Source organism: Chelon labrosus (assembly GCF_963514085.1).
Source record: "Chelon labrosus genome assembly, chromosome: 11".
Classification (NCBI taxonomy): domain Eukaryota; kingdom Metazoa; phylum Chordata; class Actinopteri; order Mugiliformes; family Mugilidae; genus Chelon; species Chelon labrosus.
The window spans coordinates 25,358,930-25,414,657 of record NC_140344.1 but is presented as its reverse complement, the minus strand read 5'-3'; the positions used below and the strand labels follow the sequence as shown (position 1 = coordinate 25,414,657).

Below are 55,728 nucleotides of genomic sequence, written 5' to 3'. Positions count from 1 at the left end.
CATATCTAGTACTTTACTTAAGTAATATTTTGACTTAGCTACTTTTACTTGTAATGGAGTAATGTTTGACAAGGAGTATCTGTACTTTTACTCAAGTAGTGAAGGTGTGTACTCTGTCCACCTCTGTCTACTAATGACCCACAACCTCTGTTGCAGGTCTGTGTCGTAGCTTGGGTGCGTTGAGGCCTGAAACAAACTGACCGCTTCACTTTTAACAAGCTGAAAATAAAATGCAAAATCATGTACTCACGGCTCCCGACAGTTAGTGGTGAAAAGGGGGAATGACAATGTCACCGACAGGGCGCGGCAGCATACACAAAATCCACACAGCTCACACTCACAGCAGGAATTGTCGCAGTTCCTATGTAGCTCACAGGAGCTTCGCTTCCCTCCTTAATGCCGTCAAAATGTCCGTCTTTTCTTTCCTAATTAGATACGCAAGCTAAGTTCCAAGTCCATATGTTGTTTCAGAGAGATTTAGCATGAACAAAATGCAAGTGAATCGCGTACAGCGCTAGGCGAAAGCTAACGGCTAGTTACGATTAGCATTAACAGTTCGGTTTACACTGTTCTGCTTAGTCACAGTTTCAAAACACTCACATGATCGTAATTACATCTTTGTTGTTGACAAAGATCTTTGCGTCAGGTAACTGGCCGTTCACCATAAAAACAAGAACCTTGGTACAGAAAATCACTCCAACATTGACTCGGTCACGGTAACTCGTGTTTCTCTTCTTCTCGCTCTCCTCGCCACAACCAACAACATTCCGTTATCTCCCGCCCTCTCACCTCAGGCTGCCCTGTGATTGGTCGGAGTACTATTAAAGAAATTATTGATTGACAACTCATCAAACAAGTAACAATGAAGCGACCTTAACTATCATGCAATGACTCTATCTCACAAGCACTACATAAATGAATTTATTTAACTCTTGTTTTTATATGAAATGACTTATTTTAACACCACTTTTTAACATTTTTAAACTGTTCTGTATTTTAACTCTATTTATGAATTTTTACACCCTTCAATAATAATAAACTTTTATGAACTATGAATTTCTTTATCAAAATAAATCATTTGATTTAGCAAGGGCTACATTTGCAATAATGAAGCATCTTTATTTTCTTTATTTAGTCATATTTTGCATCTTTTTGTGGTAATTTTGCATCTCCGTAGTCACATTGTATCTCATTACTGTTGTTTTGAGGCAGCTTGGAGTTATTTTGCATATCTCTGTGAACATTTTTGTAACCATTTCCAATCTCGTTATGGTCATTTTGATTGTCTGCAGTGATTTTGCATCTGTGTTTGCGAATTTAGCAACGCTCTGTGACTCTTTGTAGCATCTTTATGTTTCATGTATTATGATCATTTAGTCTCTCTGTGGTTGTTTTGCACGTCTTTATAGTGGTTTTCAGGCTATTTACTAGAGCCCGACCGATATTATCGGCCGGCCGATATATCGGCCGATATTCGGCATTTTCAAAGCTATCGGTATCGGCATTTATAATGGCCGATAAATGAATATTTCAAAAATAAAATAAAAACGAAACACCCTTCAACCATGTCATGAGTGTTGGCGTTGTATAGTTTAGTTTGTCCACCAGAGGGCACTCTACACCGTCCCTGTTGGCAACACTCCAGCCAGAGTCGGCAGAGAGAACCAGTTATCCGCGAGTAAAGGTTGAATTATGCTTCCGCGTAGTGATCACGCAATGGTCACGCAATGGCCACGCAGTTGCTTGGACGCAGTGTGAGACCGTGATGGTTCTGCGTGGGGTTTACGTGTCGAAATGCATGCTACACCGGTAGAGGGCGCTATGTTTTTTTGTGACCGACCGACCGACACTCTTGTGACTATCTCGCCTCGTTATTTACCTTCCGGCTTTTGCCGTAGTCACAGTGAACGATGGACACCGAGACAGAGAGACTGGTGTTGGAGCTCCAAATTATTCAAGCAGAGGAAGAAATACTTCTATTGCAAATTAGGGCACGACAAAGGAGACAATTATGTTTATGAGTGGAAACCGGAAAAGCGGTCTCCAGCGGATGTAGTTAGCGGACCAATCACAGCCAATGCCGCTGCGTTGCTGCTGCGTTGCTGTTGCGTCGCCTCGACGCGCGTCGAGGATTTTTGGGAGGTGCGCGTCTGGCCCTTGCGTAGGACGCACGGGGGTCCGCAAGGACGCAATAGGTCCGTAATAGGTCCGTACGCACGGACGCGCTGTGTCAACGCGGAAGCATAATTTCGGCTTAAGATCATCGGTGAAGTGTGTTCGTGGTGAGTTGGTCACGAGACATACATTGCTTGAATAACAATTAAAAGAACATCCCCATCAGTTCTCTTAACTCAAATAAGCATGACAAAATTCGTGACTATCATGTCCAGTTTTGCTGCCGTTAAATAAGCCGAGAGTGAAGCGGAATTAGCTAGCGGCTAGTAGCTAGCGGCTAATTACGTTACGTTGTTACAGTGTAGTTGACTGACTGTCCTTTAACTTCTGACAATGTGACTGAAGTATTTCTTTAATAGCGTGACAGTTATAGCAATGAGACGTATCATCTCTCCTTGGCCTGTTATATTGAAAATGTATGTTTTACAATTTGCAGTATGACGTTATCCATTGCTAAATTATGGCTCATCATAGACTAGCTAACCACAAAGCTAGCTAATGCCACTATCAGTGGAAGACCGCTAACGTTAACATTAATGAGCTTGGAAACCACAACGAACTTATTCTGCCTAAATAAAGTCCTGTAATGATTACTGTATTTATAACTAGCATATCTCTAGTTACAGTCCTTGCATTGTAAAATGTAAGTTAGACTTGCGAGGAGTGAACATTTAGACATAGAGAAAAAGTATCAAACGTAGCTTGTACATAAAAGTTAGCTTTTCTTTTACACGTGTGTGAAATCCAATGATGCCAAGTGTGCGTTGCAGACTGTCGTTCAGCCGCAGCATTAACGAGTCACATAATGGATTTAGATCGCTAAATAGTAGGTTTTAGAAGGCAGGCAGCAACTGATGATTGAAAATGGTTTGATGTAGCTTGATGGCAAGAATTTAAAAAGTGCAGGTAAAGGGATGCATTATCATATTATTTTAGTTAAAACTCATAAATAACTACAAATAACTAATGTTAGGGAAATCAGTTAATGTTTTGTTGCACATTTCTGAAAAAAAAAATATCGGCCGATATATCGGAATATCGGTTTTTAAAACCAACAAATATTTGTATCGGTATCGGCCTTCAAAATCCTTTATCGGTCGGGCTCTACTATTTACAATCATTTTTAATCTATTTCATTTTGCACCACATTCATTTTGCGTTGCTTGCATCCCTCCGTCTCTGCAATCTCAACGGTCCACAGAGACACAGAGGCCATGTGACTTTTCCTTCAGTTTATTAACCTGAGTGTGGACACAGACACAAGTTTATAAAATCAATAGCAACACATTTAGTACAAAGATGCACAGTAATACACTTCGCAGTTTAATTACACGATTCATCACTGCATAAAAAGATTACATTTAAAAACATGGCATAAACATTGGCTTATCATAACATAAACTGCATCATAGAAATATACATTCGATATATATATATATACGTCTCTGCTCTCCCTGCTTTTCTTTCTCCGTCCTGTAATTCTTCCCTCGCCTTCGTCCAGACTAAAATATGTACAAAATCTGAATAAATACAGTACGCCATTTGAAAATAAGAACCTCATGCGTTTGTGACCGTCAGTTCGTAAACAGTGAGTAGATATTGGCAACATGCAGGATGAACCGAAGTCATGGGAAATGCAAGGATTTTGCAAAAGCTCGCAAAATACGCTCCCCATGTTTAACAGCGTAATGACAGCATCCCACGTCTATGCTCCGTTGGTGCTACGCCTGCCACCAAGGCCTCATTCTCCTCCGGCTCCATACTCTTCACTTAAATAAGCATAGTGGAGCATTAAACCTGCCTCTCTTTTAAATAAAAACTTGTGATGGGAGCACGGCCGAAGACGCAGTGCTCCGTCAGGACCGTTGAGTCCACCACATGAAATCCTCCATGTGGTCTGCTACGCCAACGGAATCCGTACAACAACAGGAGAGGAACCAACCACTGACTTAATAGTTCGGCTTTAGAAAGGACTTCACACAAAGGAGTTGTATGTATCACATGATATCAATCACAAGACACACACACACATGCAAAAAAACAAAACAAAAAAAACAACCTACATCCTGATGAGATTATTTTCCATCCCGCTAAAAAGAAAAATGCCAGCATTTTACCTGCACTTTACACATGCAACGTGTCCTCGTCATCATAGATGAGCTAGAAAGCTTTAAGAAACAAAGAATGTCACCTCGGATGGATTCACACTGACCACACATCCTTTAACCAGTACAAACTGTGCAAAGGTAACGGCAGGGATGTCTCCAGTGTTGGATTTTAAAGTTTTCTTTTTCTCTTTTTTTTTGTCCACAACTTTTATTTATTTCTTTTTTTGTTCACAGCTGACACACACACGCACTTTCGTTCTGTACTGTTAATTGCCATTAACGAGAAGAGAGGTTTCATCGAGCTATGTTACAGCGCGTGGGTCATCGTCTTCGGGGCATCTCACTCCGGCGCCGGGTTGGCAGGCGGTAGATTCCGCTGCTTGAAGTACTGGGTGACCTGCTGGGGCAGCTCGGCCAGGACGGATTTGGCCAGGGTTTCCTTGGGTGCCTGAGAGCGAGCAAGTGAGCGAGAGCAAAACAGTGAAATTATTAACTTGTTCGAGAGCAAAATTGCTGAGCACAAATGTAAAAATTGAGGTTTATAAAGGTCAGAGCGGCGGGGATTGTGCTCTTTTGGTCCTGACTTAAATGCCTGTTCCAGTATATTTGTATGTTGGGCATTTTGAAAAGGCCGGCTGCTACTTCAGCAAGATAAAACACAGGCCATAAAAATGCTGCTGAAGAGCTTCACTGGCCCACACTGACCTCAACTCCATTACAACTCAAAATGCATCAGACATTAGTGGCTAAACACAGAGCTGAAGTGAAACTGGTTTTGTTACAAAAACAACCTCATTTAAAATCCCACTGGTCTAAAAATACAACATTGAATCAGAGCCTTTTTTTTTTAATACAACATAGCTCATGTAATTCACTTCCTTTATTAACAAGGACAATAGTTTTTGCTAAATTTATTGCTGAAAACAATTAAATTCAAGCTTTTTATTAGTCACATTCATAATGATGTTCACGGCAGCAGAGAAATTAGATTGCAGTAACTCCCTAGCCTGGTCATTAGCTTGCTAAGCCGTTAAGACACCAACAGTTTCCAGGCAGCGGTGTTCTCATGACTTACAGCTGATGCTACTTGAACGCCAAACATTTTGTGTCATAAGCATAGACTGTATGAGATGGAACAGCTCCCCCTGGTGACTGGCTGCAGTATAGGTCATAAGCTCCGCCCCCTCCATGTTAGTGGATGGGACTTGGGCCAAACTAAAACACTAAAATACACGTCAAATACATTTTTTTTTTCAAGGATGGAATCTGTCATTTTAGGTAGTTAATATAATGCTGATGGATGTTCACATGTCAGTTGTTTGTCATTAAGTTATTTGATGCTATAGAAACATAATGTGACATCATGATGACTGTAAGTTGCCGTGCCAACCGCTCTGTGAAGCAGTTCCTAGGACCACTTTACTGAGAGTTTGAAAAAAATACTGTATACAGTACAGTGTATAATCCAACATTTACTTGTAACTGGTGGAGGTAGAGCAGAGCACAGTATTAATTAAATGAAAATGTGAGTGATTCTAGAGGAAGTGTGGGCGGGTCATCGTTATCAAGACTCCGCGTGGCTCCACTCTCAGACCGTACTGCACAGACTCTGGCTCCAAACTCGCAAGATGGCGGCCGCCCGTATCCCGCGAGAGAATAGCGTCAGTTTGGCCAATGGAAAGAAGTGGATATGCATTGTCCATATTTATATACAGTCTATGCATAAATCTCATGGGGGTCAGGTAAATAAAACTCATCTTATACTATTTATTATTAAAGTATTTTATTTGTCTTTGATTTAAATATGTATTTTTAAGCTTTTTAGTGTGAAACATTACGTAAACATCAGCTAAAAATTCTGTAGGTGCATAAATTACATTGCTTAGTGTCATAAATCAGACTTTAAAGCTTTTGATGAGTAATAAGTGGCGAAAAGTAAATACTCTCACTTTACTTGAGTATTTCTGCTTTATTTAAACTTGTAATCCACTACAGTTCAGGTGGGAACATTATACTTTTTTAGTGCGCGACATTTGTTTCAATAAATCTTTGCTTCTAATTAAGTTAGTTAAGCAGATCCAGAATAAGAATTAAAAATGTGTGATTTATTATTATTTTTAAAGACTCCTTTATCCCTTGTTGTAATTTACAAGCTGATCAGCAGTATGTATAGTCAACCACTGAAAAAAGATGTAACATACGTAATGATGCATCAATATTAACAATCAGTGTATACGTTATATATCATTCTTAAATGAGCCATTCTAACCAACCTCCTGACAATAATTAACAGTAAAAGTTGCCGGCACAGCTCATTATTTCAGGTCACTCAATTTTTTACAATTCCTCTCCGTCTCAGTTTAATTTCTCTCCTTTGTTGTCTGTCGCCCTCCCACAAACAACCTGGAATAAAGCCAGCAAACACTGTCTGTTCCTCCCCCTCAGAGGAAGTCAGCTCGCCCACCATCAGCCCCCACACACAAAATAAACACATGAAAACATGACAAAAAAAATAAAATAACAACCAAAAATGCTCTAATGAGTCCTCCTGTGGACAGCCCGAAAATGTGCACACACTGATTAACCTGTGCTTTAACCTGCAGCACACATGTATAAACCCTCATTAGCATTAGCCCTTCTTACACGGACTGTCTTCTCATCAACTCAGAACACACTCACAGTGTCTCTGCTGAGTCTGAGATAAACAAGCGGCCACCTTCATAAAGCAGACCCTGTGTGTGTGTGTGTGTGTGTGTGTATGTGATGAGCTACAATCTCAACAGCGACAGGCTGCCATTTTAATAGCACATTCACAATAAGACAGCGTGACATCATGTCATTAGTTAAAGCTTCTGCAGAACTAAGATGGAGTCAAAGTGAAGCAGCAAAGTTGAAACAGTTTAAGTGCCATCTCTGCAAATGGTGGCTGAAATACATTAAACTACACTGAAAACTGTTTGGTTTGTGGATTATTGACCAGAATGTGGTTTTGTTTTTTACACAAATCTTATTATTAGCTGCTAACTTTTGAGAATAATAAGGCTGTACTGTATATGCATAAATGTGGATTTGTGGGATTAGCAGAAATTGAGTATAGTATTTGAATGAGCCCTTCATCTCTACATCATAGACTGTATATAAATATGGACAACATGTCCCCACTTCCTTGCACTGGACAAATTGACGCCATTTTCCCAGGGATATGGGCAAGCGCCATCTTGCAAGTTTGGAGCCAGAGTCTGCGGTCCGAGAGCATCGATGATAAACCCGCACTTCCTCTAGACTCACTCGCGTTTTTTAATTGAATTAATACTGTGAAAATGTTGGATTATACACTGTACTTGTTTAATTGTTTTTACAACTCTCATGGCTTTATGGAGCTGTTGGCATGGCTACTGGTGGTCGGCTTTATGTTACATCCTGTTTCTGTAGCGTCTAAAATGAAACTTATCCAAAAAACTAAAATGGCAGAAACTATCCTCGACAAAACTTGTATTTGGCGTGTATATTAGTTTTTTAGTTTGGCCCAAGTCCCGCCCACTAACATGGAGGGTGTGGAGCTTATGACCTATACTGCCGCCAGCCACCAGGGGCAGCTCTACTTGCTCTGGCTTCAGTTTTGAGAAGCCGTTCTGCCGTCCATCAGAGCCCACCATGATGTGTTGCCTTGTTTCTACACTAACCAAGAAAGGACAAACCAAACACTGGTTCTAGGGAAGCCGGTAAGCGTCTAATATTAACGGCCACTGTAAATTTGTCTATACACTTGGCAGAGGAGGTTGAAAGTCACGGGTACTCAGTTGGTTGCAATCTTCAACCTCAACACTAGATGTCGCTAAATCCCACACACAGGACCTTTAATGTAGCCTGAAGTAGCCATACTCAATTCTAGTCAGAATGTGAGTCTGATACCGCTCCATTGAGCTGTGATTATGGGGCGTGTTTCAACCGAACCAGGAAAAAAAATGCCTCTGCACTCAATTGGATAGACCTATAACCAATCAGAGCAACGGAGTGTGTGACGTATGTTAATTGTGTCCCATCTTCTTAGCGACCATCGGAGCCAGATAAATTAAACTTTTGCCGAATCCCGTAGGAAGGACGGCAAAAACATCTTTCCGATTAACAAATGCCTTGATCGCATTTATCTGTTCCTCTTTTAAAATTAATGTGCTGTCGATATCTTCTAGAACAGACTCGATGGCAGAATCTACACATCTCAGTTCTCCAGCGGCAGCCATCTTTGTTGTAAACAAATGCAACCCAGGCCCTCTTTGGTGACGTGATTACGTTACTGTTGATCATCTGTCCATCATCGTATAAAGCCCGCCCTGAGAATCTGATTGGTACGAACAGCTCCTGTTCGAGCATAATTGCGCCTCAACGGAGCAACGCCAGACCAAACTTCCAGACCTCAAATGTTGTGGGCGGGACTAAGTTCGGCTGGCACCCAGGCTACCTTTAATGTGCACTGAAAATAAATTTTTGAACCACTTGCATTAATAGATTAGTGTGGAAAGCAAGTTACAAATACAAAACACATTTATAAGTTAATATAGTGGATTTTACATGTCCAAAAGCAAAATGTGCAGTTATTTGAGTCAACGTTTGTGGTCGCCTGTTGAATGTTGGCCCAGTATTATCTCTCCTACTTGCATTTCCACCGACTCCTGAGATAAATATCAGCTGCTCTGTCTTCCTGAGGTTGTGGTCAACTTTGTCTGTTTGCTGTTTGATGTTGAGCAGCAGGGTTTTAGAGTTTGTTGAGTTTTTACACTACACTTTTACTTAAATGAATTTAAATCATTCCACTGCGCTGCTACTAAAAATAAAATATGATTGGCTCATAGTGGTGGGATTGTACATAAGCACAAAGTTGTCTACACCAGTAATTCAGATGAAAAATTTATGTTGGTGCTGTTTTTTTCTGAGCCCGTCTCATTAGTTCGAAATGTAATGACGCACACATTTATATCAGATTAAGCTGAGTGGCCAGAGACTCAAAACTGATAAAACCATAACCACAAACTCTTGATAGAGCAGATTAGCAGACATTTCTTCATATGTCAATCTTTCTGTTACGTCTCTCTTGTCATCATCACATTTCTACAGCTATATATGAATGCGTCAGGCTTCAAATTCAAGTTTTGCAATGCCAAAATAATCCATTAATGATGAACAGCTATTGTTATGCCCATTAAAAGATTTGAGGACAGCAACAGACAAATCAGAGAAAACGGATGAACACTCACATTACGGAAGTCCCTGAAAGGTACAAACTGCACAATGTCCCGGACGGCCTCCTCTCCGGTGTTGGACCTCAGAACGCTGGCGTCTCCATCTAGGAACTCCATGGCAGCGAAGTCGGCGTTGCCCACGCCAATGATTATGATGGACATGGGCAGCTTTGACGCCTGCACGATGGCGTGGCGGGTCTCGTCCATATCGCTTATGACGCCGTCCGTTATGATGAGGAGCGTGAAGTACTGCTGCAGAGGGGGGAAGAAGAGGTGTGGGGGAAGGAAGGAATGAGTGAAAAAATGAGGGAAAGACAAGAGGTGTTGACTTTGATAAATTCAAAATACGCTCACAGGCAGTTGAAGAGGAATCTAGATCTTAAAAAAGACTGGAATGATGATGCTTATAGTTTTCATGGTTGTACATTTAGGTGCAGAAAGAGGGCTAGAGCAAAAAACAAGATAAGGTAAAACATCTTGAAAAAGCAGTGGCACTGCAGACAGTGAAGAGGAAACAGGAGAAGATAGGAGAGGGAGAGAAAATTGAAATGAGGACGAAAGATATCCACCATCTGTTCTGGAGGGGAAAAAATAGAATCCAGAGATGTACAAAATGAAGGGATATGAATGATGAACGGATAAATGAACGTAGTATAACTTCAGGGACAAAGACAACACCTACAGCCTACATATACCACATTCTCTCAGTTCACAGATCTGAATTAACTGTACGAAGGGTGACTGTGTCTCAACAGGAAGAGCAGGTTGCTCAGAGGGTTAGCGGTTCGATAGCTGGTACACGGACCACATGCCTAAGCGTCCTCGAGTAAGACGCTGAAGACACTGAGTTGCTTAAAGTGCTCGGCACCAGTGTGTGAAAGTGTGCGCTTGTGTGAATGAGTGGGTGGATGATTATTGTGACTGCAAAGTGCTTTGAGTACCAATAGGAAGATAAATGCTGTTTAAGTACAAGACTATTTATAAAGAAAAAGAAAAGATGACTTGTGCAGACAGACGGCACTCACCCTGCCTCAATCACAAATAAACAAACGCTAAAAACGTAGCTTCCTGTCGATAAAATACACTCACTTAAATACCGAGTGGTACAAACAGAAAACTATTTTATTGAATCCTGAATGAATGAGGATGATATATTCTTGTCACGGAAAGGCAGCAACAAACGAATGGAAAATAGGAGGGAAATCAGCAATGTAAAGGAAAACCAAATCCAAATCCTGTGTTAAACAGACTAGACTGAGTGTTTCTTAGCCACTTGGTAAAGCTGAAATAAGTTGTGAACAGAACTTTGTGAATTTTATATTTAATTAGCGGCCAAATTATTAGCAAACAGTTGCTTACTTGTACATCCCATGTTTCTGGCTTCCTTTTTTTTAGCACTCTCCTGTCATGAGAACAACACTGCTAGGCAATGGGTGGAAGCCTAGACGCCAGCAAGGCTAACGATTCAGCAAGCTAACAACCGGATGATTTAATGAAGAAAAGGTAATGAAAAGATGAAAGCCTTGGTAACCTCATCAAAGATGTCCACATACAAAGTTGTGAATACCACAAGAGGGGGATGTTCATATGGTCTTCTCTTGTAAACACGGCAAAAACGACTTAAATTGAAGGATGCATACAGTGTATTATCTCCTGAAGGAAACATCTGGCTCCTTATCAGCTTAGTTTTCCCCTTATGTTCACAAGCTAGTCCCTAACTTGTCGCCGCCCACTGTGGTTGGTAACGAAGGAATGAGAGATGAATTTGAAACTCACTTTAAAGCTTTATAAAGCTGAGAGGAGCTGCCAAAATCGGCAGTTGGGTAAATGACAAACAGGCTTATAGACAGAGGAGTGCACATGTTGTGGATGAACCGAGAATTCTTGGCACGTTGCAGAAACATTGATTGCAAACCTGCTGCAAATTACTCAAAACAAGCCGAGGGTGGGGCAGGGGCCAGCTTACAGTTCATCAGTTCGTCCTAAAAAAAACAAATCCACTTTTATCAAATGAATGTATAGAGAGAGAGAAAAAAAGAACAGCTCACGACAGCATGGTGCTTCTGTTGTGGCTCGGGCACGTATAGCTGCCAATGGCTCTGACTCAGTGCCAGTTATTGATGATTTCATTGCTGACTGAAGCAACACGGTGAAGGCAGAGGCACACAGGGTCCGCACCGTGTGCCCAGATTCAGCCAAATGCATCAAAACCCACTGGATGATATTTTATAATTCAGCAAAACGACAGTCCCCAAACTGTCTCAAAGTCTGAAGCATTTAAGGCTCATTTAAAGCACTTCGTGACAAAGACGCCATAACCTACGCACATAGCCTATGCCGGTGTGACCCATTTGTACTTGTGCCAAATGCTAGTTGGCGCTGTGTCTTTTTTGCCAGTCGGGTTCATTTTTGTTTCTACTTCCCGCTCCACTGAAACTTTTGCCGAAATTTCGCAAAAAGACGAGTCCTACAAGTGTTTGTATCTCCAAACCTCCTCAGTTAATCTTTCCTCGATGTGTTCCATCTTTATTGATCCAAAACAATCGATTTGAAAATTGTGAAGAGATGAAGAAGCAGCTGGAGATGCTAAAGCGGAAACTCGCCACTACCAAGCGGACCAATCACAGCTCTTGCGGTCTGCGTTGGCGAGGTGCGTAGTTACATTTCTGGGGAGGTGCACATCAGCAGGATACAGCATCAAATTGACACAGACGCCTAAACCGCCTAGTAGGAAGTCACTGATTGAGATGAATCTGCTTAATTTCACGTGAATCCATCCAATTACTTCAGGAACTATGTATTAAATGGGCCTCATCTCCCACATAGTAATCTCCATATTAATGTAAAACCCACTCAAATTATAGTTGAGGCTTACCAAGGCTTTTAATCGTGGTGTCTATTCATTTATTTTTTTTATTGAATGCAATGAAGTGCAGAAAAACTAGAAAAAGTCCAAATACTTATGATAATGGACGTTTCTCTTGAAACACAAACCTGCAGCAGTTCTGTGTATTAAAACGGAAACGGGTTGCCTGTGATAAGAACAGACAAGGTAAAGACACACACTGACTTTACTTGGAACAAAATCACATTTCCCCCCGTTATACTCACACACACTCACACACACACATGCAGGGAGGGCTCTGAAGCCTGTCTCTTTAATGTGCTAACAGCAGCGCTCATTAGAGAATCATTATCACACAGACAGACAGGGTCGCTCACACACTGGGACATGCACAGACTGCGCTGGCCTGCAGCCTGGCTCTGTGTGTGTGTTTGCGTGTGTGTGTGTGCATGCTCACACAGTCCACACTCGCTGGCTCTCTCATTATCTGAGGAAAAGAAACACCTAGGTAGAGCAGGAGCCGATTTGTGTTCAGCCTACAACCTAGCCACCCACTTTCTCCTAACACACACCAATCTATCCACTACATCAGCATGGGGTCGACACACACACACACACACTTGTGCTGCAGCTGTCACATCTCATTGTCTGTTACTGCTTCCTATGTTCCACCCGTGTTTGAACTCGCTGTAATATGAAACAAGAAAAAGGGGTCTGCAATCATTTCCTTACAGAAACAAAAGGATTCTGGCACAGAACACACAGACGAGTACGAGCCTTTGTGTATTTTGCTCATGTATTTGTTCTCCGAAGGGTGACAGGGTACAATTAGGGACAAAAAGCACCGTGGGAGCATAATGATACCCAGCTTACTGCGCTCTCCTCAGATATGGGCAGGAGACATGCCGCTGGATGTGTACCAGAGGGGGACATGTACCAGTTGTTTTTGGAAAGTTTGGACACCGGGCTTCTGTGACTGCCACACATCTGTGCGACCCAGTGGGAACGTCACAAGATTGCGGTTTGTACTCACTCTTGTGTTGTTGTGTTGTTTTAATTTGACAAGGAGGGTTGCACTGACCTGCGTTTTGCACATTTCAAGTTATACACAGGTGCACCCTCCAGGGGTGAAGAATGAAGCCAAAGAGGAAGTGCCAAAAAACATGCAGCTCCTTGAAATGGCTACTTGAAACTGCCTCCAAATGTGAAATGTCAGTCCCCATAGACCTCCATCTAAAAATGTCCAACTTAACAGAAGACATAAACATGTTTACAGCCTGGTACAAAAAACAGTTTTGGTTAAGATAGATAGTAGTCTGTTTGAGAAGGGTCAAATCATTGGCATGCATCAAGCAGAGAAAACATCTAAGGAGATTGTAGAAACTACTAAAACTGGGTTAAGAACTGTCCAACACATAATTAAAAACTGGAAGGATAGTGGAGAACCATCAGGGTAAGAAGAGAGGCAGATGAAGCGATGCACCCATCATGCCTAGTGTCTACTGTACAAGCCTGTGGGGGCAGTGCTATGATCTGGGGTTGCTGCAGTTGCTCAGGTCTAGGTTCAGCAACATTATGCTCCCAAAGAATGAGGTCAGCTGACTACCTGAATATACTAAATGACCAGGTTATTTCATCAATGGATTTTTTCTTCCCTGATGTTCACGGGCATATTCCAAGATGACAATGCCAGGATTCATGGGGCTCAGATTGTGAAAGAGTGGTTCAGGGAGCCACACATGGATTGTCCACCACAGAGTCCAGACCTTAACCCCATTGAGAATCTTTGGGATGTGCTGGAGAAGGCTTTGTGCAGTGGTCAGACTCTCCCATCATCAATACAAGATCTTGGTGAAAAATGAATGCAACACTGGATGGAAATAAATCTAGTGACATTGCAGAAGCTTATTGAAACAATGCCACAGAGAATGTGTGCTGTAATCAAAGCTAAAGGTGGTCCAATGAAATATTATTTTTTTTGGTGGCGACTTTTGTTTTGGCCAGGCTTAAAGAAGCATAATTCTGTTTTGACCTCAACTCCACTCATGCTCCACCTCTTTGCCCCAGTTTGTTAACTCAGGCACAACCAAGGTGGTGATGACCTGAGCCTTAACTGAGCTTCAAAACCACTCTTCAGAAAATCTATGGGTGGCGTCACTGACTGGATTTGTCCATTTATTTATATAGTCTGTGGTTAACCACATAGGAACACGTGGCACTGCATGAGTTAGAAAGAGGCAGCCCCATCACACGAAGATGCTGCCAACTTTGTCATTTCAGAAACCAGAGGTAGAGTCTCAGGCTAATTTTCTACTTCATGTGTTAGTGCCTCTGACATACAATCCAGAGGTTAAGAACTTGGCAGTGCTGAAATGCAATAACCAAAAGCTCAGCTGGGCTTGGCGAAAAAGATTCTACTGGTTTGCCACTAATGGTATTTGTTTATAATGTACTAGGACCAGTGTACGGAGAATAGAAAAAGAGTGAATCTATATATGAAAAGGAGCTGCAGTTTGTGGTTCGGGGGAGTAACAAGAATCACAATGGTGACACAGTTTACAGGTCAGAAGGGCCTTAATTAGCTGTCACTATATGAGCATGTCGAACAAGAGGCTAGCTCTACTTCTAAAATTCTCTGCATGTGAGGTAATTTTAGTGAGTCTGAAACCTAAGTACTCCAGCTTCCTCCCACCGTCCAAAGACATGCTCATTAGGTTAACTGGTGATTCTAAATTGGCCGTAGGTGTGAGTGTGAATGGTTGTCTGTCTCTCTGTGTTAGCCCTGTGATAGACTGGCGACCTGTCCAGGGTGTACCCTGCCTCTCGCCCGATGACTGTTGGGATAGGCTCCAGCAGCAAAGCAGAGGATGGGAAACAATAGTTTCCCAGCATTTGGCATTAATTTGGGTATTTGATCACGACCAGAGAATGCAACTTCCACCTGAGTCCACTCAATAGAAATGGGACATCATTAAATGTATAAGAATAAATCTTAAGGAGGTCATAAATGCATGGTCAAAGTTATGTGGCGATCCATCCTGTAGTCGTTGAGCTATTTCGATCTGGACCGAGGCTTTGCACCGACAGCCTGACAGACTTAGCCATCCCTAGAGGCAGGCCACGAGCATGAGACGGAGATAAATGAGATGGATGCTTCCTTATCATGCTGTTAAGCCCAAAAACGTGTGAAAGGCCTGGTCAGTGTCTCAGCTGCAGAGACGTGTAAGACACAAGGAGAGAGGACAGAAGTTGTCACTCCAGTCTGTCACCCTCCTCCCTGGCTCTGTGGCCAACAGATGCACACACTCGTTCGTCCCGTCAGCGTTCACGGTAGATAAATTATGAGTACAAACTCCCCCGACAGGCGTTCACTACTGACTGCTGGTCTACTACTGGCGAGTAAACAAAAATAAGCGCTCGCGTGGTGTGACTTGCCCTGAGGTAGGATACAAAGAAGAATACACAGAAGAATGTGATCACTGAACTGAATGAAATGAAAAGAAGTGAACAAAATAAACGAGGTACAACGGAGAGTTTTGCAGTGAGAAAGTAAAGGCAGGAGTCTTTACTGAGAGTGTTATGTGCAAACAGAGCAGGAAATTGGGAAACTGACACATCGGTTGAAAGGATCAAGTGCAGCCTAAAAGGTAAAAGGCACAGAGACAGGTGGAGACTCTTGTTTGAGGAGACGAAAATGAAAGAAAGCAGCAGAGCATTAGACGACCTGTGAACTGTCAAATCGCTTTTCGCCGAGGAGAAGAGCAGCGGTCTTTGAGCAACGCGAGCAGGATCTACGGTACGATTTTGTAAAGGAACGGCAGCCACAAGTTTGAGGAGCTGTCATGAAACTGGAAAATAGTGAGGAGGAACTGAATTAACTACCTTACCTACAGTTAGACAAACTTGTGGTTGTCTATATCTACAGATTCTGGTATTTTACCGCCTTTAATTCTGTTTATGCTGTGCCTCTTTTGAATTTGAATCAATAAAGGTATGTCTTATCATATCGTATCGTATTGTATCGTATCGTATCGTATCCACAGGGGTTTTAAAATCCTGATTTTGCAGTCGGGTTGCGTCACATTTAAGGAGAAACTTCACAGATATTCTTCTCTCTCACACACAAGAACATATATGATTTTGTTCATTGTAGGAGCACTGAATGCTGAAGAACAAGAACTTGCCCATAAGACAAAAACACTAAAGCAGAGGTCTGAACAAGTGTGGCTAAGAAACTAGTCAACACAGCGTGTCAATTCTTCAGTCAATACTGGAGGTGGAATCTGAACCGTCAGTTTTAATATCTGTCAACAGCAGGCTAGTACGCTAGCTGACGTTAGCCCAGAGGACTAGGATGTTTACTCTCAACTTCTCTGTGTAGTTTTACTTTCTCCCATTGGTTGCGGTGAAAGTACTGATGCAATCATCCAGATTTTAAGTTGTAAATATCCAACATGTTTTATGTGAAACGGACGCAGCCTCAATGAATCTATGAGGAGTTTGGGAGGTTTCAAGCGAGGATCTGTAACCAGCTCACACTAGCAGATAATCTGGGCCGAACCTTGGATTAGAGCGAAGTCAGTATTGGCAAATATAGCTAAATGGTGGCACAGTTGTGTGGTGGTTAGCTCTGATGCCTCACAGCAAGAAGGTTCTGGGTTCTAATCCATGGGCCGACTGGGCCTTTGTGTGTGGAGTTTGCATGTTCTCCCTGTGTCTGTGTGGGTTCTCTCCAGGTTCTCCAGCTTCCTCCCATCGTCCAAAGACATGCTGGTTAGGTTCATTGGTGATTCTAAATTGGCCATAGGTGTGAGTGTGAATGGTTGTCTGTCTCTCTGTGTTGGCTCTATGATGGATTGGAGACCTGTCCAGGGTGTACAAGCCAGAATAGGCTCCAGCACCCCCACAACCCCCGTGAACTTCCAGAGGAGGGTATGTTGAGTTGAAAAGCTACTTGCTAAGTTCATATTTTAACATATGTTGAATCTTTAGAGTCAAACATGCTTTGGCTAAATGCTAACCTTGGGATGCAGTTAAAGGTGTAATGGTATCATTCATCAAAAAGAAAGGGAATCTTTAAAGTTATTTGTTTTCATTGTGACGGAGATCTTAATATCTGCATCTAATGAAGGCGTCAAGATATTAAACTAAACACAAATAGGTCAAAAATATGCCATGAGGAAAAGTGAGCAATCACCAAAGTCAGCTGGCTCATCCCCCTGAAGACTAAGGATGTCTGCAAAACTTTCCATGGAAATTCATTCAGTAGATGTCAACATATTTCACCACAGACCCAAGTGGTTGACAAAGGACTGACATCGCCATCACTACAGGCTACGACACACACAAATGTACCAACTGGCTGTCAGAGTAAAAGAAAGTAACTCCTGATATTGAAAGTAAACATTACACATGTGATGGACTGATGTTTCCATAGAAGAGCGTACTGTGACTGTCTCCTCCAGCAACGCATTTTGATAGAAGAAAGAAAAAGTTGTTGTGACTCACCGCTGCTTTCTCCTGCTGAAGGGCCTGGGCAGCAAAGCGTGCTACATGGCTGATGATTGGAGCGAAGTTCGTGGGGCCGTAGAAACGGATGTGAGGGAGGCAGGTGGAGTAGGCCTGGGCGATTCCCTCCACACCTAGACACGCGGAAATAAAGAATTTAAGTTCCAACGCGCTTCAGGTTTACATTAGCAATGGAGCTTATTTTCAAAATGCTATAAACCAGAAACATTACGGCAATAACAGGGTAATACGAGGTAATATCAGCCAGCTGCACATATTTGGACGAAGCACACAGAACTTAATGTTGTGACACTAGTCATCGTCAGCAGAAGGCTGAGAGTAAATGTACTTATCTGGCATTACCGCCCCAACACACACCCTGTCATACTAAAACATGTGTTAGATTCTGGTTCTCACAGTTGTGCTCTCAGCGGTTGGCACTCAAGTGGTTTGCATTAGTCAATAAACACGTTAGCATCCCACACAGTATCAGATGCTAATGGTGCATTAACAGATGCAAAGGCTCAATATGAAAAGAATTGCTTACCCTGTGGATTACTAAAGCAAGGTACAAGTTGCTATTTACACTTCTATCCAGATTTATATATAAAGTGTGACTTTATGCGGAGGAACATTTTGGTAGGACTTCCAAGGAAGGCTAATAGGCAGTTTAGACTTCTGCGTTAAGTTGACGCAGAGGCTACGGCGATAACGCAGACACCTACGCACAGCCTAGCGCCGCAGCTTGACGTGCACCTCCCCAGAAATGTAACTACACGCCGTGGTGACGCAGACCGCAAGAGCTGTGATTGGTCCACTTGGATTGTTTAGGATCTATAAAGATGGAAGACATCGAGGAAAGGTTAACTGAGGAGGTTCAGAGATACAAACATTTGTACGAATCGTCTTTGGCGAAAATTCGGCGAATGTTTCAGTCGCCATTGTTGAAAGTGAAGCAGAAGGTAGAAACGAAAATTAACCAGACTGGCAAAAGAGATATAGCACCGACTAGTGTTTGGGTGGCGTTTTTATAAAGCGAGCCAGACTGACGAGAGCACAAGTATAAATGGCTCGCACGGGCGTAGGCTAGGTACGTAGGTTACGCCGTCTGTGTCCCACAGTAATCTAAAAGAGCCTTAACTCCCAGCTAATTAAAAAATGGTCAAGGAGGTGGAGCTTGAGCGGGTGATGTGTCAATCAAAGCAGCTACACCCTTAATTATGCATACCTTTAAGCTTTTATATAATTTAAACAACACACCAGTAGTCATCTCTTCCCAGCTGATCTTTTCTTTTGACTCTGATCTCCTTTAGTTAAAGCTGCCTTTATGTTCTAATAGTGGTAATATCCTCGTGCAGTGGGAATGTCTTATTCCTTTGAAGTTTGTTGTTAGATTGACAACATCACAATGGTCTGTCATGATATTATTGTGCTGATTCACACGCTCATGTGGACCAGAACAAAAATTAACTGGTTCAGTGCCACATGTTGCAAGTTACTTTGTGTTTGAGTGTATATAAAGATGAACTCCTCTCCATCTTGTGACTATTCAGTGTTCTGCTGGGAAACTTTTGGACCTGGCATTCATTCGTGCGGATGTTACTTAGACATGTAGCACCCACCTAGACCAGACCAGTCACCCCCACCCCATAGCAATGACACTCCTTGCCGCCCTTTAGGAACAACTCAAAAAACATGGACAGCACAAGGTGTTGACCTGGCCTTCAGATTCACTAGATCCCAAACTAATGGTATGCTAATATGCTGACGATAACATTGCAACACGCTGACGTTAAATTTAAATGTTTAACCTGTTCACCAATCAGGACAAATCACAAAGTGCAGCTCAAAAGTGTGTTGTAAAATCTAATCTGTAAAGCTTTTTGCTCAGACTTAGATGCAATCAATAATTGAACATGAAGGGTGAAGAAGTAATGGATCTTGCACGGGTCTGAATTGTCACGAGGAACTGTTTGGTGTCATGGTGTGTGATCATGCCGCTAATTTAGAACAAATGTCCAAAGTAGCAAGTGTTGGAGATGTGTTAAGGAGTTATTTACTCAGACTCAGCGGGGCGCTCGGAGAGGAGCGCAGAGCACCTGCTGCTGTCACATGATCTGGAGATGACATGTTTATTTTTTTCTTGCGTTCCTGTTAAACTTAAGAAGAATGCCGTCTCTGTTTGTTTCGCGGTGCGCCGTTTATTTCCGCGAAAGTCACAATGACACCGACGCCTTCTTCTCTCATTTCAATGCAGCCTTAGTATCTGTCTCTAAATCTGTGGTGAACACTGGACCACATATTGTTTTACATCTTCTTAATGCAAAGCTGAATAACACAGGTCCAGGCCACAAAGAAGACAACAACCTTTAAGCAGAGTTTAGCAACAGTGTTTTTGGTCCAAGGAATACATTCGTTCATTCATTTTCTGTAACCGCTTGTCCTCTGGAGGGTCGTGGGGGGGCTGGAGCCTATTCCAGCTGTCACTGGGCGAGAGGCGTGGTACAGGTCACCAGTCTATCTCAGGGCTAACACAGAGACACAGACCACCATTCACACTCACACCTACGGCCAATTTAGAATCACCAATGAACCTAACGAGCATGTCTTTGGACGGTGGGAGGAAGCCGCAGTACCCGGACAAGGAGAGTGATGGATTCGAACCCAGAAGACAAAAGGTTCAAGTTGTTGTTGGTGCAGATAATGTAAAATGTTGCAATGGGCTTACATTCTCATATTGTTGGGCAATGTTATTTCGTTATGTTGGCCAATAGCTGAAATTAGCTTGCAGTTCAGTACGTAAGTAGGCGTCACATTTATATAGACTAGTGTTCCGCTAATAATCAGAATGAAAGCTCAATGAGAATGGGATTTTCAATGGAAAAAAATGTTAGCGCCTAATAACCATGTTGATTTATCTTGTTTTATTCAGTGCATGTTTGTCCCATGTGACTTAAACATCAGGTAAACATGGAGGTAGCAAAGATGATCAAAGCTGGAATCAATGTGAGGGGGCAACGTTGAAATTGTGGCTTTATTTGTGTCATCTTCTTCTATTGCATAAATTCAGCGTTGTCAATAAGACTTAATTAAACACACTCTGCAGCACCAATTTGCTCATGCCAAAAAAGTTGATTGCATGTAAGTGCATATAACGTTTATCATTTTATTTAGTGTCCATGTGAATAAGTTCAGTTGGGTCTAAGAAACAATTGTCCACTAGCCTATGACTTGTTTATTCTTGCCGTAAGGTTTAAGTGCAAAAAGACCCTAAATATCCATTATTGGTCAGTCTGATATAATGAGTAAAACAATTGTAAAAAATAAAAAATAAATAGAAGCATTTTTTTGTGTATAATGTTCAAAGGTGCAACTGGTGACATCCGTACAGCAACAGCTCACCTGAACAGAAGGGATTGGTGGGGTCAAAGTTGATGGCGAATTCGTGTGACACCTGTGGAGACAAAAAAAAATTTAAATTCAATGCTCATCCTTCAACTACTCTGTAAAATATTGTTGAGGCATAGCGTCCATTTCTCCCACACCTTCTCCCTCCCACCCGCTCTCCATCTCTCCGTGCACTGCTCTCTATCTTCTTTGTCCTTTTCATCAGCTCAGTGCCATGGCAACACAGATGGGTTGACAGTTGCGTAATCATCTGAATATGCATGTATGAGGCGTACAGTTTTATCTGTGTATGTTTGTGTGTGAGACGCATGTGTAAAGCGGCCTCGCTTTGACTGCAAGTTTGCGGATGACAACCCAATCTTCTCTCCTGCGCGCCACATGCATGCAACACACATGCACGAGCGGAGACACACAACACAACATAATTAACACACTCATACCTTCCAGTCCGGTGGGAGCTGGGCTCCAAATCCCAGAGCAGGAAACATTTTGTCGCTGAGAAGGAAACCATGACAACAGATTGGAACGTTAGTTTAAACCTTTTTTTTTTTTGCATACAAATTCAACAAGCTGGATTTAGACAGCAGAGGAAATCCTGTTACCTTGTTCACATAGAAACACATTCAGAAACAGAAAATAGAGCCAAGAGCTGAAAAAATGAAGCAATGTTGTAAAACTGCTCCTAACTAAGAAGAATTTTCTTACTTAAAGACCTAAAGTCAGGATTTTAAATGATTTTTTTTTTTTTAAAAAACAGTCTGCTGGTGTCAGTCTGTTCTCAGTGTCTATTTTCAGTTTACAAACTTAAACAGTACAAAATAGCTGTGTCAGTTGTGTGTTAGTGCTAAAGCTCTGTGCAGTGGTGCTTTGCTAGGTGATGGGATTAAGACGGATATTAGGGAACTGATAAACCAGTTCAGGTCTTTCTACAAAGCCCATAGTGACTGCCATCCTGCAAAACTCCAGTATGAAATATCTGAGAAATATTTGTCTGTTGTGTTTATGGAGAATCTCAGAAACCATAAAAATCCACATCATTGCATTGTTGTAACAGACTAAAAGCAATGCAACGACCAAGTTAAATACTCACGTATCGTAGTCCTGTATAATTTGCCCCACAGCTAAAATGGCAGCCAGATACTCATTGCTGCCCAGAGGGTTGATGTAGTGGAGGGAGGACGGCTCTCTGGGATTCCCATTAGACGCAGTGAAATCTATCCCGACCTATTGAAATACAGAGAAGTGAGAGATTTGAAGTGATCGTAGAATGAGTGTTGCTGAGCAAGCATCAACCTCCAAGTCTGAAAAGTGAAGTTAAGGGGAATTACCGTTTTTTACAACCTGGACCTTATTTCTGGCATAAAATACCATCATTTACTCACCCATATAACTTTGGTGCCGTTTGGAGTCGTTCGGAAGATAATTAGATCCGCGTATATCCATATAGTGGGAGTGACTGGGGCACCGAAACACAGCTTCTAAACGCATTATCTGCCGCGAAACTGGTTCATTTCACCAATATTTTGTTATGATACGCTAGTGCTATTCCCCGTTGAGTTACCTGTTGTCTATTCGCCGACGTGCAGCGGTTTGTTGTTCTTTAGAGGCTGCGTTTTGGGTGCCCCAGTCCCTCCCACTATATGGATATACGCGGCGCTCCGCTGGATCTAAATATCTTCTGAACGACTCCAAATAACACCAAAGTCATATGGGTGAGTAAACGACCGTATTTTATGCCAGAAATAAGGTCCAGGTTGTAAAAAACGGTAATTCCCCTTTGGTGCTAAGTGGAAATAACTGCAGTTCTTCAAATGACCACTTGAGGCTGGCTATGAAAATGAGCCAAGGTTAAAATGTCCAGCTGTACAATAGAAATAAACATATTTACAGATACAGGTACAAGACAGTTATGGTCTAAACTTCTCAGTTCAAATTGTGCAAATAGCCAAAGTCCAGGGTGTACCCCGTCTCTCACCCAATGACAGCTGGGATAGGCTCCAGACCCACCTTTGAGGTGTCATGCTTTAACAGTAGTGGTGTTTTAATGGGCTGCCTTCACCACTGAAGGGAAGGGAGGTATATGTAGCATAACAGCAAAAAACCAAACATCAGAAATGCTTGAATCTTCTTTGACATAAACTAAAAACAGGCAACTAGGAACAGGAGGAACCACGGTAGGAGTGCAGTGTTATTGTTCCCCTCTTCTGACACTGTAGAAACCCAGAAGACAGGCGCATTCATCTGGCAACCACACAGGCTGTGCGTTTTAATATGTTATTAGTTATTCCGTTCAATTCTGCTGTATGTCATGTAGATGTGGGATGAGGAATTTAATGTTATCTCCCAGTGTGACACATGCTGCTCTCATTAACGCCTTGGCTGGAGTCACTAAGAGCTTGACAGGTTTAGGTTTGTTAAAATCCCAGATTCATAAAGTCAGGCTGCAACCTATCTGCCTTTTACTTATTTATTTATTTATTGCCCAAATTAATTTCTAGTTTTAGAAAGTTAACTTCTGAGTAAGCAGGAAATTCCCTGTTGTGTAAAACAGTGTCTTCACAGGGGGGGTGTAGCGTGAGCAGCACATTAGCGGAGCAGCAGAGGCAAACTCTGGCGCTCCGTCTGTGTCTAGATACTGTTAGAGGCATTCAAGCACGGTATCTATTAGTACGTAACCTGCATTCGAAAGCAATAAAAGATTAAAACACATGGTAGTTACATACGCATTCGCTGGATTGATCAATATCTTTTCTAAAGCTAAAAATTGACACAGACTACGCACTTTTATGCATGGTAGCTTCTTCACACTGGTTGCTTTCACATTAAAAGAGTCACTGAAAACTTACTCTAAATTGCCTGTTAGGGTTGTAATGATGTGTTTCAGTATGAAACTAACACAGAAGCTTTTCAACAACCTAGACGAAAACTGTTTTAGTGTTATTCCTGCCTTTTAGTGTCTTTTTACATGAAGTGCAGAGGTAAAAAAAGTTGCTGCCGGAGTTTTGAAAACAGTGTCTGAGCTGGAACATCTCATTATCTAAGACTGACAGCCTGATTTTTAAAAAGATCTGCTGTAGTCCTGCAGTGTACCCTGCACACGTAGCCAACTGATATGATTAAGTAGATAAATTTTTCAGCCTGTTGCACGTTGTGGTTTTGCGTGTATCCCAAAATATTTAAAATAAGTGGTTGTAGCTCTCATGTTTTATACCGTTTAATGTTATATACAAGAGGAAAGTAAGAAGTGCATTCATCACATTTGTTAAAGGACCACTGTATATGACTCAGTGCCATCTAGTGGTGACATTGCTGATTGCATCTAACTAAATACTTTGGAAATTGTGTAAGAGAATCCCCCCACTTCGGAATCAAAACACAAATACCCCTGCGCAGACTCTGGCAGGTAACTTGCAAGATGCCACCGCCCGGAAACTAGTATCAGTGTGGCTAATGCGAGGGAGGGGGAACGCACTGTCCATATTTATATACAGTCTATGGTTCAGCACTTTTGAATGTAAATAAAACGCATTGTGTTTCACAGAAATGTCTCGACTGAAAGCTAACTAGTTGTTCCAACGATCAAAACACCTTACATACGATGATGTTATCATTCAGTGGAAGCCAACTCAAAAGTCATTCTGACCTCATTGCAGGTACAGCAGTTAAACAATTTGGGCAATTTGCAGTTTGCTGAAATCGGCCCAATAGGATCGGACCATGGATTATGACTGATTGGATTACCCAAGCACAGTGTTTGAATGGTTAAAAGAAAAATCTTTCTTTCCCCCTCCGTTGGTGCCTCGACTGATTGCAAATCCATTTTTTTTTTTTTTTACTAAAAGATAACCTTAAATCTTACATATTGAAATTGTAGGCCTCAAGGATACACACAAAGTGAATGCAAATATAATTTTTGTTAACAAGAAAATGTAGTTCTTTGAGTAAAACTAAAAAAAATACTGTAGCGCAGCCGTTTCCATTAAAGACACAATGACCCTGAAAACATAAAAAAGGTGTATTTTTAACCCAGATGACCACAGGGTGACACTGTGATGACGTACAGTGTTACAGATAGGAGCACACACACAGATGCTCCCAACACATGCAGCCAACACGCATGAGGTAGACAAACACGCACGCAAAGAGACACAGCCCAACATGATATAAGATTAAGAGTGACAAGCTTTTCCTCAGGCGGAGAATAACGGTCTCTGTGCCGACAAGAACCTGACCCACAGTTTCCGGCCCTCCTCCTATCAGCTTAAAGATGCTCTAAACCTTCTCATTCTTTCTCAATAGGAGTGTTATAAAACAACAATGTCGCGGTTCAGTAAGGACAGAGAAGAGGAAAAACAGGGCAGGAAGAAATTTTGGTAAATGTGAGAGAAAACTGGGAAACTGAGGTAAAGAGGACACAGTATGCAGAGCAGCAGGAGTGACAGACAGAGATGCATGGTGACAGAATTAGGGTACTGTTGAGTATTTTGAAAGGGTGTGTGCATGTGTGTTAGTCCTGCAACAACATATGGTGCTGTGCAAAAGTTTTAGCCACAGATGTGAAGCTGTCCAAATGAATTCTGCTACAGAAGCATCAAAGGAAACAAATAATTTGGCCCTGACAAAATCCAAACTCAACATCGCAGAGTCACAGCATACTCGTAGGATGCTAGAATTCAACTTATAATCAGATTAACAGACCAATCCGAGTAAAAATGTCTCACGTATTGACCACAGTCAGAACGGACATGCCCAATTTTCAACCAGATTTGAGATGGAGCGGTGTGTAAACCTTTGATAATGTGTTCAATATGAAAGTATTGGCTCCTATTTACCATGTAAACACTTTCTTTCTGGTTGGAATAAAAACATTCTTTCTGTGCATGTTTTCCCGCCATGGACGAATTTCCAGGAGGGACAGAAAAAACAGAGGAAGCGAAACAAAAAGTTGTTGAAACAAGTGTTTGAAAAAGACGAACCAATCTGAAATCGTTGTGGGCAGCGACGTTAAAAACATTTTTAATTTTTTGTTATATTTCCACTGGATTTGACGCCCCACAGAAAGAAACACCACTTAGTCAAAAAAGTTCTATTCGGGGCATGTGAACGCATACACCGATCAGGCATAACATTATGAAGAGCTTCCTAATATTGTGTAGGTCTCCTCCAAAACAGTTGGGATTTATCAGAGAATGGACATGGGCCTTCTGAGGGTGTCCTGTGGTATTGGTAGTGGGTCCTATGGGTTGAAGGGAGAGTCCTCTGTGGATCATCCCACAGATACTTGATCAGTTTGGGATCTAGTGAATTTGGAGGCCAGGTCAACACCTTGTGCTGTTCTTCATGTTTTGTTTTTTGAGTTGTTCCTAAAGCGTTTTTGTACCTGTGTCAGACTACATCCTGCTGGGGATGGCTGCTGCCATCAAGAAGTGTCATTGCTATGGGGTGGGGGTGCCTGGTTTGGTCTAGGTGGGTGCTACATGTCTAAGTAACATCTACACCAATGAATGCCAGGTCCAAAAGTTTCCCAGCAGAACATTGAACTGTCACAATATGGTCAATGTTATTTACTTCTCCTGTCAGTGGTCATAATGTTGTGGCTGATCGGTGTAAACTGCATGTATTGTAAGTATAACATGCTAAAGTTAAACGTGTGATGTGCAGCTTTAAAGTTGAGCTGAGGCTACTTGGCAGTTTGGTCTTGGGGCTTCTGTTGAAGGTGCCAAAAGTGAGATTTGATCAGTGAGGTTTCAGAGAACTCAGGGTTACACTGTAACTACATATTTTACATAACTACCCATAAAATTAAAAGTCAATGTTATTTGCTTCTCCTGTCAGTGGTTTTAATGTTGTGGCTGACCGGTGTATCTTCTCTTCACTATTTGTTCTGCTAAAGATGATACTCATGTTTTACACTGTTTTATTACTATGGCTTGTGATAACTGCTGAGGAGGACAGGATCATTTTTAATCCGTCCCCGTGGTCTACTGTATGTCAGTGATGTTCATTTTCTCCTCTGCTATGCGTTCATTTTTGTCTTACTATGAAGCCTAAAATATGTACGCCCAAACTGACGTTTGACGGCACACGATCATCTTCCTCAAAACTACCCCAGCGTTTTTCCTCCAGTGTCCTCTCCCCTTGACAGACGTTATTAATTTGATGGCTGCGAATCTGATGACAGTGGGGGATGACACCATTCTGCTTCCAACTCATTCCTCCCCTCCAGCTATTAGTAATTTGCGAACACACGAGTAGACTAAGACACAACACGAAAAAAAAAAACACACAGCCTCGACGAGCGAGTACGGCGAATTAAAACGAACAGGAGGGATGGAGGGAGGCAGGGAGGGAAGGGGGGCTGAGCAGCATCTCATTAATGTGTGTTTCAGAGCCGCGACGTGGCAGAAAACGTCTGTGACCGCATTAAATAGACGGATTCCAAGACAGACAGGCAAATTACTGTCAAACAGTGCCAAACGTGCCAACGTTCACGCTGGAGTTTTCTCAAGTCTCGAGTCTCTAGCCAGGACGCCTTAAACAGCAAGAGGAGAGATGGATGCACTGAGGTGTGGTTGGATGGGTGAAGGTGTTAGAGCTTCTGTGAACATTTTTCTGGAGTTATTCTTTCTCACTCTGAGGTGATAGAGGCTCACTGATGACCAGAAGCTGCTGTCCACTACCAGAGTCTGCTTTGGTCAAAATTCATTTTAGTTTTAAAAACTAAACTGACCGTCATACATTTACAGCTGTATTATCATCACTTTTCAGTGAGTTATCATATTTCTGTGAGAGGCCTCTGTGTTTTGGGTTCTTGGGTTCCATCCAAACTGACTGCAAATTTGGGCAGAATTGTAAGACATCTGGTATAAGGCCATGCAAAAATACTGTATGTCTGTATGAATATTATAGTTAATTAAAGCTAAAATAGCTAAAATAAAAAAACAGTACTCTCCTGCAGTTGGAGGAGGTTGCTCTGATTAACGTAGGTGGTGTCCTGCTTTTTCACCATTAGTGGCACTCTGATGACCACTTAATCTTCAGACACTCATTCAAGGTGTGCAAGGGGATGAAGCATTTTTGGGGACAATGTTAAGACTGGGTTGTAACGCTTGTTACGTACTCCACAAGAAGCGAGAAATTTGTTCAAGGCAAGAACATGTTAGTTTCAGCCGTTTCATTTACAATTCCTGAGACACTTAAGTGCCAAACTCCGGGGGAGTCCTAATAGGGCCCTCCCACTGCAGTATATGTCACATGTGCTAAGCATTGTGGGAGACGGACGGCGAGAGGCACTTTTCTTATTATTTTTGGACAACGGCCAGTCGTTTTATTCAGCATGCAGCCAGGAGAGATTAGCCGTCACACAGCGAATATTAGCATCTGGGAAATCACAGAGTGGCCACTAGCGTTTCAGTTTTTTCCGCAACGCCCACTTCCAATTTCTGACCAATCACAGAACAGTAACCAGACACCACACGAGAAAAAAGGTGTGCAAGCCGCGAGAACTCCCAAGCGATGGTATGAAGAACAAATTTCTCGCAGAGTATGTAACAGCCTTAAGCGGCTGATAGGTGACCTCCCGTTTTTGGGCCTTCAATAGTGTTCTTTGTCCTCCAGGTGCAGGCGGACCACTGAGCGCTGACCTGAAGAGCCAACTCTCCTGTGTCGAGTCAAGAAGGGAAGGGCTTGTTTTCTTTTCCCAAGTCAGTGTATTTTATTCAGATTCAGAAAACTTTATTTGTCCCCGGGGGGCAATTTAAGGCACAGGTGAGCAGCAAAAGGTGCAAGTAGAGACATTTTGAGGAGCAAGAACCAAAAATAGAACAAATTCAAAGTATATACGAGTTACCATGCCATAAATGTTTTCACTATCCAAAATGTCAATGGGGAAAGTAAATGGACTGTATGAGTAAAGTGAAAATGTAAACAGTAAAGTAGTTACAGGGATTATATATTTACAAGTTATTGCCAAGGTATAATGGGTAATAAATATAAAAATATATATAAAAAATGAAATAAAATAAATGAAAATAGAAATATTGAAAAAGTTCTGTGCTGTGAGCCTGTTGACGCCAGACTTAAAGTAAAGTCTGCATGTTGCCATGGATAAGAGTAATCCTACAACCATGATAAACTTTGATACACAGTGCCGTCCTGGAAATGGTGTTTACTTCTACAAAATTAACTCAAGAGCAACATGGCAAGACCAAAGTTGCAAGACTGTAAGTGAAAAGTAAAGTTTTATGTGCGCGACATCTCATTTCCTACTCCCTCTCCTCCACTGCGATAAATGTAAATGCACACAAACTAATGTGCACTGCCGGCTTAATGGAGGTCCATTATGTCAGTCTCCCCTGGTGCTGATCCAAGAGGCTGTTAGTAAAATGTCCATTGCTGGTTGCAGATTCCTTGGAATCAGCCATTACAAATTATTCATATAGAAAATAAAGCTGCAGGGAGCCTGTGCTAGTTGCCTTAATACACTCTATTAACATGCAGTTTGGAGGCACTTCTCATTATCGTGTATCGCTAACATGGAGAGATAAAAATTAGCATGACCCATAGGGCGACTGCAGGAATATACCCGAATTATCCTTAAAGCGCAGTTCTGAAGCCCCGTTGCTCGATGTGTTCTCCCCCCCTTGAAGCCGATGCATTTGACCATTACAGAGGAAACTCTTTTGCTACTATCATTAGCTTACACCTTTGGAAGTGGTCTGCATACTGTAGCCTCTGCATGCTTTCTATACATTCAAAAAGACTCCACTCGCCAGAATCCACTGAGACCAGTTGTGGCCTGCACAGCTCTGAATTGTATCATAAGATACGAATAATAGCATAATTCGTCGTTCACAAACAGCCCATCAGCAGTAGCGGGCTGTGTCTTTGTGCTGGAGTGTGCAACAGAGAAAATGTTGCTCTCTCCTGCAGCTCCCACAGCCGTGAGGAGAGACTTTTCCTTCCTGGAGATTAGGATTAGAGCCGTACTAAGTCTGATTGAACACCGCAGAGCTGCTCCTTCTGCATGCGTGTGCGCCTTCGCGTGTGTTTTTGTACACGGCCTCTTCTCTCGGTGTGTGTGTGTGTGGATATAAGTGTCAGCGTGTGCGTGAGAAGATGTCTCCTCTGATTGCGTGAGACTATGCACGTCTACATCAGTCAGCGTGCACGAGCAGGCGATGTGCACGTTGGACCATCACACCTGTGGTTGTGGGTCTTCTTCAGAGCATGTGTTTGAAGAAGACAGAGTGTGAGTGTGTGTGTTTGTGTGCCCAACACCGGTTTTGGAGTTTGCATGTAAATCGATCGCAGCGTGAAAGCAGGAAAGAGAGCGTGAGGAGGATATTATATGTTTGCACTCACATGACGTGTGTGTATGTAAATGAGCTCGTAAGCAGAAGAAAGGAAGTATCTGTGTTAAGACAGCATTAGGTGTGTGTGTGTGTGTGTGTGTGTGTGTGTGTGTGTGCGCGAGTGCATCAGTGAAGAAGCTGCAGGTCTGTGACAAAAGGCAAAAAGATTAGGAGGGAGCAGCGAGGATTTGAAGAGTTACCGCTCTGCCTTAAATTTGTTCGTTTCATTAGCACTGGAACAGGCAAATGTTCCCTTTGCACTAAAATTAAAACTGCAAATAAGCAGAGTGAGGAAATAATTTAAAAAATACCTTGAATCAGGAAGATGTTCTTACAGAAACCCAAATCAGCAGCACACTACCGACAGTATTTTTGTGCCAGTGATCTAGAGATGATGTCCTAGTGGCTACGTAACCAAACTCCACCGTAGCTAATTATAGACAGATCGTGTTGACCTCCCTCCCCCTCTCTTCCATCCTTACTACCGCATCTCCTGAATCATTAGACGGTCTCGCGTACGCGTAATATACGCTCGCAAGTCAGGAACTTTCATGGATGGCAGACAGGTTCTCTCCAAAGTCCTCAACTGAAAGTCCTTCCCTTGCGCACTCACTTAAGGACCGCGACACGTAGAGCCGGCAGCCATCCGTTTTCCAGCGTTGATATTATGTGTTATGAGTGGTGAGAAAGAACTCAAAAGCAGGACATAAGGGGGAAGGCAGGAGCAGGAAAGAAAATAACTTTAATAAAAACAGACAAAGTAAGGAACAAAAAACACTGCAGGGTATCCAAAAACATAAACAGCGGTAACTCCACAGAGATAACAGCACTGGGGTTACTTCACAGATAACCTGACAAAGGGAAACGCAAGGTTATATATATATATATATATATATATATATAGATATAGATATATATATATATATATATATAGACACACACAAAGGGGCTGAAGAAATAACAAGACACAGGTGAAACCAATTAGGGGAGGAGCACTCAGACAAAAGACACAAGACAAGACAGGTGAGTGGAATCACAAGGGGCGGGAACAGACAAAGACAGGAAGTGAAAGTTAAACGCAACGAGAAAACCAATTACAAAATAAAGCAGGAAACCAAACTGGATAAGGAAAGGGTACCAAAACACAAGATCGTGGCGGTCGAGCAATCCGTGGGCGTCTGTGTTGGTTTTCCAATCAGCTTTGAACAACAGTTTGCAGCTCCTTCTAGCTTCCTAGCGTCACAGCTAACATTAGCTCTTCCGGTTTCCAGTGCTGACCAATGAATATGGACAACAGCTACGTGCTGGCATGAAGATTTATTCATACATACAAGTTTTGAAAAAATATCTGCACGTACTGATCTTTGTTGAACAAACTAACCCTAACCCTAAGACCAGTCAGGCGCTTTAACTGACATGCACAACAACTATGGAATTCAATTCAATTCATTTACAACATCCGGTCTGAAACCCAGCCTGAAACCCCCAGAGCAAGTCTGAAGGCAACGGTGGCAAGGAAAAAATCCCTTTTAACAGGAAGAAACCTTGAGCAGAACCTTAAGCTCATATGGAGGGACCCATCTGCCTAAAGCTGGCCTGGTAGAGACAGAAAAGAGAGAGAAGAGAACAGCAGGAGAAACGAGATAAACATGGAAGACTGGAAATCAGGGACAGATATTACAGAGGAACAGTGGCAGGAAGCCTTAAAACACATCTATAGCTCTTCAGTTTGTCTAAGACACAGCCATTTACAATTCAACCCCTTCAGAACCTTCTGAAAACCCGGTAACCTTGGCTATAGACCACTTCTGTCAAATGAAAGGTTTAGACAAAAATTACGGTTCCTTTAGTTCAAGAGACACGAATTTACTGAGCAACAGAGTTGGCTTCATATTGAAAAGCGTGATTCTGCAGTGACTGATCAGATGAAGATGCTAGTTTATAATTATGGAAGATGTAAAGGCTTATTTAGGGTACTGCGGAAAATAGACATAACTTATGCACGTAGCCTGTGCCAGTGTGAGCCATTTATACTTGTGCGCTCGTCAGTCTGGCTGGAGATGGAGAAGCAGCTGGAAGTACCCAGAGAGAACCCACATAGACACAGGGAGAACATGCAAACTCCACACAGAAAGGTCCCAATCAGCCTAGATTCAAACCCGGAACCTTCTTGCTGCGAGGCACAAGTGCTAACCACCACAACCACAGCGCCGCCTCCTATAGTTATCAAGTTCGGTTAATTTACCTTGAGTTTTTAGAATTATTTAGGTGTATTCGCTAATTTTGACTTCACTCTAATCCAAGGTTCGGCCCAGATTATGTGCTAATGTTAGCTGTTTGCAGATCCTCGCTTGAACCTCGCTTGTTACATGGTATGCCAAATTTTCTTTTATAAAAACAGTGTCAAAAACATGTGTATAAAGCCTGTCAACAGGCAAAAACTACCAGCAGCCTGACTGTGGCATTTCTATTTTAAAACCCTGTTTTGGATGTTTGCATTTTTAGGAACATCCTGATACACACTCAGCCGGCAGAGAAATATTTCCACAGCTGAGAGCATGTCCAACGCCGGCCAACCTTTTTCTGAGGCACTCGACTTGCCGGCTGATGACAGGGTGGAGAGGGTTTATTATTCACCTCAGTCGTCCAAAAGAGAGCAGGGTGGATGCAGAGAGTCCTGGGTGTCAACTTCAAAGCTCAGCGCAGCTGGATAAACTCGTTCCGGTTTTAACAGGTCGTCAAGAGGACCTGCTTGCAACTAAAACTATTTTGTCATTCAGTAAACACTAAGATTATTAGATACTCTACGGTGAAGTGGTACCACTGTTATAGGACGTTCAGGGAAAGGATTTCTGATTTTATCTTTCTTGTACACACAGTAAACACCACCCCTCCTGAAGGCAGCAACCTCTTGATCCCCCAGCATTTCATTTACACGACGTAATCATGAGTTTGAAGAGAGGATAACACAGCAGACATCAAAGGCTCACCTTGCCTGTGCCTGAACCAAAAAATTTGCACTTGAACACACCACAAAGACTACAACTGGCACATACACTATATTACCAAAAGTATTCGCTCACCCATTCAAATGATCAGAATCAGGTGTTCTAATCACTTGGCCTGGCCCCAGGTGTATAAATTCAAGCACTCAGGCATGCAGACTGTGAAACAAGACATTTGTGAAAGAATGGGCCGCTCTCAGGAGCTCAGTGAATTCCAGCGTGGAACTGTCATAGGATGCCACTTGTGCAACAAATCCAGTCATGAAATTTCCTCGCTCCTAAATATTCCACAGTCAACTGTCAGCTCTATTATAACAAAATGGAAGCGTTTGGGAAAAACAGCAACTCAGCCACGAAGTGGTAGGCCACGTAAAGTGACGGAGAGGGGTCAGCGGATGCTGAAGCGCATAGTGCAAAGAGGTCGCCGACTTTCTGCACAGTCAATTGCTACAGAGCTACAAACTTCATGTGACCTTCAGATTAGCCCAAGTACAGTACGCAGAGAGCTTCATGGAATGGGTTACCATGGCCGAGCAGCTGCAGCCAAGCCACACATCACCAAGTGCAATGCAAGGCGTCGGATGCAATGGTGTAAAGCACGCCGCCACTGGCCTCTAGAGCAGTGGAGACGCGTTCTCTGGAGTGATGAATCACGCTTTTCCATCTGGCAATCTGATGGACGAGTCTGGGTTTGGAGGTTGCCAGGAGAACGGTACATTTCAGATTGCATTGTGCCAACTGTGAAATTTGGTGGAGGAGGAATTATGGTATGGGGTTGTTTTTCAGGAGCTGGGCTTGGCCCCTTAGTTCCAGTGAAAGGAACATTGAATGCTTCAGGATACCAAAACATTTTGGACAATTCCATGCTCCCAACCTTGTGGGAACAGTTTGGAGCGGGCCCCTTCCTCTTCCAACATGACTGTGCACCAGTGCACAAAGCAAGGTCCATAAAGACGTGGATGACAGAGTCTGGTGTGGATGAACTTGACTGGCCTGCACAGAGTCCTGACCTGAACCCGATAGAACACCTTTGGGATGAATTAGAGCGGAGACTGAGAGCCAGGCCTTCTCGACCAACATCAGTGTGTGACCTCACCAATGCGCTTTTGGAAGAATGGTCAAAAATTCCTATAAACACTCTCCTCAACCTTGTGGACAGTCTTCCCAGAAGAGTTGAAGCTGTAATAGCTGCAAAAGGTGGACCGACATCATATTGAATTCTATGAGTTAGGAATGGGATGGCACTTCAGTTCATAGAATGAGTAAAGGCAGGTGAGCGAATACTTTTGGTAATATAGTGTAACTCTTCACACCAGTTGGTGGCAGTAGTCTGTGATCGTCATTCAACAGGAAACCAAAAGAGCCACTATTAGCTGGGAGGCTAGGAAGCTAGTAGAGATAACAAACTGTCGTACAGAGCTGGGCTCTAGAAATGCCAACGACAGAGGTAAAACTAGTGCCAACAGTGCGGGACACGTTACAAAAAAACTAGGGTCTGGTGCGTCATGGACCTTAGCCACAAAAAAAAAAAGACACAACCCCCAAACTCTTTAAATACTGTGTTTTGCTCTATCTATAGCACCATGTCCACTGGTGTACATGCAGAGCGATCCAAAACTCAGCTTTAGTCTGATCACTAATTTAAAGACTAAAAATAGATTAGTCCATTTAAATAAAACTTAAAAATAACCATGCACAGAAACACAACTATAACACTGTGCTCTTCTTCTTCATATTTTTCAACCTCACTCATGCATCACGTCACAGACATCATCAACAGCGCAAAGCGTCACTATGGCAACAACAACTATCCCTTTTTGCTCTGAAGCCTCACTTCCAGCAATAAGACAAGGGCGAAAATAACCGGGCTGACGGTGGAAGTTGTCGCTGTCCGTGTGTGTGTGTTGCACCCATGCAGAACACGTCCTCTGACACCGACAGCATCTCTGCAACAACAAGTCACCCCTGCGAGTCAATAACTCTGCTATACTTGACTGAGACCTTGAGCCAGAAAAAAAAAAATCCTCACACGCTATGACAACATCACCTTCTAGAGGAACAAGAGGGGCACGGATGCAATGTGCAGGAGGCAAGTGACACTTAAAGGGCACTTCAGTGAAACTTGTGTTTCTGCGCTGGATAATTCTGAGATAATCGTATTGTTTAGAATAGAATAGAAATAGAATAGAGTTACCTTTATTGTAATTGCACAGCAAAAGCAGCACAATGAAATTTGCTTGTGTCGTCTCTAAAACAATAGCCGTACTCACACATTCACTCCCACATACACATACACACATCCATACATAAATACTTAAAAGCATCAAAGGTAAAAAAAAAAAAAAAAGAAAAAAGAATCACAAATTAAGAGCACTTACTACACTTAGTTCCACATTTATTAATAAAATGCAGAATTTATAGTTTCATATTTGGTTTGAGGGATTCAATTATCTTCTGCAAATGCAATTTAAAGCTCAAACTGCGTTTTCTGTCTTAATCGCTCGTAAGTAAACCATCCACATTAACTACTGACATAAACATGGCCACGTATTTAGACATGCAGATTAAACTAAACTCTGTGTCCCTGTTAAAAGCATCGAGGCCTTGAGACAAAACAGCTTCCTGTCCACTGAACTCACATAGCATATATAGAATGGAGTCTGAGTTTGAGGTTTAAATAGGAAACTCTGTGGGTAACCCATCAGAAACTTGCGTGACTTATTTCTGTAAACAACCAGGGGGTGGGGGGAGGGGTGGGGGTGTTTTTCCTTGTCCTCTTGCCCTATGAGTGGTGCTCTAACAACCCTTTGTCAGTCAGAGTCTCCAGAATGGAGTCTGTGAAGGTGCTCAGTCATCCAGGTTATGGTATATCCAAAAAGTGTTTAAAAAAGGCCACTGGACATGTAGAGTTTTTTTGAGAAGACGTTTCGCCACCCATCCGAGTAGCTTCTTCAGTTCTAGGGGACCGGTGGGAATTTAAATAGGAAACTCTGTGGGCAACTCATCAAAAACTTGCTTGACTTGTTTCTGAAAACAACCAGAAACTGGTGCAGCTAATGGGGTTGAAACTTCTTGGGGACAGAACGACACATAAGTACCTAACCGTTAATGGAAATTAGCTGCACCAGTTTCTAGTTGTTTACAGAAACAAGTCTAGCAAGTTTCTGATGGGTTACCCTCAGAGTTTCCTTTTTAAACCTCAAACGTACCACATAGAACTGAAGAAGCTACTGAAGACGTGGTGAAACATCTTCTCAAAAACTCTACAAGTCCTGTTGCCTTTTTTTAAAACTCTTTTTGGATATATATAGAATGGAGTTGAATAAATAAGTTAAAAAATCTGTACAAGTCATAACCTCATAACCTCCTTTATATTTACCTGTTGTCTTGAAAATTAAAGTCCATTTCTGCAACACTTATTTCTACAAGAGTACAGCAGCCCCGTAGCTTTTCTCCCAGAAGATGTTTAGTAACAATTAATGAAACTCGACACTTATCTCAGACATTTTACATTAACAGCGTCGGCAGCCTTCTACTTTAGAGTAGAGTGTAATGTGAGGAGGAATAATTAATCTAAAGAAAGTTTTGCTGACTGTCCATCAGGGGTAGACGAGGACAGGACGGTGCTGGTGCTGTAGAAAACAGAGATTGTGCTGAAATCACCGGGAGAGACGCTGCTGGTGTGAACGACAGGTAATTTCGGCCCCTTGAGAGAAAGTTAAACTGAGCATTTACAGCATTTTAGAGAAAAGTCTTCACGTCAACCTAAGTACTTACATAAGATCTAACCAAGGTGTATAAAGCTCCACATTTAAACTGCCTTCCCTATTTGTATTTGTATGCCATGAGTCAATACAATGTGCTGTATAGTTGTGTCACACTGTATTTTGGGGTTTTGCACGTTCCCTGTTTTATTTTGAAATCAGTTTTATTCACTTTTTCTTTATCCAAAAAATAAAAGGGTTCAATGATGGCATCTGGACTCATTTTCTTGAGTACATTTCACCTCTTATCCAAGAGGTTTCTTAAGGTCTAAAAGACTTGTTAAGAGTATAGAGTCGCACCCACTCAACCAAGTGAGATATACAGGTGCTCCGAGTTCAGGTTTTTATTTTAGAACATTTGTAGGTGGTGCCCACCTGAAGCTCAAAGTTCCTGTTGATCTCTGAATTAGAGGATGTTGTGCAGATTAACCAGGTTGGTGTCTTCTTCTATGCACTATTAATAGTTCTCTTAACAACTAACTAATGGCCAGAAAGTCTCACCATTGCTGAAAATGAAGCAGGAAGTAGAAACAAAAATTAACCCGACTGGCAAAAAAGACACAAAGGCGACTAGCGTTTGGGTGGCGTTGTTACAGAGCGAGCCAGACTGATGAGTGCAGAAGTATAAATGTCTTGCACTGGTGTAGGCTATGTGCGTAGGTTACGCCGTCTGTCCCGTAGTACTCTAAATGAGCCTACAGTTTAGCAGCTCTCTGGTTTGGAAGCAATAAAAAGTAAAAACTAAAGCAGCTTTACACAATAAAACCTACAATAAAAGCACACAGTAGTGCACAAATCAATGTAATTAGTACGGGGGGGGGTTTTTCCACCCGCCTGTGGATATGTAACTACTCATTTGCCAAACTATCTATATTGACATCCCTTGTGTTTCCTGGTGCCTGGACATTTGTACTTTCCGTGAGTAAAGCTTGCTTTCTGCTCTGCTAATCTGCCTCCTTTGTCTTGCGTTCGGGGACATATTTTCCTGGAGAAGACGCTTCGACGGGAAATGCCACAAAGTCAAGCACGTAAGCGACAACTTTAACACATACGCAGCCACATCTGGAGCCTGGTTCGGGTTCACAGAGCTGGGAAATTGCAGGAGAGACGCAGCGCATGTATTTTCTCTCACCAAACAGTGTGTGCTGCACGCAGGATAATAATAATAACTGTTTAGCGTGTGTGGCTGTCTATTATAGGAGAGGCCTCGCACTCAGAGTTACACAAAAAGGTGTGACATAATCAGGGAGGCACAAGAGTTTCTCCTAACAAGAGACAAAAATAGACCATGACGCCTCTCTTTCTCTCCCTCCCTCCCTCCCTCCCTCTGGCAAAATATCCATCTCTACCATTTGCTTGCGTACCTGTTTCCCTTCCTCTGCCCAATTATTATACTCACCATTTCAAAATATCGTTTTCTTGCATTAGATTGTTTTTTTCCCCTCCCTTCTGCTCTTTTCGGCATTTCACAATACCCCCATTACTCCCCTCGTACTTTCTCCCCGTCCTTCCTGCTTTTCTCTTTTTGTATGTAAATGACTGCAATCCAGCTGTAACCCTGGGAGATGAAAATAGAAAATCTGAATGTTTTTCCGACCATTTTCTTTTCTTTTTCTTTTTTTTTCTGCAGGCAGAGAACGCACGAGCATGTATCTCATTATCGCATCATTGCAGAGACAGGGAAATAAAATACAATGCTAATGTCACACTCACTGTAAACATGAGCTGGCATCCTCCCAGGATGTAGTCCAGAAAAGTGTAGTCCCTTGTAATCTGGAGATGCAAGGGTCGTAAGGTTAGAAAACAAGAAAAAATGAAGGCACACACTCTTTTATTGGCTAAATAGGCAGTAAACAATCCTTTACTGAACACAGCGGCTTGTGAAAATAATTCAATTAACTATATTCATAAGCCAAGCCCTAAAATTTGTAATAAAACGTGTTTCTTTGATATTACGTGCCACCAACAGAGCACCGCTTATTATCTTGTTTGAGCATAATTTGCGCGCCGGTTACAATGAACATTTAGCATGGATTTTACTGTCATTAGTCTAATCCCCGCCGGCAGCCAACAAATATAATTACTATATTAGTAATTTTGTTCATACGCTGCATGTGTTCGCACAAAAGGGCTTGTATGTGATTGTGCGTATGAAAAAAAAAGCGAGGAAGACAGAAAAAAAAAAAGAAATCAGTTATGAAAGCTGGTCACCGCGCAGCTTTAATGTCTTTCCAACAGGCTTCTGAAGACGTCCAGGCTCGGTGTGTCCTCCGTGGGGGCTCCGAGGTAAGGCGCTAATTAGCTACTCAAAAGGACGTTGAGTTAGAGGAGCCGCCAGGTGATCAAAACCACAATTCACGGCCTCGAGATGGGTCAGTGAGACGTGGCGAGAAACTGAGCGGTTTGTTTGATTTGAGTTATTTTTGTTCGCACAATTCTTAAATAAAACAGCCCTAAGTGATACGTTTGACATTAATGACGTTGATCAAGTTCTGGTGCAGCTTTTAGCCTCTTTTAGCTCTTTGTTTTTACTTTGTAGCAGGGAGAACATTTTTTACCATCTACTCATTAAAATATCAGTAAATCCTCAACACAAATGACACATTAATAGATGTAATACATCAACTGCAGATTATGCAAAGGTGTCATTTTTATGTTTTTCTGTTTTTTCTCAGCTCCAATTATCTTGTTAAACAAAGTTGTGTCATTATCTGCTGCAAGCTTAATTTCCTAAATGATACTAAGGCAATGAGGAAATACACTCCATGGGGAAATATGCAAGGAGATCTAAAAATGTAATTGATTTGAGGTGTGGGGGGCGATGCTTTATATGTGGTTCAACAGTTTTATAGTGGCCAATTATAGGTCAGCACTATTTGTCTAAACAGTAACACTGCTAATCTATCCATATATCCATCCATATATCCATCCATCCATCCATCCATCCAATCATGCATCCGTCCCTCATTCATGTATTCATTCATTCATGCATCCATCCATCCATCCATCCATCCATCCATGTATTCATCCATTCATTCATGCATCCGTCCATCCATCCATCTGTCCATGTGTCCAGCCATCCATCATTCATCCATGTATCCATCCATCATGCATGTATTCATTCATTCATGCATCCATCCATCCATTTATCCATCTATCCATGTATTAATTGATCCATCTATCATCCATCCATTCATCCATCCATCCATCCAATCATGCATCCGTCCCTCATTCACGTATTCATTCATTCATGCATCCATCCATCCATAATCTATCCATGTTTTAATTGATTCATTCATGCATCCGTCCGTCCATCCATCCATCTGTCAATGTATCCATCCATCCATCATCTATCTGTGCATCCATCCATCCATCCATCAGTGTATCCATTCATTAATGTATTCATCCATCCATCCATGTATCCAACCATCCATCCATGTATCCAACCATCCATCCATCCATCCATCCATGTATCCAACCATCCATCCATCCATCCATCCATCCATCAATGTATCCATCCATCCATCCATCCATGTATCCATCCATGAATGTATTCATCCATTCATTCATCATCCATCCATCCATCCATCCATCTGTGCATCCATCCATCCATCCATCCATCCATCCATCCATCCATGTATCCGTCCATTAATGTATTCATCCATTCATTCATCATCCATCCATCCATCCTCACCTTACAGGACTTGACAATGATAATTCCAGAGTTCTTATAGTTCTTCTTCTTCTTCTGTTTCTTGGGGTTGATGCAGTCAAACTCCACCTGAAGAGGCAGAGCGGTGGACGGGGAATGAAAAGGTTAAAAAGAAAACAACAATAGAGCTGGAAGGAGGAGCGGCGAGATGAGGAAAAGGACAACTGAGAGACTTGGATCTGCATGTTTTCACACGCCGCCTGCAAATAACTTAAACATGACTCTCAAGCCTGGAGATGTACTATAAGATAAATGTAACGCACTGATGTAGCCTCACTTTACATTTGTCTACTGATGTAGAAGAAGATTGCTTCTAATGCAGTGAGTTCCACACACACACTTTAGATAGCAATATGGTTGATCAAAAGGGACATTTGCACACACACACTCTGCACAGACACATGCCTTAAGTCATTCGGTGATTCATATGACAGGTAGCTCTAACTGCCTTGTCGTGTTACTAGCACTCAGCTAAAGGCGGTTTTACGTCTCAAAAGCACCTCTCATTTCCTCATCCTTCGTTTTACACACTCTGTCTCTCTATATATATCTCTCTCTCACACTTTCTCTGCCTTTGTCTCTATTTGCTTGTTATTTTGCCCCCCCCCCTCCCACCACTACATCATTACCACACATGAAGAGACTCAGTGGGAGAACAAGTCATGAAGGCTGCTCTGGCACATGCACATGTGTAGTTTCACGAGCAAACACACACGCACAGAGCTAATACTAATGACTGAGCCGAGTTCTGATCCCTGCATCTTTACGTCTTTAGCGGACCCGGCGTCCAAAAGTGAAAAGAATAAATCTCAGCAGTGTGTGAAAAATGCTAATGTGTGCATGATTATCTCAGCTTCATTGTTGACACATGCGACTAAATGCATTTTAACTCCCGATTAAGTGGTCAGTCCAGTAGAGCGCAAAGATAAAACAGGATCTCTACCCACGGGTGCAGCTATTTTGCACAACAATGTGTGCTAATAGTGATGAAATACATATATATATATATTTTAAAGATATATGAAGTTACAGCTTTAAGGAAACTAGAATAAAGTGTATCTGATGCTCATCACTAGTGTGGAACATTTCAAGGTTTGGTCTGATGGTGGTGTCTAATGACCACCTTCAGCTGGGCTCAGACTGCAGAAGTTTTAGAATTATTTATCCCCCGACCATCACCCTTTCCGACAATCACAGGAGTAATCCTGTCCAGACCTCGCTCTGTAGCCTACTGATGTTTAGAGGCCAGGTCAACACCTTGTGCTGTTCTTCATGGTTTTTTTTAGTTGTTCCTAAAGCGTTTTTGTATGTGTGCCTGTGTCAGGCTGCATCCTGCTGGGGATGGCCGTTGCCATCAAGGAGTGTCATTGCTATGGGGTGGGGGTGCCTGGTGGGTGCTACATGTCTAAGTAACATCCACACCAATGAATGCCAGGTCCAAAAGTTTCCCAGCAGAACACTGAATTGTCACAAGATGGTCAATGTTATTTACTTCTACTGTCAGTGGTCATAATGTTGTGGCTGATCGGTGTAAACTGCATGTATTGTAAGTATAACATGCAATTAAGCGTGTGATGTGCCATTTTAAAGTTGAGCTGAGGCTACTGGCCATTTGGTTTTGGGGTTTCTGTTGAAGGCGCCAAAAGTGAGATTTGATCAGTCACTGAGGTTTCAGAGAACCCAAGGTTACACTGTAACCACATATTTTACATAACTACCCTTAAAATCAAAAGAATAGATAAGTAGAAATCTACAGGAAACACACAGTCATTTACAATAATGTCGAACGTGTTTTACCTCCACTGAGTTCTGGGCTTCACTCATCTTGGCCACCGTGGTCTGAAACTCTCCGATGAAGTCGTGGCCTCCATCATTATCATAGTCATAACACAGGACCTGTCATCGTTTAGAGCACATCGCACCATACATCATGTTTCCATTGATGGTAAAAGCTTATATAGATTCCTGATTCTGAAAACGATTATTTCTCTGGTATGTTTCTCCTCAAGGTTTCACATTATAATACTGTAAGAGAAAATATAGTATGTTTTTGTCAGATAGAAATCACAGTTGTGGTCTTAACGGCGTTTCTTTCCACTTCACATACGCGCTGTAACATCCAGTTCAGAAGAAATACAGAAAAAAAGTTTTCCAGCATATGAGCCAACGACTAACCTTGATGTTTCTGTCCACATCTCCATTGCAGAGAGAGATGAGAGGCACAGTGAAAGATTTCCACGCTGGATCTAAAGTGTTCTTTATGACCTGAAGCCACAGAAACAGGCACATTATCATTAAATGACTGTGCAGCCACAGTAGAATTACGCAAACCTCAATCTGTAATCAAAATTAGACTATCATCCTCCGTAACGCCTCCTTTAGCTGACAATGACAGCTCATGGTTGACAATAATGACAGTCAGAGGAAGGAGCTTTTAATCCCTGCCAATGACTCACCTCTGTCCTGTGCACCAGCATCCATTTACCGTCTTCTCCCTGTTTGTGGAACTCCAGGTAGGGGTCGGACTTACCGAAGAAGTCCTGCACAGAACACAGACGTCACCTCTTTTCTCCGATTCCTTAACCAGTCTGCAACACATCTACAAAAATGTGACCACTGCAACACTGGTGGTTATTTATATTACAGATAGGATACGCTAAACCACAAGCTATGATGTTTCTAACCCACTTGCTCAGTTCTAATTCAATTCACTCCTAACTACTTTATGAAAACATCGATCAAATCAATAAAAAAAATCTTTAAAAAAGTCTTTGTAAATTATTAATCCTAATGTTATTAATCCCAGTAGGGGCATTACTGTGAAAGACTACTATTTTATTTGTCTTTTAAATGTTTCCTGTGTCTTCTTTTGTGAACCAGTGATGTCATTGGTTCTCAGGTTAGAGCTGTTTCCAACTGGATTTTTATTTTTCTACTGCCTCCACATAGAACATGTGAGCTTGTGGTTACGACATGAAAAGTTGTGTACACAAAACTAGGGATGCACCGAAGGGATGTTGCTTGCATGTGTTGTTTCGGCGATAAAAGTCCGAAAAATTTTGGCCGAAAACCGAAAATGCACTTTTGGGCCATTTTCGGCCGAAAATTTATCGCCGAAACAACACGGCCGAAACAACACGGCCGAAACAGGATGTTGTGATGATGCAAGCAACAACCGCAGCAATTTTCGTTTTTTCGGCCGAAAATTTCCGGTGCATCCCTACACAAAACGTTTTGTATTTATGTCCTAACACAGACCGTAACGTTGCCGCTGCTAGGAGGAAGCCGTTGAGGCTAACAGTTGGCAAGCTAACAACTGGGTCATTTAATGTGGGAAAGGCAAAGTCTCAATGAAAGGGGATAGCAACATTTTCCTCAAACATGCTATAAAATAACGATAAAAAAGATACAGGACTAAATTACAATATACTGACGTACCATTGACCTCCACCATTTCCGAAAACTTTACAGTGAACACGTTACAACTCGGGAACCTTATCGCAAATTTCCATTTAAGAGGTTGCGAATACCGTGAGAGGTGCGTCCTGGTACATGAGCAGGAATGCATTTGAGTAACATTAACCTGGACACTGTAAACGTTTTTCAGTAAAATAAAAAAGACGTGAAGAGTGAACACATGTACTGTAAATGTTCTCTGCGTGGGCTTTGTTTGTGCGTGTCCCAAAGTAGTACGCTCAAACGCACTCTCAATGTGTGTGTGTTTGCATTTGTATCCTCTGCGCTCGTGTGTGTGTGGTTCTAGCTGCCCACCTTCTTATCCAGTTTACGCCCACTCAGGGTCAAAGTGATGATTCTGTTGTCAGACAGCTCCTGCGCTGTTATCTAAAATAACAGTACAGCACATGGTTAACTATTAACATTCACGTCAGCGTCAGCAGCAGCAGCAGCAGCAGCAGAAACCTCGACAACATCTTCACCATCATCAACACCAGCAACGTTTAAAGTGTGTGAGTGGACAGGACAGACAGAAAGAGATTAGGATGTATATTAAAGTACCTTTAAGGCACAGTCCTGATTCTTACCGTAATGGATCCTTTGCCAGCTGGCTTCCCATTGGCTAATATCAGCGGTCTGTGAAGTTTCTTATTGGACACAATCTAGTGGACAAACAGGACATTAATACTGCAAAACAATAATAAACGTATTCAAAAATATGAGGACATATCGGAAGGAAGAAGTCATTCAGTACCACTCCGAGTGTACAGATGAATTCTCCCAGGAAGTCGTGTTCGTAGAGCTGCGAGGCACACTTGTCCTCATCGAACATGGCGAAGCGCAACTTCTGGATCTCCTCAAAGTGGTAGTCCACGTGAAACTTGACTCCAAACACCGGGTTCAGGTTGTTCACGGCTGTTTCAGTGCGCCCCAGCTGCAAAACAAGAACCAAGGACTGAGGACTTAGCACTGAGACCTTGCAACAAGAAGGTTCTGGGTTCTAATCCATGGGGGGCCTTTCTGTGTGGAGTTTGCATGTTCTCCCTGTGTCTGCGTGGGTTCTCTCCGGGTACTCTGGCTTCCTCCCACCATCCAAAGACATGCTCTTTGGTTAATTGGTGATTCCAAGTTGGATGTAGGTGAATCTGACAGGTTTCACCCACAATCTGCTTATGTTTGTTGTGATTGGATTAAAGATATCATCCTTAAAAATAGTTGATTAATATGATTTTACCACCCCATGGTTAAAGAAACAAAGTCTTCCAGTGTTTGCCACTCAAGCGTTTCTCTGATTTCAGAATAGAAATGACTTTCTTTTCACATCGGCTGTAGACAAACCAGAGTCTACAGCCGGACAAACAGGTCTTTGAGGCTGCACCGTACATGGAAACACTGACATGTTAACACAGTCATAGTCATAAAGGGAAATGATAAGTACATTACAGGAATTTGTTTTGGACAAGGAAGCAAGAAGTATTTACACAATTCATCACACTTTCAAACCCAGTACATATGAATCAGGGCTTCCAGATTATTCGGCATTGATAAGAACCTCTTGTTTAAACCTTTGAAATGCTGTTTGCTATTAGCACTTGTGGTGTCATCTCTAACGCCTCAAGAAATAAAGGTTAATAGGTGGATAATCTTTTTGCAAAAGCGTAAAATTGACTTATTTAGACGGATTATATCACAACTCTTCAGAACCCTGAATCCTTAACAATTTGTTCATATCTGTATGACCCACATGTGCAGGGAGAGAGTCCAGACTCTAGGTTTAATTTGACGGTGTTCAAATCCACATTAGAGGTGTAGCAACCATTTATTATTTTCAGATTTTTGAAGTGAGCCAAGAATAAAAGAAAAGAAAATATTGGAATATAATATGATAGAAATATCAGTTGGTGTCTGCAAAAGATAAAGCATTCTGGAAGCCAACATTTTCAACGGAAGTCTCAGGAAAAGGAAATGAGTATCTCTGTTTTTTCCACATGGCGTGGTAATTCAGTTAAAAGTATTAAAGTTTTTCCACATCATAAAGTTGGTCAAGTTTTACAAGTTTTAAATCCAAGTCAATTTTAAATCTCATGTCATAATGAACGTGCTAAATTTCACATGCCGATCCATTCGCTGGTCGCTGGTTGCTGTATACCACCAAAGCACCGACCTGCCATCTCTGCCGCCATGCCACAAGACCAGCTAAAAATATCACTTCACTTTGCCTGTGCGTCACTGGTGGAGGGTTAGTGATGTGCAGCAGGTTTGTTTGAGCTTTCCTGCAGGAAACAGACCAACGGAACAACGGCCTGCTGCACCTCACCACATCATTAAAGTCACCCAAGACCAAAACAGAGACCTAAAAAAAAGCCTAAAGGCTGAGTAAACTTGCAGAGTTGTCTAACGATTCTTTATCCAATGCCAGAGTCCCTTCACTTTACATTTGTCATTTGTTTCAGTGTTTTCCAATGTGGCTCTCAAGTCCCCAAACTGTAGCCCAGACAGCAAACAGACAAATCGGAGTGTGGGTGTCTCTAAGAGCACGGCGAGAAGCCTGTTCTTTACTCTGACTCTTCTAAACCAGGTGGTTAGATGACTAATGCTCAGCGGCCGTGCTACTCTCCAGTCTGACTCACCCAGGACACTTAGTGTGTTGATCCACGGTTAGACCAGGCCGGTGCATGTTCAGCCTGTCGCCACTTCTCAATTAACTGTGATCATAAAAGCCGTCTGTAACGGTCACTGCGCTGACGGAACGGAGACGGCAGCCGTGAAATGTCCAGACCCTGGGACTGAATTACATCTGTCCTCCTGCTTTTTCACAGGCACAGGTACCAGACAAAATCATTTACAGTGTGAGGGGTCACGGTTTATTACAGAACATAATGATACAGAGGCTCCCAGAGGACCATGTACGGGACGAGAGTCAGACATTAAAACCCAACACCCTTTCTAGAAGCGTGGGACATTCAGTGAAGAGGCTAAAATAGTCGTAGCACAGGTTTAATAACATCAGGGTTTAATAATTCACCATTGTGGGGGGTTTAAGGGATTAATTAAGCTCATTTTGACATAACAGGAAGTACAACTACTGTTGGTCCAGAGGTTGGTGATGATCCCTACTCCTATCGGTCCATTTTAGCCAAAACTGTTAATGGCTGCAGCTCGAAGGATGGTGGTGTTATCTGTGGGTAGGTAAATTCAACACCTTCTGGATCTCCACGTGAGGAAATTATGCTTTTAAATCCATATTTTTGATGAGAATTAGCAAAGACTGTTAAAAGTAAAGATTATATTAGCCTAAAGATGAGCCTAGGGCTGACCCGATCTGTATCAGGGGCCGATCCAGGCTTTTTTTTAAATGACGGGATTGGGTCGGGCTATGAGTATGTCTGTGAAGGTTCTCAGTCATCCAGGTCAAGGTATATCCAACAAAGGTTCAAAAAAGGCAACTGGACTTGTAGAGTTTTTTGAGAAGACGTTTCACCACTCATCTGAACTGAAGAAGCTACTCGGATGAGTGGTGAAACGTCTTCCCAAAAAACTCTACAAGTCCAGTTGCCTTTTTTGAACCTTTGTTGGATATTCAAGGTATGAGCTACCCTCTCGGCACAATATTAACTCTTACAGCCCTATTTATTGGACATAATACAGTTGCATGGCGCACACTTACACGGCCTAGGAGAATACACGATAAGAAAAGCCTTTAAGAGTCTCCAGGGGAGGAAATTTAGCTCATTTAAGATCGGATTATCTTACAATATCCATCGAAAACGAGTGAGGTGGTGTTATTCTCTGTTGTGCCGTTGGCAGTCGGCCGTTGGCTGGTGTTAAGATTTTGTACTTCCAGTCGACCTGTTGGTGTCTTTTTCATAATGCAGAGCTGGAGGTAGAGCGCACCAGTGAGGGAGATCACTCTTAACGAACCAGTGCACAAGAACAGGAAGCCATGACACTACACAACAACAAGAGTCAGGACAGGTCAGCTCTGTGGGACGGCTAGCAGCTCTTCGTAGCGTCCAAGCCTCCCAGCTAATGGCAGCGCTTCCCGTTTTGTTTGCTGAGTTACTTCCTCTCTCTAAGGCGCAGGACAGATGTACAAAATAGTCTTTGTGGCGCGTTCAAGTGCAACGTTTTGGTCCATGAGGCAACGTCACAGTTGGCGTTGGTAGCCGCTAGTTCTTTCATGTCAGTTTGGTGAATCTGGGGCTTAAGATACTCAGGGATGTAGAGTCTTCTTTAATGCCACTTCTCTGGGTGCTAAGGCTTTAATTCACTTTTATTGGAGGCACTCGTGGAGGATTTTGCAGCATAATGTAGAATTTTAATTTCAACAGAATAATCCTGAAGCATTTTCTAATAAGAAAAAAAAAACCTGCAGTTCATTAACCCTTCAGAGAACATTAACTCTTTTATTTACCTGTTCCTCTAATGATTACACTCTCTTTTTTTCTTACATTCATTATCTTTTTATTTTCTTTGGTTTGACAGCTAGAGTGTTTTCATCATGCCAAGTGGAAATTAGTTTCACTTTGTCCTGATTAATGTGCCCCGAGGTAGCTGACATTCTCCACTGTTTGACACGATTCCTTCTACAGGATAATCAAACGATGGCGCAGGTATAAGGTGACTAGGACTAATGCACGTTTTACATACCACTAAGAATGCTTTCATCCAAAATGTCTTGCTTTTCTCTGACTGTAGATGATGTTCTTAGTAAAAGGAGGAAATGAGTTTTAACAGCCTGCAGCCTGCAACCAGCGCTTACAGCTCTTATCCATCTGTCTGAGGAGAGGAGGAGGAGGAGGAAGAGGGCTCCACTTTGGGGCTTCAAAACTGAAATTACTGGGACATCATGGCAGCCCCGGCGGCCTAGAAGTACACATCTCGGGCTTGCGTCACTGTGAATTTGAACCTGGCTCACTGGGCTGCGGAAATGAATCAGAGCCCCTCACAGCGCTTCATCCACTTTCTCTCTTTTTTTTTTTCATCCATCCACATTTACTATCATGAGAACAAATGAGACAGGATTTATTTTTTTAAAAAAGGTCACTGAAATCAGTTCAGACAGAGAAACGGTCCTCCGTGGTACAAACGATGCTCTCACGACATTATGAACAGCTGGATGCAACAATACGACCTCTGCTGCGCACTACAGAGCGATGGTTAGTGTTCACCGCTGAATATCGAGTAAGCTTCAACAACATCCCACGCTGTAAAACATCCTTCATGAGCGCACAGTTATTCCAGCTGTGCAAGAGAGGCAGAGATGTGACTTTTATGGTCCTGCAGCTTCATTTACATCGATTGAAAAGACCTTTCTGAGGCCGATCTATGCGCGTTAGAGCCGAGCGTGCACTTGGGAATTAAAACAGTATGTTAATGAATGGTGTGAATAAAAGGAGAGTATAGTTTGTGTACTCTCAGGAGCCACATGGCTCACTGCGGAATCAATGAGACCATCCCAAGTGGTTTCAACGGCTCAAACATCATCATTAAAACAGTCCGTCAGCTCAAACTGAGAATATACAGCTGCCTTAATATACACACATCAAATAGATACGGAGCAACCTGGGATTCGTTGTGGAGTCTTGTCCGTGTCCACCATGCTTGTTTACCATCGACTCCTGAGGGAAATGCCTTCATCTTTAGCTGCTAGATGCACCGCTATGAGAAAGATTATCATCCATTCTGAATATAAAGATACTGATTAGAGCGTTGATATGGGATTTTCAGGGAAATACTATCATTGATTTCAGGGAATTTAAAAATAAAAAAATGGTATTTGACATTTATTAGCCAATTTTTACACCGGTACTGATGTATTGCTGGAATAAGCTGTCTCTGATTTAAACTAATTCATGTTCCCAAACCAAAAACTAAACTAAGAAAGGTGACAAACACTGAGTTTTGGTGAAGGACGCTTGCCTGGAGACTAAATTCTTATCAGAACATGTCTGTTACTGTTCTGTCCATCACCACGCCACATGAAGCCTGCCCAAACAATCTGATTGGCCCAGCAGATGCTTGCTGGAGTATAATCAGTTCCCAACGGAGCTGATCCAGACCAACGGTCAGCCGCAAACATTTTGTGGGTGCAGGAAGACGGGTTGGCATCCAGGCTGAAAGAGGATGCTACACTCAGCTGAATTTCCTTGGATGGTTGATTTAAAATGTTGAAATTCAGCAATATTAGAGCTTTTTTACATTTATTTACAAGAAGTGCATAAAGCCAGAGTTATGGTTCTGCGTTTTCCTCTCCTTCTGCCTCCACAAACCATCTAATACTGTAAGAAGTCCTCTCTCTTTACTGTGTTGCAGCGATTTCGGTAAAAGCATCTGTTGTGCAACATTTATTAATTTCAGCTGCAACATGAGCCGCACACTTCCAGTTGCCGTTATTTGAAGTCCTCAGAGAAACTCATCACGGCTGACCAGTGTTTCATTAGCGTGATAACAGAACCAGCACTCAGGTATGAATGCTTACTTCGACGAAGCCTGCCACAACAGAGGCTCTGTGTTCATGCCAACCTCGCCCCTCACTACCTCACTAACCTGCTCCAAATAAACATTCCTGCCCGCACTCTTAGGTCATCCTCATCACAACAACTCACCATCCCACCTGCTCGCTTGACCACCATGGGGTTCAGAGCTTTCTCCCATTCAGCCCCCTGCCTGTGGAACGCCCTCCCGGAACACTTAAAAAATTCAGACTCAGTCAACACCTTCAAATCTCAGCTCAAAACTTATTTATTCAGACAGGCCTACTCCATTCCATAGTCTCACTTCTATCTCCCATTCTATCTGTCATTCTATGTTCTATATTATGCTTGTGTGTACTTTTATTGTGTTTTATTTTAACTATTTCGTGTACTGAATTGTGTTTTATTTTAAACAATTTGTACGGTGACCTTGAGTGTCGTGAAAGGTGCCTATAAATAAAATGTATTATTATTATTATTATTATTATGCCTTGAGAGAGTAAAAATCAAGCTTAAGTGCGAACGGAATATTCCGATCAGGCATAACATTATGACCACAGACAGGAGAAGTAAATAACATTGACCATCTTGTGACAATTCAGTGTTCTGCTGGGAAACTTCTGGACCTGGCATTCATTGGTGTGGATGTTACTTAGACATGTAGCGCCCACCTAGACCAGACCAGGCACCCCCACCCCATAGCAATGACACTCCTTGATGGCAGCAGCCATCCCCAGCAGGATGCAGCCTGACACAGACACACACAAAAACACTTTAAAAACAACAACAACAAAAAAACATGAAGAACAACACAAGGTGTTGACCTGGCCTCCAAATTCACTAGATCCCAAACTGATCAAGTATCTGTGGGATGATCTACAGAGGCCCGTCCCCTCAAAGGCCCCCACACTAACAACATCCTGTTGCCAGACACCACAGGACACCCTCAGAAGGCCCATGTCCATTCTCTGATGAGTCCCAACTGTCTTGGTGGCACCTACACAATATTAGGAAGGTGGTCATAATGTTATGTCCGTATATAGCTATATGCTATAAAAGTTTCTTTGCCGTTTTAACAGGAGTTCACAGACTTTTTTTTTATATCCACTGTGCATAATGCTGCACTTGATGTGTGATTTTAAACCCCCTGCTGATCTGAACACTCCTCTGCGTATGAGCTCTCATATGTGGGGTTACAAGCTTATATCTGTGTTGAGATTAGAATTAGGATTTGGGAGTGTGGGGAGAGAGAGCGAGGATTTAGGAAATAGCCCCACTAGTCGGCTAACTGGGTGCCACGTCATTTACACAGCCACAGACCTATCGTGTTCCTCAAAGCCTCCCTGACACCAGTTTCGGCTGCTATCATACTTTTCCATTCATTGACTTCCTTTCACCTTCCCCTCTCTCTCTCTCTCTCTGTCGCCTCTCTGTCCTCCTCTTCTCCTCTTCTCGTTCTCCGGCTAATTTTCCCCTCGTCCTCTGCTTCACCCCACTTCTCGTCTCCCTCTCTCGCACCTCCTCGCTCTCACACTTTCATCCTCCCTTACCCTCCCTCCCTTTTTCTCCCCACTCCCTCCCCCCTACGCACACACCCGTCCGATGGACCCAGCTGCTTCTCGCACCTCTATCTCACACGACAGACCAAGATAGACAGAAATTGCGAGAGAGAGAGAAAGAGAGAGAGAGATGAAGAGGGGAATGCGGGCGACAGGAACGAGGGAGACAATCGCAGAAAAAAAGGGGGGAGAGCAAACGGGAGAAGGAACGATATCCGAGAGAAAGGTTTGGGCCTCGTTTTTGCCTCCTCCATCGCCCCAACCCCCCTCGCTCCAGGAGCGCTAAGCTTTTTGTTTCTCATCCCGTCGCCATGGTAACTGTTGGCAATTTCACATCGGAGCAACGTGCCCTGCTGACCGACAGCTAGCTGCAACCCGAGGCACTCGCCTACACACACACGCGAGCCAGGTTGCCCTGTTGACCAGCTGTTTCGCTGCAGAAAAGCCTTGAAGCTCCAGCCTACACACACACACACACACACACACACACACACAACAACCAAAACTCCATCACCGTGCCCCTCTGCAGCACCTTCAGCTCCTGTGTTTTGTTTTTTCACAGCATGGATTGTTCACGTAACTGAAGCAAGGCAGAAGAATCCAGCAAACGTCGGGGCTGACTGATGGCTCCACCAAGCTCCGTCTGAAATCGGAGGTCAATTAAATGTAATCAGTTTGGTTTTTAAACCCATCTGCACTGATTGTTTTTCCAGTTCCCAACACAGCGGGTCTTTAATCTCAAGCAGGCCGGACCAGTTACGTAAAACCCAAATATTTCCCTTTGTTGTCGTGCAAAGAAGTACATCATGAAAACTGGCACACTGCTATCTGCCGTTTAGTTCCACGTGTTGCATTCCATCTGCTCTGACTATAATAGTGGACAAATTAGGAATAGCGGCTACTTTCATTAATAATAATTGCAGGTCTTAAGGTCTTCCATGCAAAAAATGCTCGTGCGGGCCAGATGAGACTCGCCGGTGGGCCGTTTTTGGCCCGTGTGCCTTATGTTTGACACCCCTGTCCTAACAAATAATTTTGTGAGTCTATTGGAAAGATATAATACTGTAGTACCAGAAGTTTTCATAATACAGTGATCTCTGATGAACAATGAAAACTGGAAAGAAGTCACAGATATTCTGATAAACTAACATTTAATAGGCAGGGAGGGCCAGAGTCTCCTCCATCTCCTGAAGAGACTCGGATTCTTTGGGGGTTTGCAGGATGTTGGCCGAACTGAACAGTGCTGAGCTAAAGTTCTGTGCCTTGAGCAAGCTCTGAACCCCCAACACCACTCCCCGGGCCCCACACAGGTGGTGACCACTGCTCCGGGCTGCTTTAGGATTGTGAGATCACTGGTTCAATCCTCTCTGCGGCAATAAATGAGGTGCCTTGAGCAAGCACCTTATCCTTTATAGCTCACTTGGATGGGTAAAATGCAGGGCATGTGTGCACACACAGTATACACCGATCAGGCATAACATTATGACCACCTTCCTAATATTGTCTAGGTCTCCCTTGTGCCTTTAAAACAGTTGTGGCTCATCAGAGAATGGACATGGGCCTTCTGAGGGTGTCCTGTGGTGTCTGACAACACAATGTTGTTAGTGGGGGCCTTTAAGGGGAGGGGCCTCTGTGGATCATCCCACAGACACTTGATCACTTTGGGATCTAGTGAATTTGGAGGCCAGGTCAACACCTTGTGCTGTTCTTCATGTTTTTTTTAGTTGTTCCTAAAGTGTTTTTGTTTGTGTGCCTGTGTCAGGCTGCATCCTGCTGGGGATGGCTGCTGCCATCAAGGAGTGTCATTGCTATGGGGTGGGGGTGCCTGGTCTGGTCTGGGTGGGTGCTACATGTCTAAGTAAAATCCACATGAATGAATGTCAGGTCCAAAAGTTTCCCAGCAGAACACTGAATTGTCACAAGATGGTCGATGTTATTTACTTCTCCTGTCGGTCATAATGTTGTGGCTGATCGGCGTATGCATGGCAAATACAGTTGATCTGATTTGATCTCAGTCTGATTAAAACGCTCCTTCAGATCATATCAGTCTGTTCTGACTGAGGTGGTGACATGAGGCGTTTATTTATTCAGATTTTAGTCTAACTCTGCTTGTGTCCAGTCACAACCTTCACATGACAAAATTTAAACACCGTCAATAAAATTAGATTAGAGAGAATAGATTATCAGACTTTGCGGTCCCAGTACTGGCATTAATGAGGTCTGCAGTATATGTAACACTGGAATAATGCTCATAAATCTTGCAGTATTCATTCGGGCTCAGCACGACGTGGCTGATGCCAGATGGTCAAGACATCGTGAGTTGGGATCTGGCTCGCGACCTACGTATAGGCTGCTGCCTGTAGAGTAACATACACTCAGGTCTATTCTTTTGCCGGAGGAGCCAGCGTGGTGGACGAGACCTTCAAAGCAACACTTCTAACACTTAATCAAATCTTCCAGCCACCACTCTGTCTCTCTCTTTTCATTTCAGCATCCCTTTTATCCTGTTCTCTCTACCTCTCCGGAGTTAAAACACGCAGCGTCAGAAATGTGAGCACTTATGATCTGGAACAGTGGCACATTAACTCTCCGCCATTCCATTCTTCACTAGCTCTCCACCCTCCTCCACCTGCTCCACCATCCATCAGCCCTCCACCTTCACCGTACCTCCACCCAGTTTCCATCCACTTCGTGGAAGAGAACGCAGAACGGGTCCGACTTGGAGGCCACGTCTCGGTCCAGCAGGTTCGCGGCGGTGACGGACAGCTCCACCCGGGTCACGCAGTGCGGTCCGACGCTGCGCGCCTGGCCGTCGGCGCCCGAGCCGAGCGTGTAGGCCATGATCCGAGGTCAAAACCAATCACCCTGCAGGAAAGAAACAACAGCGAGAAACGAGCAGAGTGAACTTTAGTTTCAGGAGCACCCACGCATCATCCCACGCTGACTGCTTCCTGGCTGACTCCTGGAAAAAACACATTTTGCAAATTAGGACTACTGGAGGCAAAACTCTTGCAAAAGAAATTGATAGTTAATTAATAAAGAACAAGCCAAGACAAATGGCAAACTTTATAAATATTAGTAGCTCTGTTGGGACAATGGTTCTTCAGTGTGCTACGCTGTAG

At 42.7% G+C, this 55,728-nt stretch overlaps 1 protein-coding gene across 1 annotated transcript; it reads right to left on the bottom strand.

The window, feature by feature from the left end:
- Nucleotides 1–3,301: 3,301 nt before the first annotated feature.
- Nucleotides 3,302–55,510, bottom strand: cpne2 (copine II). Its single transcript, XM_084555715.1, has 15 exons — nt 55,274–55,510; nt 45,326–45,505; nt 45,159–45,233; nt 44,887–44,958; nt 43,572–43,655; nt 43,291–43,380; nt 42,913–43,011; nt 41,098–41,184; nt 39,117–39,176; nt 22,372–22,505; nt 21,722–21,776; nt 21,276–21,327; nt 17,874–18,007; nt 9,536–9,772; nt 3,302–4,731 (listed from the first exon to the last, which is right to left on the bottom strand). Exons 1-15 carry the CDS (start codon nt 55,445–55,447, stop codon nt 4,624–4,626), a joined length of 1,641 nt encoding a protein of 546 aa, XP_084411841.1. The 5' UTR covers nt 55,448–55,510; the 3' UTR covers nt 3,302–4,623.
- Between the last annotated feature and the right edge of the window lie 218 nt (nt 55,511–55,728).

Coding starts and splice junctions, on each gene's coding strand:
- cpne2 (XM_084555715.1), bottom strand. CDS start 55,447: ATGGCCTACACGCTCGGCTCGGGCGCCGACGGCCAGGCGCGCAGCGTC. Junction 43,012..43,290: donor ATGTGGACAGAAACATCAAG/GTTAGTCGTTGG, acceptor AAACGATGACAG/GTCCTGTGTTATGACTATGA. Junction 39,177..41,097: donor TCATTGTCAAGTCCTGTAAG/GTGAGGATGGAT, acceptor TTGCATCTCCAG/ATTACAAGGGACTACACTTT.